General features: G+C 44.7%; 1 protein-coding gene across 1 annotated transcript; it reads left to right on the top strand.

Moving 5' to 3' along the window:
* Positions 1-8213: 8213 nt before the first annotated feature.
* LOC147464522 (uncharacterized protein At2g34460, chloroplastic-like) lies at positions 8214-60484 on the top strand. Its single transcript, XM_086515366.1, has 5 exons — positions 8214-8384; positions 8462-8620; positions 59032-59148; positions 59834-60106; positions 60191-60484. Exons 1-5 carry the CDS (start codon positions 8301-8303, stop codon positions 60347-60349), a joined length of 792 nt encoding a protein of 263 aa, XP_086371492.1. The 5' UTR covers positions 8214-8300; the 3' UTR covers positions 60350-60484.
* The last annotated feature ends 464 nt before the right edge of the window (positions 60485-60948 follow it).

The following is a 60948-nucleotide window of genomic DNA, read 5'->3' on the forward strand; positions in this document are numbered from 1 at the left end:
ACATGCTGCACTAAAAGCCCACTATGTATCTATATCAGCTCACAATCTCCTTTCACAGAAGACTGTATAATAGCTGCACTTGTAGTGGAACAAGATTATTTCTTCCTAGCCTCTTTTGCCTTCAATTTCGGACAGTGCTTGATCAAGTGATCATTAGCTTTACAATAATGGCAACACATCTTCTTTTTGCCTTTTGTCACCAAACTTCCTAGAGGAAGTGTTGCCAACAGAAGCATTAGGAACATGTGCCTTTCCACTCACATAAGAACCATGATGAGTGGCTACATTGCTCTTACCACTTTTTCTTTGAGCAAGCATGTTCAACTGCACGCTCCTAAGCCTTGGTTTTTCTTGAAAGTGACTCTTGCAACAACAATGTGCATAATACATCAAATTCGACAATTTCAAGATTTCCTTGGGTCATAAGTCTCCAAGTACTAGAAAAGTATGGTAAGAATGTAGCAAAGCATCAAGAATAGTCTACACAAGGGAACTGCCAGAAATGACTTCACCTGCAGAAATAAGTTTCTCATTGATATCCTTGATACCAACAAGGAAAATGTCCGTTTCATCTTCCTCATGTATAACATTCGACTCCAGCTCTTCACAGAGTAATGCAATGTTAGCCTCATTTGCGACTTGCGTAAAGACCAGCCATAATATCCCAAGTCTGCTTTGCAAATTTAGCTAAACAAATGTGAGGAGTAATAGTGCGCTTTATAGATAATGCAATTAATGCATGAGCCATCACATCTTTTACATCCCAATGAGCTTGCTCAACCGTAGGCAAAACAGCTTTGGTAGCAATAATCCTGCCACCAAAATCTGCAACATCCTCAATATCGCATGTATCCACAAAACCAGGACGTACATCAATGCCTTGCACAATATTCCAAGCACCCTTTGACACAAGAACGTGTTGCATCATGTAAGCCCGCATTGGGTAATTGTCTCCATCCAATCTTTCCTCAATAGTAAACATCTTGAACACATCTATGTTGTTGTCAGCCATGGTGAGTGCTTGCACTTGAAGTGAAAACTGCCCCAAAAAGAGGAGAAATGAAGGGATACCAACACGTGATATATAGCACAACCTGAATAAGACTGTAAGGGACCTGCTATGCAGGAAACGACACTGATAAAAATTTTGCACAAAAAGACAAAATTGCCTGCACAACACTGCTTGTAGTGGAAATGGAGGCCGAAATTAGCCCAAATGGAAATTTTGAGCAAACCAAGCTATTGGAGCTTGCCCAAAGTATTTTTCAACCTAGTCACACTCACCAAAGCTCAGCCATCAGAGAAACTGAGTAGGCATGTGCTGGCGATGCTGTCGATTATGCCCGTGAGGATGCAACGTGCTCTGATACCAATTGTTGGAAATAGGGTTGAAGGGAAACACACACAGCTTGGAGAAGATGAAGAAGCTCAAGGCACACAATCGAGGGTAGTATTACTTAGTGTGCAATCAAAAGATAAGTTAGCCCTAGAGTGATGGGCGTATATATAATGCACGGGGGAAAAAACCTCCTAGTGAGCGAAAAAATGTAATGGAATTGATATTTTGGTATTTACTGCAGCTAACAGGTGGAAAAGGCTTGATCGAGCTAGGCCTATGTGAACATATTTATATTTTATGTACATTTTATTAACAGGTGCTCTTTATGAGCTTTGGCCATTTATGACATGCCGACCAGTTTGTACTCATTTTTTAGCATTCAAGAAATCTATAAGTAAATACGTACAAGAGGGAAATGCACTCTTGCACGGGGGGAGATTGCACCCAGCTTGTGTTATTTTCCTCTCCTCTTCTCTCTTCTCTCTCGACAACATGACAAGAGAGAAGAGAGAAGTGGCAGCTATTTGGATTTGGATTTGGAATTGGTATACAATGATTTCTTGTCGTGGGACAATATTTATGGAATTGGACCTAAGATTGATGAGAATTGATTACTGAATGATGAGTGTGACCAATGATATCCTGAATCATCAAGGTATGACATATACTGCTTATTCTAGTGGTATGGGACACTAGAATAGGTAGTATGTGGATGACCTCAGGCATAAGCAATGTTGTTTAGTTTAATAAACTTTTCTTTTACTATGTGATGTGATATTTTGACACAGAATACTGATTATTGTTTTTGACAAGTATCATTTGCAGATTCATACTTTGCAATTGAGGACAACTGCTTTCCAATGGAGAGGTATGTATGGAATTGATATTTTGGTATTTACTGCAGCTGACTTGTGGAAAAGGTTTGACCGAGCTAGGCCAATGTGAACGGACATATATTTTATGTACATTTTATTAATCAAGTGCTCTTTATGAGCTTTGGCCATTTTGTACTCATTTTTGAGCATTCAAGAAATCTATAAGTAAATACGTGCAAGAGGGAAATGCACTCTTGCACAGGGGGAGATTGCACCCAACGCTTCTATTATTTTTCTCTCCTCTTCTCTCTTCTCTCTCGTCGTGCCGGCGTAGAACTCCGCTCTAAGAGGTGCGACTGCACGTGCTCTCTCGTTCTCTATCTATCTTGTGCCGGATTTGCTATGGGTTTCCTGCGTACACGATTGTGTAGGTATGTGGATTTACTGGATTTATCATCGATTATGTGCTATTGGTATGTTTTGCAGGGCCACTACAATCCCGTTTGTAGCAAAAAATGCCCCGACAGTCCTAAGTGTGTTCACACACATCACTACCACATATGTAGGATAACAAGATATTTTTTCTACTCTTTGTCTTCTATATCTATGATTATCTCTCTTCCTCTTATGTTAGTCTATCTAGTTGTATGCACCTCTAATAGAAATTTAATAAAATCTCCACAAGCCTGTAACAACTCATAAAATCAAGCTACACATCACTATCTTGATCCACCTTCCTTCTCTCTGCTCTCTCTCTCTCTCTCTCTCTCTCTAGAACTCCAAATAACAATCTTGCAAAAATATATTTCCATTACATCACAATAAATAATGTGGCCGTCCACATTCGCTTACAAAAATCTCACAAATTACATCTTGCTGGGTTCAGGTAGACATTCCTACTCTATGGCATGGGTTGGCGATTCTAACTCTACGATACTTAGCTTTGGGCCAACCATCCCCTGTCACATGATCCGAGTCAATCACTGTCTCTTTCCAGACTCCTACATCTCTCTGAGACGTATGGCTTGCAGATCCAAGATGAGATGAAGTTTGTTCACGTGTTCCTCGCTGTCTTCAAAACTTGTAACCATTCGACCCATTTAAATCCCTAGCAGTGCCACTGCCCAAGAGTCTCCCTCGTACTGCACCACAACGTTTAACCTTATTTAGGAAGTAAATCATGCTTCACACTCCACTTCCAAATGACCAGGAAAAAGGGTATTTAAGGAGGAATTATAAAACATGGAGGGTGATTGAGGTAAAGAAAATCACACAAAAACAATGGATTCTATTCCCTAATTATTAGTGCATGCATCCGTAATACACCCACATACATGCATGCTTAGCTAATCCTAGATGTCCCTTTATATGCTTATTTTTCATATAGATAGACATAAAACTAACGCTTAACCCTGTATTCTTTTGATGATATAAACAACAGAGGTTTACCTAATGGTTAATTACCTTGCGGTTAAGAAATCTCCGACCAAAATAGTACTAGGATGGGTGACCTCTCGAGAAGTTTTGACTTTTGGTAAATGGTTGTCCCTTGCATGTAGCAAACAATGCCAACGACGCCTTTGTAGTCTCATTGACAAGTATTCCAAGGACTATGCCTTGGTTGCCGACTTCGTCGCCTTGGAGGGAGTCGAGGAGAGGGAAGGTGGAATGAATTGGTCATTTCTGAAAGCTATTCCATGTCGGATTATTAGAGTTATTCATATAAGATTAGGCAAGAAGACTATAGATAGAAGGTCAGACAAAGACTAAACTAAAATGGAGACAATAGACTAATAATGGAACTGGAATATATATTCAGAGAAGAGTACAGCTGGTATCAAGTACAATAGTGAGAGCCAAGTAACGCTCTAAGCTAATGCCAAAAGAGTACAAAGCATAAACTAAACTCAAGAATGACTAGTGACAACAATAGATCCCCATGGCACAATAGATCTCGCAAAATGAGTAATGGGCCCTATTCATAGGTGTCAAACTGAGCCTCTGATTGACTACTCTACTGTAATTGAGCTTAGTAATTACCAGTTGCTACTACTCATCTGATTCTTGGCTGGGGTCTATTTCCAATGTCTACATTTCCTTCCTCCCCTTCTTTGAATTTGGGATTATTTCCAAAATTTCAAGTGTGAAAATGATGATATCTACCTCGTTCCTTTGCAATCGATTGCAAGGCATTTTGAGTGCACCGTACTTCCTGCCATTTGAGGTTGGTCTTCTCAGATCTCTACGCTTGCGCATTGGCTTGCATATGTGGACACTTTATGGGGTGTCATCATTTCCTTTTATTTGGAGCCTTCTTTCTTGCGGGTTTTGGAATATACTAAGGTGGAGCGTGAATTGCTAGAGGTTGACCCATAGCTTGAGCACTGGTGGTATCAACATTCTCCTTCTCAACCACTAAAAAAAGAGCTTCCTCTTTGATTTTCTCCTTGTAATCAGTCATCATCTCCATTTTTGTATGGCATCAAAGAATTCCACATCTTTGTATCAACATTATACAAGGTACACCTTCCCCTAGTTAGTTTGGCTCTTACCAATTTGTGACAAATTGATACAATGTGAATCCATCCCTTTAGTAATGGCTAATTTGACTTCATCCTTGCCTCAAACAAAACCTTAGCCATCTCTTTGAAATGTGGCTTTAATGCCTCTTTACTCACTAGCTCCTTTTTTGGGATTTTGGAAGCTTCAAGTGATAGCTGAAGGACCAGCTCATTTGTCAAATAAGAAATCTTGACTTTTGTGGATACATGCATCACAACAAACAAGGACATTTTGGATGAAAATTTGCAAACAGTGCAAATTCTCTCCCATTGTAAAATATGCAAGAAACACAAAACATCATGTCTCTTTAATTTTCCTCGTCCACCCACAAGAAAAACTGCAATCTTGTCTCCAATGGTAGGCAACAACTCAAAGAAGAAGATGTTGATGGCAAGTAAAAATTGCATTGACGAGCAACTGCTTCTCTTGGGATGCAACTCTAACCCTTCTTTTGATGCTTGGTTAAATGTTTTGTCAATGGATGATGAGCTCTACATAGAATCACTCTCAATTGCAATGACAAAGCTAATCCTCTTGCTAAAGAGAGGGCCAAAAGGCATTTACAACAACAACAAATCCTTATGTTCTTTGTGGGATGGAAACATCGACATTCAATTTACATTCAATGGTCATGGTGCAACTTCCTATTGCACATCTTACATGACAAAGCATGACTCCTCCTCAAGCAAGGCAATCAAACAAATACTTGATACTTGAAAAAAAAAAGAATCTATGCATATTAGAGCGGTCAAAGAAAATTGGGAATGCTTTGATCAATGCACGAGTAATCACGTCGCAACAAGCTGCCTACATTGCATTTTCTTTGCCTCTTCATAGTGAAAGCCGATAATTTATCTTCATCAATGTTGATTTTGCAAATCAAAGAACTTCTTTGCTAAAAAGAAGAGCTATGCTAGACTACTTGCATCTCGAGGATACAAATATTTTCTTAATGACCTTGTGAAAAATTATAGTGGAAAATTATACACATCATCCAACTAACTACTTGGCTGAGTTTGCAAGGAACTTCTCGCAAGTGTCACAAAGCCTCGGGTGACAAAAATTTAGTCTTACCAAGGATGTTGAAAGACATTACCATGACATGTGCCTATTATCATCTTGGAAAATGCTTATATTGCCCAACGAGGAGTACCACACACATGTTGCGAGCTTGAATACAGAGCAATGTTCACTCTACAATGACGTCATGATAAGAAGACTTTGCAACCGAGTGAGTCAATCCACTTATTCTTACTAGGGGGTGCACTCACTGGGAAGACATTCACACTGTAGGCTATTGTCCAAGCTCTCGCATGCCACTATAGCCTCTTGCTTGATAGCGATGTTGAGTTTCCCACAACATTGCTAATGTCCTACACATGCAAGGTGGCCTTCAATCTAGGAGGAGCTACAATTTACTCAGCATTGCGTTTGCCCTTGTTTTGCAACCAAACACAAACCTCACCTCAAAAACTTTCTGCGAGCTCAAGCAACACTATAAGAGCATGAAGCTAGTTGTTTTTTATGAAAATTACTTGATAGGGAATACATTGTTGTGTGTCATAGGTACAAGATTGAGAGCTATAAAGCATAACCACATGAAACCGTTTGGTGTCTTAGATGTTATCTTTTGTGGAGATTTATGTCAAGCAAGTCCAATTCGAGATAGATGAGTATTTAGTGAGCTGCAAGACACTTTGGCGCTACTTGCACAATCGTTCTGCCACATTCACATTAAATACCATGAGCTGAAAACAACAGTACCCCAAATAGACAAACATGGAGATTCTGAATCGAATACGAAAATGGAGAGCACAAAATCGCAAGATTTGGCCCGCATTGAAAACAATTTTACTAACAAGCCTCTCGATGTGATCGCAACACCTCATCTATTCTTCACGAACAACCATAATTGTTCTATTTTTGAGGCACTCCTTGGTCAACCGTACATCGTGCACGCTCAAGATACCGTCCACAAAACATGCTCGAAGAACGTTAAAATCCCAAATGACCCTCAAATGACTGGAGGTTTGGCCACTCTTCTTGAGGTAAAGACGGGCATGATAATTGAGATTTGTGCAAGCAACATTGACATCATTAGATGGCCTCGTGAATGGTGCAAATGGAATTCTAAAACATTTGACACAACATCCCATCCATATGTTGTAGGGGTTAATTTTTTCCATGGTATAGTAAGTCAAAAGCAACGAGTTGCAAATGCAAGACCATATCGAGGTGATGTTGGCCAATCATGGACACCAATTTTCCAAACAACAAAAGACTTCCAAGTTGGTGAAAATCTGTTGAACAGATCTTCAAGGACACAACTACCAATTCAAGCCACAAATGCATGCACGATTCATAGGTAACAAGGCTTGACTATGGAAACAATGGCTTTTGATCCTACGAGAATTGCTGTCCATGGTTAGTCCACACCCCATTGCGTGTCGGAGACATTGGAAGTCTCCATATTCTTAAGCCATTGTCGACAAACAAATTAAGGTTGACAATGTTGTATTGGAGGAGCTTGAGAGACTCCACTCAACTGCAAAATGGAAATATTTGTGCACCCCTCCCTCATCGTTCAAGGATACTCATCTCATCATTCAAAAATTGAACATTGTTTCTATCCAAAAATACATTCAACACATCAAATGAGGCCCAAAATTTGTATCATCAAATATCATGTGCTTCCAAGAAACAAGACAATCAACCAATGCAAACTTGCTTGCACGAGATTTTTGCCACATCCACCACAACAATGGCTTTGGGTTGTTCATATATTACAAAGCTTCTCTCAAATTGCACTCGCACAAACATTCTGATCTCTTGGTCTCGAGATGGTGGAATGCTTCTTGGCCATCCATGAGTGCACACATCTGCATCTCATCATTGTGTACAAGTCGCCCAAAACACTTGCACTCTCCTTGCTAGCACACTTGGATGCATTGACAAGAACAAATCACCAACATCGTGAGCATCATCCTTGGCGACTTTAACATTGACATTGATGAAGCAAATATCCATTATAGAGCATTACAAGCTATGCTCCATCCAAGACAGTACAACCAAATGATCTACGAAACGACAACAATCTGTAATTCAAAGCTAGATCACATTTGTCTCAAGAATTGCCCGCCTAACTTGAAATTTGAAACAAGTTATTGTTTTTGGTCTGATCACTACTCTTCAACACATGTCTTCCTCCCAAAATGTCTTGAAGTGTATATTCCATCGTGCTGTGGCCTCCCCCCTCCCCCCACTCTTCCGCCTTGGAGGGACTTTGCATCGCCTACCTACCCCACATCAATAATGTAGTGCCATCCGTTGAAGCACACTCCTTATGTTACCCTCTCATTGTACTCCAAATCAATTATGTAGCGCCATCCTTTGAAGCACACTCCTTGTGCTACCCTTTCATTGTACACTCTTTCAATATATTTCAAAGCATTCTAATTTCTACACTCCTCCAATATTTCAAACTATTCACTGCGTTCCACCAACTTGTATTTATCTCTAGCAGTTCTGCGCTCACGAGAGAGAGAGAGAGAGAGAGAGAGAGAGAGCGCGCGCGAGGGGGTGCAATGCTGTCCTCACCATCACCTCTCTGTTTTTCTGTTCCTGCACCACCTCCTGCACGTCTTTGGTCTCTCAGGGCCTCTCTTGAAGTATGCTTTCTCCACCGTCCATAGAGAGAGAGAGAGAGAGAGAGAGAGAGAGAGAGAGGTTTGTGTTCTTGGTGTAGGCGGATCGCATAGGAAGGGTGTTTGTTGCCGGTGCGAGCGGAAATACCGGCAAACGGATAGTCAAGGAACTGTTGGCTGGTGGCTACAAGGTGCGAGCTGGTGTTAGAGACATCGCGGCCGCCTCGAAGGTTTTACCAGCTGATGGTAATGTAGAACTAGTAAGTCCGGCTTCCTCACATTAATAGAAGTCATTAGCTGTGTGTCCGCCCAGGAATATTCTGATTGACTGGAAGATAGCATTCTTGATCTGTGCTTTGCTCGCTAGTAAGCCCTCCAAGCAGTGTTTGCACATTGTTGTTGCTATCAGCTTGTTGTAATCCTACCAAGAGGCACACAAAATGACAACGTCAGGAGAACAAGGTGGGCAAAACAATGGCCGAAATAGGCCGGAATGAGAACACAAAATAGCACCCACTCCCAATGATTAGCCCCTCGGAGATACTGAAGCATTAGCAATTCGCTAACTTTAACACCCTGTCTTGGCTCTTGGTCGGCGGACTGCACAATCATGGAGCTGCTAATTGACATCTGCACTAGAAGCTCATTTGGCCCGGGCCAACAGAAGACAACAAGACAAGGCATGCCCTTATCTGTCTTCCTTAGAAAGTCTACTGTGTAATTGTAAATTGCACCTGCAAGTTCAACTTTGGCTGACACATCTGGTAGCAAATCCAATATTCATGTATCCCTAGAGAGTAACCCATATCAACTCGGATATCTCAATCATCTGTGCCGAATCAATTGGAGCATAAAGTTGTTTCCTACGAACGTAACCACTGTTGTCTGACACACAAAGTACATCTGGTCTCAAGTGACTTGCATGAGAGTAATCTCTACTTGGTGTGATACCCATGACAAGGGATATATAAAACATGGGAGATAAACATTGAGCCTCTCCCATCTGGAGAAGCTCCGTAGCCCCCTCATTTGTGTACAGGAGCCACTGATCTGGCTTTGAATATATTTGCACCTTTGTACGGCCTCAGATCGTACATCAAATCATGAGAAGAAGTCACATGCGTAACAACACCAATGCCAATGATCCAATCACACGAGTAAAGAAAGTAAACTCCTCCTCCAGATCCCAAGGGATCTCCATTTGCGTAACAAAGGCAGGTGCTCGAGTCATTGATGAAGACTTTGCTTTCTGCAAAGGACATTTCCTTCGGTAATGACATTTATTACCACAATTATTGCAATGTGTTTGGGCTTTCAAAGCTTCTCACTTTGCAATTGTCTATGAAGGACGTTGCTTACTCTGTCCAACCTTTTGGTTTCCTTTCGGTTGAGTCAAAAGATCCCCTTCAAGCTTGGGACTTGGACTGCTTCTCTTGGTCCAAAACCATCAGCATTGCCTTCACATGCCCCGAGAGTATAGTTTAAGATAATAAAAGACCGCACTCAAGCATTGACATGCTTCCAAGGTGCACCCTTCACCGGTGTGGATGGCTTCTCTACCTTCTTTGTCACAAAGAATTAGAGATCGTACGAGTCAAACTTCGCTATTATTGTCATCTTCTAGGTACTATATTTGGTACCATCTGTTGGGGGACAACAAAAACCCTAATTTTTGTCAGAAACCCTAAAATTCTTGCAAACCCTAATTTTTGCCAAAAACCCTAATTTCCGGAAATCGCGGAGGCGGAATATTTATTTATTTATTATTATTTTTTTATTTGGGAAATTTTGAGCGACGCAAATCTCAGCTTTTCGCTTTGATTTGGGAGAAAGAAAGAGAAAAAGAGAACTTGCTTTTTACTGACTCTCATTGAGAGAGAGAGAGAGAGAATCTGCTTTTGCTTTCAAGCTTTTGGGGCTTTGCTTTTGGGCATCCCTTGTAACCTTTAAATTAGTGGTGAGGGCCTCACTTCTCAGAGCATCTGGACGCAGAGTCTGAGAGTGAAACCCTAACCGCTCTCTTGTACTTTGATGATTGATTAATACAAAAAGAAATACCGGAAGGGGCGCCAGTCTTTGGGGCCAATATCTCTAGGCACGGAACTCCGCCGGGCCAGTGCAAATCTATTGTGATCTGTGAATTGTTTTGAAGTGGGTATTTGGTGCTGATATGGTTGATTCTTGACTTGGAGTGTCCAAGTCTGTTACAGTGGTATCAGAGCACGGCCGATTTCTCTTCTACGGGAAATCCGATCCCCGAATTTTTTTCCGCGGCACCTATGGCTTCAGGCAATGATCAGTCGACTCCCTCTGCATCTGGAGATGCGGGCTGGGATCACAACGAAGATTCAAACAGAGAGTATGGCCCGCCTTGGCCTACTCAGACGGAGCAAAGAGAGATGGAGCGTCGTCAATTGATTGGCGATGCAACAAAGATGATGCTCAAGTTTGCCAAGGACCCGAAGATGGAAAAATATATGAACCAGACCTCTTTGGAAGAGGTACAAATGGAGTGGCAGAGAACCACAACACCACTCCCGAAACCCGCTCTCAAGAAACCTTCTGGCTCCAAGAAAATATACGGAGAAGGAACTGGAGAACGTGGTTGATGCACGGATTGCTCAGCTTTTTGACGCGCAAAAGAAAGCCAAAAAGTACGGCAAAAAGCAGAAGAAAAGCACTGACTTTCCAGGGTTATTTGGGTCGTCAGTCGACTTTTGACAAGGCAAAGAAACAGAAGAAGCGTGTTCGATTTGAAGGAGTACCCAGTTCTTCTTCTTCTTCTTCTTCTTCTTCTTCTTCTTCTTCTGACAGTTCTTCTAGCTCTTTAGATTCGAGCGAAGAAGACAGAAAAGGTAAAAAAGCGAAGCAAGAAACAAAGCTTCGGAAAGGAAAGAAAAAGGCAAAGAAGGCTACATCTCGCCCGGAGACTGACAGTTGAAAGTTCTATTGAGGACTCGTCTACAGACAGCTCAGATTCCGATGACGGAAAGTTTTATGCGAACAAGAAGAATTTTTTTTACAAAGCTAACCAGTATGACTTTCTCGAAGATAAAAGCAAGAAAGTCCGAGAGTTTAAGGAAGGTGGCCACTCGATCAAGTTTCAGGATACTCAGATGCTTTGAAGGCTTTGTCTTTTATACAGTAGTTTGACATTGCTTTCGCGGGAGGACGCTATTCAGAGCACTCCAAGATTCGGAGAGCTGCCTCTTACTTTAAGGGGAATGCTCGTACTTGGTGGTCCACGCTTCTTTTAAACAAGACTGCGCCAGTTACATGGCTGAAATTTAAGAGGCTTTTTATTTCTTCTTGGATGACGCAAGAGTTTGAACGAGATATACGAGCTGCTTGGAACCATCTTCGGATGACCAAGAGCGATACAGTAAATACTTACTGTGAAAGATTCTGGAGCTCTTTCTACCCGCCTCTTCATTCAAGAAGATCTTGTTCAGAGAACAGATTGAACGGTTTACCTTGGGTCTACCTACAGAGATCCGAGATCACTGCTTGGAATAGAAGTCCGCTTCTATTTAGGAGTTGATGAGTCATGCGAAGCGGGGCTTTGCCATTCACTCTGGCAGTCTGACCTGCCCCACAGATGAGGCCATGACACAACGAGCCGAACAGACTTCTTGGAATGAAAGTAGAAAGAAAAAGAGCAACCCAGAGAAAAAGGATGCACGACCCAAGCTTACTCCTGAGGAGAGAGCTCTCTTCATTAGAGAGGAGAAGTGCTTTGGATGCGGGGAGCATGGACATATCTCCGCGAAGTGCCCTAAAAAGGCACAGGAAGAACAGAATGATAAAGACGACGACAGGTCTGAGAGTTCGAGAGCAGCTGAGGAATGTGGCAGAAAAGTCAGATAGAAAAGCAGAACTGGTGCCACATGGCGTGGGACCTGAACCGAATTAAATGAATGAAAGTACAAACTTTGCCGCTTTTGGGGCAAAGTGAAGGATCAGGAAGCTCTTTTGAAGGAGCCAAGGCCAACTTCTTTTAACTTGGAATTGGCGGCTCGATTTGGAATTACGCACGACAGACTGACGCCAGAGGCAGAGGTAGTTCGACTGGCACCCGGATGGGATGTTGCCATTACACCGAGCATTGGCAAACTTCGTTTGCAATGACAGGGGTGTTCAGGGCACGCGAGTGACGTTCTACTCAGGATCCCTTGGTACCACAAGAACTACGCCGTGGTTGACTATCGGGCCGAGAAAGCGACTTTGATAAATGAAGGGCTTAGAGATTGTACTTGATGAACTTCAGTTTCTTACTCATTCTTTTGGGAGAGAACTGAACGCTGGATAAAGGTTGAATATGTTTTGACCTGATCAAAATAACGCCAAGATTTTTCTCCACACTCATGCCGATTGCTTTTCAGAGGGCCTGAAGATCAAACCATTGATCTGATACTTGGAAGCACGCCACCGAATTGGCCACCTTACCGTGTGAGCCGAGTACAGAATGAAAAGATTATGAACCCAGTGAAAGACCTCTTGGAAAAGGGTCTTGTCCAGCCTAGTACTTCACCGTATTGCTCTCCAGTGTTGTTGGTTTTGAAGAAAGACGGATCTTGGAGAATGTGCATCGATTATAGCACTCTCAACGAAATCACCATCAAGAACAGATTTCCGATTACTAGGATCGATGATATACTCGACAGGTTACAGGGATCCTCGTGCTTTAGCAGGATTGACTTGAAGAGTGTATATCATCAGATCAGGATAGTGCCGGGAGACGCCTACAAGACAGATTTTCGGACGACTTTTGGGTTATTTGAGTTTTTGGTAAGCCTTTTGGCTTAACCAATGCTCTTGCGACATTTAACCGGATGATGGACAGGATTTTTCGAGAGTATAGGCTATTTGTTGGCACTTTCTTTGACGACATCATTGTTTTCTCCAAGAATGAGGCAGAACACAGAGATCATTTGCATCAAATCTTTCAGGCATTGCGAGATCACACGTTAGTGATTAATGCAAAGAAAAGTGAATTTTTCCTACCAGAGATACATTTTTTGGGACACATTGTGTCAGCAGCAGGAGTGCAAATGGACCTGGCCAAGATAGAGACTATTCGTGATTGGCCCGATTTGAGGAATGTCCATGAAGTTAGAAGCTTCTTGGGACTGTGTTCGTACTACAGGCGGTTCATACGAAAGTTTGCAGAGGTTGCTTCCCCTTTGCATACCTTGACACAGAAAGGAGTACCTTTTTCGTGGGGACCCACAAAGGTGACTGCCTTTCGGACATTGAAAGAGAAATTGACTATGGGACCTATTTTGACTTTGCCGGACTTGCAGAAGTCATTTGAAGTATATTGTGATGCTTGTGGTCGTAGTCTGGGTGCGGTCTTGATGCAAGAAGGCCATGTCATAGCTTACGAGAGCCGTTTGTTCTCTAGGCCGGAGATGATAGCACAGATCTATGAGAAAGAGCTTTTGGCGGTTATCCATGCTCTTGCTCAGTGGCGGCATTACCTACTCGGAGCGGATTTTACTGTCTTTACAGACCATCAGAGTTTGCGCTACTTCTTGTCACAGAAGCAGCTTTCGGAAAAGCAGATGCGGTGGGCGAACATCTTGTCACAGTTCCACTTCCAGATTGTCCATGTGCAGGGACAGAAGAATGTGGTGGCAGATGCTTTGTCTCGGAAACCGTTGGTTCTGGCTATTTTAGCGATACATCATAGGAGCTTCGAGGATATGGTCGATGGTTCTGGCTATTTTAGCGATACATCATAGGAGCTTCGAGGATATGGTAGATTTTGCAGATATTTTCACACAGATACGGGATGGGGAGACAGTAGCTGGATACTCCCTTCGGGAAGGCTACTTGATGAAAAAGACTATGTTGTGCGTTACACAGCCGTTGAGGGAAAAGGTTATGAATGAATGCCACTGTCCACCTTTTACGGGTCACCGCGGCATTGCTACCACCATGAAAGGGGTAGAGAGATATTTCTCTTGGCGGAGACTCAAGAAGGATGTGGAAGAGTTTGTGCGCAGTTGCTTGGTATGCCAGAAGGTCAAGTTTGACAGGCATAAGGCAAAGGGATTGTTACAGCCTTTACCCATACCCACCCACCCCTGGGAAAGTATTGCAATGGATTTCATTTTTGATCTCCCAAGAACACAAAATGATCACGATGATTTTCCGGTTACATGGCACGTATGAGACGATTGTCTCCGACAGAGACCCCAGATTTATGAGTTTGTTTTGGAAGGCAATTTGAGAGAACGTTGGCACGCAGTTGCAGTTCTCGTCATCGTTCCACTTGCAGACTGACGGGCAATCTGAGATTGCCAATTCAGTGATTTTAGATTTATTGAAGTCTTGTATCTCGGATCAGAAGACTCAATGGAAAAAGAACTTACCTTTGGTGGAATTTGCCTACAATAACACGATACACCCTTCGACGGGGAAGACGCCATGTGAGATTGTTGAAAGTGCTGCGAAGGTTCCATCCTCCCTGAGCATGAAGATTAGATATTTGAAGCGGATGAATATTCGCGAGATTTGGATACGGCTTTTGCCAAGGTTCGCGAGACTTTGCAGGAGTCTCAAGAACGACAGAAAAAGGCAGCGGATCGTCATCGTCGCGACTTGAAACTGAAGGAGGATGATTGGGTGCTCTTACTTTTGAGAAGGCACGCCTAAGAAAGAAAAAGGGAAAGGAGAGGCTTTTTCCAAAGCTTAGTATGCGATACTACGGACCTTTCCAGATCACTGACAAGATAAATGATGTCTCCTTCCGATTGGAACTGCCAGATACGTGGAGGATTCATAATGCATTGCATGTGAGTCTCTTGAACCCTGTTAAGGGTGATGTGCTTGATGAGCAACCCGAAGTGGAAGAAAACGAGGAGATCCTCGTTCCTGAACAGATTTTGGCACATAACGATACGAAGAAAGGTAAAGTCCGAAGGCGGTTCTTGGTTTAGTTCAAGAACTTTCCTGCATTTGATGCGAAGTGGATGGAGGAGGAGGACCTAGCAGATACTGCTCGGATTGTGAAACTTTACCTCGATGTTTTGGTTTAGCATAGTCTACTCCAAATAGAACCCAGAAATTCAGCTTGGCCGGAGATCTGGTGCAGTGGGATGCACAAGAGGGGAGTCACTCCGCTCCCTTGTCAACAGATGCCTCGATTTTGATACTAAAGTCACTGATGTCTCTTTGAGCTTCAGGGATACTGAGAGCTAACAGTATTCTGCTGGATGACTTTATGAAATGGAATTCCTGATTATGATACTGATTTGTTCTTGACTTCTTGTGAGTGCAGGAACTGATAGACGAAATGACTGTAGCATTTTGGTCTGATTGATCTCGAATAGACATGGTTGCAATAGGGGTCGGTCAATCGGACATCGATGAGGTCCCGATTGGACCTAGATGTGATTGCTAGCTACATTGCCGATAAATCATGGTCTAAGATCCGAATGAATGTTGAATGTCATGTGATGTCCTGTGATGTCGTGTGATGTGACTGTCGATTTTGTACATGTGCTAGACGTGTGTTCCTAGTACGTAGGTACTAACAGTCAGTGTCTGCTAAGACGGTTTATGGCTTTTGTCGGTTTTGCAGGCGTAATCGCGGTTGATTACAATGCTTTCAAGAGGGGGGTATGTCACAAAGTGATGACGTGGCGGAAAGCAGAAACCCTAATTTCTGCCAAAAACCCTAAAATTCATGCAAACCCTAATTTTTGCCAAAAACCCTAATTTCCGAAAATCGCGGAGGCAGAATATTTTTTTTTTAAAATTTATTTATTTATTTGGAAAATTTTGAGCGACGCAAATCTAAGCTTTTCGCTTTGATTTGGGAGAAAGAAAGAGAAAAAGAGAACTTGCTTTTTACTGACTCTCATTGAGAGAGAAAGAGACTCTGCTTTTGCTTTCAAGCTTCTGGGGCTTTGCTTTTGGGCATCCCTTGTAACCTTTAAATTAGTGGTGAGGGCCTCACTTCTCAGAGCATCTGGACGCAGAGTCTGAGAGTGAAACCCTAACCGCTCTCTTGTACTTTGATGATTGATTAATACAAAAAGAAATACCGAAAGGGGCGCCAGTCTTTGGGGCCAATATCTCTAGGCACGGAACTTCGCCGGGCTAGTGCAAATCTATTGTGATCTGTGAATTGTTTTGAAGTGGTTATTTGGTGCTGTAGCGGTTGATTCTTGACTTGGAGTGTCTAAGTTTGTTACACAGGTGGCTGTGGGAAACCACCCTTTGCTCACTTTTTCTACCTAATGAATATAGGGAGAGAGAGTGAGAGAGTTGACTTCACTCTCTCACTTTCCTCTCCACTAACCCAACTCCCTCTGTGTAGCTTCTCCATCCCCTTCCCCCTTCTCCTTCCCTCTCTTGCACTCATTGCACGGGATCCCCGATCCCTTGGTGAAGTTCACCACCTATGGATGTAAAGTGGATGGAAGAGTGTGAAATGCTAGAGTCATCGAATGTATTGCAGCTTTAACCTGAGGCCTTTGGGTTACAATCTACATATGCCCCAACTCAACATGTTCAAAGGAGGGGTAATGATGGAGCTAGCACATCAAATGTACATATTGATTCAATGCAATAGAAGTGGACAGTGTTCATCAAATGTTAAAAGGGATTATGCTCACTTCTAACTAGATGAAATGACAAAAGTATGAAGGCCTCATTAAGTCATTTGTATCTATGTTTCATGATCTTTCTTGCGAATACATGGGATGATAAGATAATCACACTAAATCATCTATGGCATGTATATTTGGCATGCAATCAAGGAGGTTTGCGATTTCAAGAGGGGGGTATGTCACGAGGTTGTGGAAACCACTAACCTTAGTTGTTGGTTTCTTTCCCTTGATTTTTATTTAATTTTGGGACTCTCTTTTTGAAGTCACAAATGACCGGACATTGTGTGGCCAGTGTGAAACAGCCAATTGCTGAAAGTTTCACCCGAAGTCGGGAAGGGCAGGTCGCCATGAGATGGTTGGGCCAGTCGGCACTAATATCAAAGCAATAAAAGGGTGTCTATTCTCAGTTCAAAGTCATTTAGGCCCCCTTGCTACACTTATAAGTCGGTGGGTACTAGGAAATTAACTCAAAAGAGGCAAAGTGGACACATGGCAGCTCCTGAGCAGTTTTCCCAGCTTGCATGAAGAGGGGGCGCCCATTTCAAGAGGGGAGGCGGATTTTGAGTAATGAAGAGACTACAGTGGGTGGGTGATTAGTGGGTGTAGGTTTTACAACTTAAATGGAACGTTTGCCTTCTCCCTTGTCTTATGTAGCGTGATGATTCCCCTCTAGTGCATCTCTCTCCCCCTTTGAATACAGAAACGTGATGCCCTGCTCAAGGGCTTTTCATTTTTATGTACAGTTTTGTGGGTTCATGCGTCCGATTCAAAGGGAAAGTAGCCCTACAGGTGCGGGAGGTCAAGGGCTTGCTACGGATGCGACCGGCATGCGAAACGGAGCCCAAAACAGAAAAATACAGCCTGCTGTGTATTTTTGCAGGTTTAGGGTTTTAACCCTAATTGATCCCTATACCCCCGGAGCTTCGGGGAAGCGAGGGGATCGTTATATAGGTGTTCTGCTGCATTTTTTGGGGCAGAAAACAGAGATTTCAGCGTGCTGCAGATTCTTGCCAGGTTTGGGAAAGTGTCCATATGCGCCAGGAAAGTCACCTTTGGCATGGGGATTTTGTCTGTGAAGCCTCCTACTGCAGATATGTTGCTGAAATCGGGCTAGAGTAGGCCATTTTCAGCCCGGTAAAAGCGGGACAGCTCATAGGAACTCGCAGGTTTTCTCTCAAGGTTTATAAGAATAAAGAAATACCGAAAGGGGTGCCAGTCTTTGGGGCCTACAGGGTGTCACTGTCTGCTTGGTAGCGCTCTAGTTGCCAAGCCGTGCTTTGTGTGAAGTGTTCATAGTCACATATTATTTTGCGAAGTTTCTTTGTGTCGTAAAGTTCAAGTAAAGTTATCAAGTAAAGAATCGGGTGAAAGCTAAAATCTACCGCCCTACAAGCGTGTTTCAAGAACCAAGAAGACTGTCTCCCGATTTTGAAGAATGCCGGCTAACTGTAATCGGTTCTAGTCCGAGAAGGACCACTATCCACCTGTACGAGATAACATGCCAGTCTAAGGATAAGGGAAGTAGGTGTGTTTTGAATGGTAGTCTCCAGGAATCAATATGGAAGATGAGGCATAGGAACTACTGCTTGGATGCAGAGCAATCGTTGTACCACAAATCCGAAAGACAATTGTCCTTTGTACTAGTGTTGAAGAGAAAATACCCACAAGTGAACTGTGCAATCAATATCAAGTACACAAAACGATACCAATACTCAAGGGAGAGTAAAGGAACCGGCTCGGGGAACAAGCCCGTGAAGAATGCTGGGGCTGATCTGTAGTATGTGAGAAAGCTGGGCAAAAAACTGCAAGGAAAAAAGAACCTGCTATACTTGCTAGCAGTGGCTAGATCTGCACCCGAAAAGTGCTACCCCAAAGGTTGGAGCTGTCCAAAGGGAGGTATGGAAGAAGCATCCAAGTGTTGCTTATTGTGGGAGTAGGAACTAGATGTCCCCACCAACTATCGACACTACTTGCAAACTTGTCATCCAAAGGATCTCGACAAATCTGCTCTTGATTATCAAGAAAACTGCCCATAGAAGGTTGCAAACGTGTCCCAAAACTGGTGCTGACAAGCTCACAAGGATCGTAAAATGTCCCACAACTGACATTGACAAGTTCGCAAAGGGGCAATGAAGTGACCAAATGTGTAGGGCCACATTACTATCAGGGGAAGGAGAGAACATGGAGAAAGGAGAAGTCCACACTCCATCAAGGCCTCCTCAGACTGTTGTCATTGTTGGCTTAGGGTTTGGCACCACATGCTCCACCTCTAAACCTCATCCATAGAAGTCGGATGATCAAACAAGAAGTTAATCTGAAGATAGAAGTATCCCCCTCTGCCTGTCAAAACCAACTCCAACACATGCACTAAAACATGCTCGTGAACTGCTGCATACTTGAAGAACAAGAGTCAATGGAAGCCGGAATTGGAACTTCCATCCTTAGATGGACAACGGAAAATCATGGAACATCCTCTGCTTCAAGAAGGGAAGAGATCCCCCTTTGTCATCCATAATCCACAATTTGGTACAAAAGTGCAACCGAATCATCAACCTGCTACCCATCAGATAGGTAGCTACGTCGACAATTCCAAGAAAGATGTGCATTTGCAAAAGGCACAAAAAATCTGCCAATCCATCTCCTCAAAGAAAACACAACCATAGAAACCTCCTCGCGAAGTGAGGAAGAAGATCCTACTGCTGTCCAAACACGAAGAAGCTGGAAATGAATAGCTCCCCTATTGGATCCAACAACCGCATGCTTGCTCCCCTTGTGGGAAGACACGGCAACATGACTCCATTTGGAAAATCCAAAGCAATCCAGCACTGCTACACATCCTGAGACCTCCATAGGGTTTCCCTCGGTGAAGAGAGGTCGGGGTAAGCAAGGGCGGGGAAGTCGTAGACGAGGATCCAAGGACTCCACATACCCAAATCTGCCCCATACTTGGAGAAAATAAGGAAAAAAACAGCAAGCTTCTTCTCTCTCAATCATGTCCAAAACCGCATTGGATTAGCCACATCCGAGCATCGAGGGTGGTCGTAATACCTAGGGCTCTGATATCATGTCAAAGGTGACAGCGGAAGATGCAATGAAGACAAGAATTGGCTCGCAGCGGGCATCTCGACTCTGATCTAGAACACCTGCAATGCCAAACATATGAACAAGGCACACCTATGGAGTAGAGAGATCATTGAGGTAGAGAGAGACAAGACATGAGAGAGAGAGAAAGAGAGAGAGAGAGAGAGAGAGAGAGAGAGAGAGAGAGAGAGAGAGAGATTCGGGAGAGGCTCTCCATGCTGATAGCAATCTGCTCATACAAGTGACCAAGGGTGGTCTAGCATGGATTTGACATGCCCAATGGATAGACCCGAGGTACACACAACTGCGACTGCTATTCCAACTGCTCTTGTACACAAGACCACTAGATCTACCACAACACTAGCTAGCACCTGTCACGAGACGGCACCACGTGCCAATAGAAAAGAACAGATTGAACAAACTTGTAGCACTTCAATAACAACTGAACTGAAAGAGAGAGAGAGAGCACATGCGACATGGAGTGGCGGAATTCCACCCCGGAGAGGACTGGCCCCAAATGTTGGTGCCCTTTTTGGTATTTCTTTATATTGCTTGAAATGAGTACAATGCCGGTACTCCAATCCATGCACCTTCACACTGGAGCATGCCAAAGAATGAGCCCTCTGCACAAATTTAAAGGCCCTTGGCCTTGAAAAGCAGTTACATGAAAAGCAGTTAAACTCTAAAGCAACTGGTCCCAAAAGCACTAGCGCCAAAAGCTGCCAGCGCGAATTGCGGAAATCCATACAACTGCCACGTCAGCATGTCAGCACGAAATCTGGGATTTTGTACAGGTTGCCACATCATTAGTTTTACAGTGTGTGTGTGTGTGTGTGTTGGCCACGCTTTAATTTTTAATGCCTTTAGGTCACTTAAGCCCCATCCAACAGGGTCCCATAAGTTGGTGGGAACTCTTCTTAAAAAAAACAAGCCACTCGGCAAGACTTTGTAAGTCGGTAAACTATTTTTGCTGCTTCTGCTTCTTTACTTAGGGTTTAGGCTTCTCGGCCGGGATCTGCAGGTTGGCTCCGTTCTTCAGTGGCTTGACATGTCAGCAGGTTGTGAGATCCCCTCTTCTTGAAAGAAAGTAGTCGTGCACGATTACCGTATATCTGCAAAACAACTCAAGTTAGCTCAAAAATTTCCGAGGGTCATTCCAAGGGACAATCAGTTTTCTCATTCCAAAACGGAGCTCTTGATTTCCTGGGTTGTTGGCTTCCTAGAAGAAGCTCATCCAATGAAGAGTCTTATTCCAGATCAGAATTCTTGATATCTTGGGTCGTTGACTTCCGAGAAGTATCTCATCCAATAACAAATAATCAGTGATTGGCACATCACGATGCAACACAAATGCTCACATATGCATGTTACACGACATAGAAACATTAAGTCGTCGATGAGCACTCCTCCCGCATAACCTAAGGTCTGGGCCGGGAGATATTCAACGACTCCCTCATCACTCCTCCCACATAACCTAAAAAGGTCCGGGCCGGGAGATATAGAGGCCTTTTACAACCAAACGCCCCCTAGATTGTAGCCTGCGTCGTTTGGAGGTGTTGAGAGTAATCATTGCTCAGACTTCTTAATACTTCCCCCGTAAATAACCATCCAGGTTTGGGCCATGAGTAAAAAAAAAAAACAGCACTTTTCAATCATTTCAATATCCTGCCCCCCGCCCTCGCAAATAACCACAAGGGTCCAGGCCATGAGTATGAACAAGCATTCTCAAACATCATTTCTCAGTACTCCACCCGGGAGTAAAATCACCAATTATTGAAACCAATATTTAAAACCAGAGTCAAACAATTCAAATCGGCACCAAGACAGGTTCAAAACAGATACCATCCATTTCAAACAAATTTCAAGCAATATTTCCTCAAACAGAGTTCAAAAGTATCTAACAACTAGAAACGTCATTCAGATTTTTGTTCGGACAACCGAACTTTGAGGACGACTGGCTTGTTCTTTTGCATGAGGGTAATAGTTCGGTTCCGTATGTGGAGAGTCACATCATTCTTGTGTGCCAAGGCATGCCCAAGAGAATGTCGCAATTGCCCAACTTCATAATGTGGAAATCGGCTTTTCCATGATAATCTTGGATAGTCACTGGAAGAGCACAAATGAGCGATACCACTTTCTGAGTTTGCCCCATGGCTAGCTCGGCTTCACTTTCTCCACCTTTGCATCATAATCAAAGTGCATCTGTTTCAAGAATTCTGGATGGATGAAGTTCTTTGCAGCTCCCAGGTCAAAGAAAATGTCACGTGACACATCCAACCCTATGTGTCCATGGACAAGCTACAGCATGACAAGGGTTCAGTCAATCCAGTCAGTCTAGCTTAGGAAGTGATATGACACTTTTATGAGTCTGTTTGCGGACCGTGCATGACCAGTCACTTATATTAGATGCATATCCTCCGGTTGCACACAACATGATCATCAGCATTACCATCAGAATCCATTTAGAGCATTTTCCAGTGCATTAAACCTTTTTTCCCTATTTTTGACATTTTTCCCTTATTTATTAAGTGACTTCTGTTGGGAACTAGGTAGGGCAATTTTGCTAAGATAATATATAAGCAAACCTAACGCTAGCACTTTCTGGCAAAAGAGGCAGCAGGAGCACACGCTCAACAGACAACTTCTCAGCAGAACCCCCAAGGGGCCTAGCATTTTTGCATCACAGTAGAAGGCTTGCGTTTTTGGATCAGATCAGCAAGCGTTTTTGCACTTGCAGATTGTCACAAAGTGATGACGTGGCTGCCCACTATACACACACCCTCTGGTGGGAAAAACCCTAACCCTAACTGGGAAAACCCTAACCCTAATGATGACGTGGCTGCAGTCTGCGGCAGAAAAGCTGATGTGGGAGGCGAGCCGATTGCTGACGTGGTAGCCCGTGATTTGTGCCGGAAATTGCAGGGTGGGAACCAGTGGCAGCTTTTGTTTTTTTTTATGCTACGCAAAAGCTGGCTGTTTTTCCCTACGCCATTGGAGAGAGAGAAGACCCTTTTGCTTTATGTTTACAAGCAAGAGAGAGAAAAGCCTTCTGCTTTATCAAGCAAGAAAGAGCCTTTGCTTTATTTAGGCTTTTGATTTTCAGCTTTTGGGCTCTGCTTTTGGCAACCCTTGTATCTTTAAAGACGTGGGTAGGCCACTCACAACTCAGAGCATCTGGACGTAGAGTCTAAGTGTGAGCGTCTATCCGCACTATTGTACTTTGAACTTAGATTAATACAAAAAGAAATACCGAAAGGGGCGCTAGTCTTTGGGGCCAATACCTCTAGGCACGGAACAATGCCGGGCCAATGTCGAATAAATTGTGAACTTTGAACTGTTTTGAAGTGGTTATTTGGTGCTGTCGCGGTAGATTCTTGACTTGGAGTGTCCAAGTCTGTTACAGTGGTATCAGAGCACGGCCGATTTGTCTTCTACGGGAAATCCGATCCCAATTTTTTTTTTCCGCGGCACCTATGGCTTCATGCAAGGATCAGTCGACTCCCTTTGCATCCTAAGATGCGGCAAGGGATCACAACGAAGATTCCGGCAAGGAGTATGGCCCGCCTCGACCTACTCAGGCAGAGCGTCGAGAGATGGAGCGTCGTCAATTGATCGGCGATGCAACAAAGATGATGCTCAATTTTGCGAAGGACTCAAAATTTGCAAAATATATGAGCGAGACTTCTTTTCAAGAAGTGCATGCTCAGTGGCAGAAAACCACACCACCACCCCGAGAACCCGCTCTCAAGAAACCTTTTGCTCACAAGAAATATTCAGAGAAGGAACTAGAAGAGGTGGTTGATGCACGGATTGCTCAGCTTTTTGACGCGCAAAACAAAGCTAAAAAGCACGGCAAAAAGCAGAAGAAGGGCACTGACTTCCCGGGTTATTTTGGTCGTCAGTCGACATTTTGAAAGGCAAAGCAACAGAAGAAGCGTGTTCGATTTGAAGAAGTACCTAGTTCTTCTTCTTCTTCTTCTTTTGACAGTTCTTCTAGCTCATCTGACTCGAGCGAAGAAGACCACAAGGGCAAAAAGCGAAGCAAGAAACAATGCTTCGGAAAGGGCAAGAAAAAGGCAAACAAGTCTAAATCTCGCCTAGTGAGTGACAGCTCTACAGAGGACTTGTCTTATAGACAGTTCAGACTCTGACGACAACAACTTTTATGCAAGGAAGAAGAATTTTTATAAAGCCAACCAATATGACTTTCTGGAAGATAAAAGCAAGAAGGTTCGAGAGTTTAAGGAAGGTGGACAGTCAATTAAATTTGACACGTTTTCGGGATATAGAGATGCTTCGAAGGCTTTGTCTTTGTACAACAGTTTGACATCGCTTTTGCGGGAGGACGCTACTTAGAGCACTCTAAGATTCGGAGAGCTGTCTCTTACTTTAAGGGGAATGCTCGAACTTGGTGGTCATGCTTCTTTTAAACAAGACTGCGCTAGTTAAATGACTGAAATTTAAGAAGCTTTTTATTTCTTCTTGGCTGACTCAAGAGTATGAACGCGATATACGAGCTGCTTGGAACCATCTTCGGATGACCAAGAAAGATACAGTGGACGCTTATTGCGAGAGATTCTGGAGCTCTTTTCTACCCGCCTCTTCATTCAAGAAGATCTCGTTCAAAGAACAGATTGAGTGGTTTACCTTGGGTCTACCTACAAAGATCCGAGATCACTGCTTGGAACAGAAGGCAGCTTCTATTCAGGAGTTGATGAGTCATGCGAAACGGGGTTTTGCCATTCACTCTGGCAGTCTGACCTACCCCACCGATGAGGTCATCACACAACGAGCCGAATAGACTTCAGCAAATGAAAGTAGAAAGAGAAAGAGCAACCGAGAAAAGAAGGATGCACGACCCAAGCTTACTCCTCAAGAGAGAGCTCGCTTCATCAGGGAGGGGAAGTGCTTTGGATGCGGGGAACATGGACATATCTCCGCGAAGTGCCCTAAAAAGGCACAGAAAGAACATAGTGACAAGGACGACGAAAGGCCTGAGAGTTCGAGAGCAGTTGAGGAACGTGGAAGAAAAGGCAAGATGAAAACAGGACTGGTTCCAGATTGTGTGGGTACCGATCCCAATACAATGGACGAGAGTACAGAACTTTGCCGAGCTTGGGGCAAAGTGAAAGACCAAGAGGCCCTGATCTTCTTTGATGGAGGAGCCAAGGCCAACTTCATTTCACTGGAATTGGCGGCGCGGCTCGAGATCACTCCTGATCAGATGGGACCACTTGCGGAGGTTGTTCTAGCGGCACTCGGCAGGGACGTAGCCATTACACATGCATTGGCAAACTTCGGTTGCATTGTCAGGGGTATTTGGGGCATGAGGACTTTTACATAATGCCTTTGGAAGGTTGTGATGTTCTCTTGGGAATTCCATGGTACCACAAGAACAATGCCGTGGTCGACTATCGAGCGAGGAAAGCGACATTGACTACAGAGAAGGGCAGAACCATTGTACTTGACATTAAACTAAAGGGCGAGTCTGTCCCTATTGTATTGGCTTCGGCCATTTCTAAATTAATGAAATCTAGTCTGTTTGTTTACTCGATCTTTATGAAAGAGTTGAGTGATGAGGATAGGACAAATATGTCTAAACTTGATAAAGAACGCCAAGATTTTCTCCACTCCCACGCCGATTACTTCTCAAAGGGCCTACCAGGCGAGTTACCACTTGCTCGTCCTGAAGATCATACCATTGATCTGATACCTGGACGCACACCACTGAACCGGCCACCTTACCATGTGAGCCGAGCACAGAATGAAGAGACTATGAGCCAAGTGAAAGACCTTTTGGAAAAGGGTCTTGTCCAGCCTAGTACTTCATCGTATTGCTCTCCAGTGTTGTTGGTTTTGAAGAAAGACGGATCCTCGAGAATGTGCATCGGTTATAGAGCTCCCAACAAAATCACCATCAAGAACAGATTTCCGATTCCTAGGATCGATGATATACTCGACAGATTACAGGGATCCTCGTGCTTTAGGAGGATTGATTTGAAGAGTGGATATCATTAGATCAGAATTGCGCCGGGAGACGTCTACAAGACATCATTTCGGACGACTTTTGGGTTATTTAAGTTTTTGGTGATGCCTTTTGGCTTAACCAATGCTTCTGCGACATTTAACCGGATGATGGACAGGATTTTTCGAGAGTACAGGCTATTTGTTGGCACTTTCTTTGATGATATCATTGTTTAGTGCAAGAATGAGGCAGAACATAGAGATCATCTGCTTTAGGTCTTTCAGGCATTAGGAGATCCCAAGTTAGTGATTAATGCAAAGAAAAGTGAATTTTTCCTACGAGAGATACACTTTTTGGGACACATTGCAGGAGTGCAAATGGATCTAGCCAAGATAGAAACTATCCGTGATTGGCCCGATTTGAAGAATATCCATGAAGTTAGAAGCTTCTTGGGACTGTGTTCGTACTACAGGCGGTTCATTCGAAAGTTTGCAGATGTTGCTTCCCCTTTACATACCTTGACACAAAAAGGAGTCCCTTTCTCTTGGGGACCCATATAGGTGATTGCCTTTCAGACTTTGAAAGAGAAATTGACTACGGGACCAGTTTGACTCTGCCAGACTTGCAGAAGTCTTTTGAAGTATATTGTGATGCTTGTGGTAGTAGTCTGGGTGCGGTCTTAATGCAAGAAGGCCATGTCATTGCTTACAAGAGCCGATTGTTCTCAAGGCTGGAAATAACAACACAGATTTATGAGAGAGCTTTTGGCGATTATCCATGCTGTTACTCAGTGGCGGCATTACCTACTTGGAGCGGATTTTATTGTCTTTACAGACCATCAGAGTTTGTGCTACTTCTTGTCACAGAAGCAGCTATCGAAAAAGCAGATGCGGTGGGCGAACATCTTGTCACAGTTTCACTTCCAGATTATCCATGTTCAAGGACAAAAGAATGTGGTGGCAGATGCTTTGTCTCGGAAGCCGCTGGTTCTGGCTATTTCTGTGATACATTATAGAAGCTTGGAGGATATGGTCGACCAGTATGCCACATATACAGATTTTAGAGATGTTTTCGCACGGATACGGGATGGGGAGACAGTAGCGGGATATTCCATTCGAGATGGCTACTTGATGAGAAAAACCATGTTGTGTGTTACACAGCCGTTGAGGGAAAAGGTGTTGGAATTAGGGTTGCAGAGAAACACACACAGCTTGGAGAAGACGAAGGAAGCTCAAGGCACACAATAGAGAGTATATTACTTAGTGTGCAATGGAAAGATAGATAGCCCTAGAGTGATGGGCGTGTATACAATGCACGGGGGAAAAAACCTCCTAAAGAGGGAAAAAATGCCCCGGCGGTCCTAGTGTGTTCACACACATCACTACCACATGTATATGGTAACAAATCCCCCCTGGAGTGATGCGGTGAACGAGAGCTGGCACATGAGTAAAGGGAAGTGCCATGCCCTGAGGACAGGATCAGTCCACAAAGGGGAGTAAGCCCAAAGCTTTGCGGAAAGCTTCAAGCTTCTCACGAGACAATGCCTTTGTGAAAAGATCTGCAAGGTTGTCCTGTGTTGGCACATAAGCCAAGCTGATCTCTCCTGCTGAGAGCCTCTCCCTGACATAGTGGTAATGCACCTCAATGTGCTTTGTGCGAGCATGAAAAACTGGGTTCCTCGCAACTGCCAATGCGCTCTGACTGTCAGTGTAGATAGTGTTGGCAGTGTCCTGTCCAACACCCAAGTCAGCCATAAGGCGTCTGAGCCATACACACTCAACCGTAGCTGTGAAGATTGCCCTGTACTCAGCCTCACAACTCGAAGTGGCCACAGTAGGTTGCTTCTTGCTCAACCATGATATACATGAACTGCCAAGCATGAAACAAAAACCACTTGTGGACACTCGCGTGTCAAAACAACCAGCCCAATCTGAGTCCGAAAAAGCATGTAAGTCTGGCGGCAATGATCCCCCCTTGGGATAAAACAAGCCAAGATGTAAAGTGCCACTAAGGTAGCGGAAAATCCTCTTGACAGCCTGCCAATGCTTAGACCCTGGGCTATGCATAAATCTGCTGACCTGCGAGACTGCAAACTGAATATCTGGCCTCGTGTTGCATACATAAATGAGGCAGCCAACAGCAGTTTGGTAAAGAGTGACATCAGCAGGATCGCCAGCATCATGTAGACTCAACTTCAAACCTGTTTCCATGGGAGTGGCAATAGGTTTGCAATCCTCAAGTCCAAACTTACATAGCAATGTCTCTATGTAACTTTTCTGACACAAGGCAATACCACCATCACACTGCTTAAACTGTATACCCAAGTAATGATGCAACAGCCCCAAATCTTTCATCTTGAAAGTAGCATTCAAATCAGCCTTAAATTCAGCAATATGTCTCTCATTTGGTCCAGTGATCAGCAAATCATCAACATAAAGAACCACAATGAGAAATACATCATCCTCACACTTTACATACAATGTGCTTTCTGTTGGACTGTTACGAAAGCCTCGTTTAACCAAATGAGTGTCAGCTTTCTCATACCAAGCACGAGGAGATTGCTTCAACCCATACAAAGCCTTCTTACATTTGCACACTTTGTCCTCTTGTCCTTTTATGACAAAACCGCGAGGCTGCGTTACATAAACTTCCTCAAATATGTCACCATTCAAGAAAGCAGTAACAATGTCTGATTGATGTACATCCCAACCAAATGAGCTGCCAATGCACATAGAAAACGCACAGTAGTCATACGACAAGTGGGAGCAAAAGTCTCTTCATAATCTATGCCTTTTTGTTGTGCATAACCCTTTGCAACAAGTCGAGCCTTATGGCGATCGATCTCACCATCCGGCTTGCGTTTCAACTTGTAAACCCACTTCGTACCAATGGCCTTTTTGCCAGGAGGCAAATCACATAAAGTCCATGTGTCATTCTCTATAAGTGCATCATATTCTGATTTCATGGCAGCAATCCAATTTTCTGAATTCTGTGCTTCATCAAAGGACAGAGGCTCCTCAACATCATGTAAACTAGACACAGCCAAAGCATAACAATCTGATGCATAAGATGCATGGCGAGAGCCTGAACGAGTACGACTAGATAAAGGTGCATCCAATTTACTGTCACGCAAAGTGTGCACCAGCCATTTTGGCATACCTCTAGCCTGCTCATTTTCAGCCCTTTCCTCATCAAGTACATCATGTACATCTGCATCAGTAATAAGCTGTTCTAAAACATTTTCAGAAACCCCCATAGGCTGTACATTTGCCTCATTGGAACTTACATTCGTATTTCCACCACTGAAAAGAGGCAACAAAGTGTCATAAATGTCCTGTGAGCTTACATTACTGTCTCTAGTACATGACAGCAAGGGTTGAACAGAATCTTCCACAAACACTACATCCCGTGAAACCAGAATACGTTTTGTTTGCGGATGATACAACCTGTAACCTTTGCTTTCAGCACTATAACCAACAAAAATACATTTGACAGCCTTATCATCCAATTTTTTGCGCTGCACTTGTGGCACCAAAGCATATGCCAAACAGCCAAAAACACGCATGTGCTCAATAGAAGGTTTTCTATCATGCCATGCTTCATATGGAGTAATAGACTGCAAAGCTTTCGTAGGACACCTGTTAAGTACATAAGTGGCACACATGATGGCCTCAAGCCAAAAAGAATGCGGCAAAGCTTGACTTTTGACCATACATCGTGCCATTTCCGTTAGTGACCTGTTTTTCCTCTCAGCAACACCATTTTGCTGAGGTGTATAAAGCACTGTACATTGGTGTTTTATCCCACGACTAGCCAGAAATACATTAAATTCATGAGACATATACTCCCCCCCTCGATCGGAACGGAGGGTGTCCATAGTACATTTTGAGACATTTTCAGCCATAGCCAAAAATTGTTTGAAGCACATAAAAACTTCGGACTTTGCTTTAAGCGGAAATACCCACGCGTGCCTGGAGTAATCTTCAATGAAAGTCACGAAGTACAGGTAATTGCCCAAGGACGGAGTTTGCATGGGCCCACAAACGTCACTATGCACAAGCTGCAACCTGCATGTGGCCCTAACTGAACCATCCTTTGGAAACTTAGAACGCTGCATTTTACCCAGAATACAGCCTTCACAAACATGTTTGATAGGTGCTTCAAGAGGCGGCAAAGAAGCAACCATATCAGATTTCTGCAAACGCAGCAAACTGGCAAAATTCAGATGACCAAAACGTGCATGCCAAAGTTTTGCATTTGAAATAGCCCTTGAATCTGCAACAGCATTTGCAAAATTTTGTCCACACTTGTCATACAAAGTGAGCTTATACAGCCCACGGCACAAAAGCCCAGATGCAACAATTTCATCACCAAAACTGAGATCATGAACTGTACATCTGTCATCCACAAATTTGACTACAAGTCCAAGTCTAGCAAGTGCGGATACAGACAAGAGATTCTTCTTGATCCCAGGTACATAAAGTGCATCAACAAGTGTGAAGGAACTGCCATTAGCAGCAGTGAGCACAATCTTTCCAACTCCCTGAACTGGATAAGAGGCGTTGTTGGCACAAGTGACTGAATTCCCATGAGGGACAGACTCGAGAGAGGTAAACAATTCACGATGTGAGGTAATGTGCTTTGTAGCACCACTGTCGAAATACCACACATGTGAATCTGCAGCAACTGACAAGCATGCATCATGGACAGCAGGATTGTAAGTGCACTCTGCGCTAAAAGCCCATTCTGCATCAACATCAGCATCACAATCTCCTTTCACAGAAGACTCAACAATGGCTGCATTTGTAGTGGAACCAGCATTTGCAGTGGAACCACCCTCTTTCTTCTTAGCCTCTTTGGCCTTCAACTTAGGACACGACTTGATCAAGTGATCATTGGCTTTACAATAATGGCAACGCATCTTCTTTTTGCCCTTATCACCAGAATTGCCAGACGAAGTGCTGGCAGCAGAAGCATTAGGAACAGAAATTTTGCCACTCGCAGCAGAACCATAAGAAGTGGCTGCATTACTGTTACCACCCTTTCTTTGAGAAGCAATAAAAGCCTGTTCAACTGCACGCTGCCTAGTCCTGTTTTTTCTAGAAAGTGACTCTTGCAACAGCAATGTGCATAATGCATCAAACTTGACAACTTCAGGATTTCCTTGGGTCATCAGTCTCCAAGTACTAGCAAAAGTCTGGTAGGAATCTGGTAAGGCATCAAGAACAGTCTGCACAAGGGAACTGTCAGAAATGACTTCACCTGCAGAAATGAGTTGCTCATTGATATCCTTGACACTAGCAAGGAAAGTGTCCATATCATCTTCCTCATGCATAATCTTCGACTCTAGCTCTTTACGCAGCAAAGCAATTTTAGCCTCATTGCGGCTTGCATAAAGACCTGCTAGAATATCCCAAGCCTGTTTTGCAGATTTTGCTGAACGGATGTGAGGAATAATGGTGCGCTTCACAGACAACGCAATCAATGCATGAGCCTGCGCATCCTTAACATCCCAACGAGCTTGTTCTGCTGTAGGCAAAACAACTCTAACAGCTGCAATCCTTGCAGCAAGACCTGCAACATCCTCAATATCGCCTACATCTTCAGAACCAGGACGTACATCAATGCCCTGCACAATGTTCCAGACACCTTTTGACACAAGAACGTGTTGCATCATATAAGCCCACATAGGGTAGTTGTTCCCATCCAACCTGTCCTCAGCAGCAAACATCTTGAACACATCTGTGTTGTTGTTGTCAGCCATGGTAAATGCTGCACCTGATGTGAAAACTGCCCGAAAATAGGAGAAATGGAGCGGGAACAACTTGTGCTATATAGCACAAACCGTAGAAGACTATAAGGCACCTGTTATGCAGAAAACGGCACTGACAGAAAATCTGCACAAAATGACGAAATAACCTGTGCAGTACTGCCCGAAGTGGAAACGGAGGCCGAAATGAGCCCAAATCTAAATTCTGAGCGAACGGTTGCCAAAGCTCACTGAAATCGGAGAAAGTGAGCAGGCGTGTGCTGGAGCAGCTGGCGACTAAGCCCGGGAGGACGTGACCTGCTCTGATACCAATTGTTGGAATTAGGGTTGCAGAGAAACACACACAGCTTGGAGAAGACGAAGGAAGCTCAAGGCACACAATAGAGAGTATATTACTTAGTGTGCAATGGAAAGATAGATAGCCCTAGAGTGATGGGCGTATATACAATGCACGGGGGAAAAAACCTCCTAAAGAGGGAAAAAATGCCCCGGCGGTCCTAGTGTGTTCACACACATCACTACCACATGTATATGGTAACAAAAGGTTATGACTGAATGCCACTGTCCACCTTTTACGGGTCACCGCGGCATTGCTACCACCATGAAAGGGGTAGAGAGATATTTCTTTTGGCCAAGACTCAAGAAAGATGTGGAAGAGTTTGTGCGCAGTTGCTTGGTATGCCAGAAGGGCAAGTTTGACAGGCATAAAGCACAGGGATTGTTACAGCCTTTGCCCATACCACCCGCCCCCTGGGAAAGTATTGCGATGGATTCATTTTTGATCTCCCGAGAACACAGAGTGGTCACGATGGTATCTGGACTGTTATTGACAAATTTAGCAAATAGGCTCATTTCATTCTAGCGAAGAAAACAGTCAAGCCGGATCACTTAGCCAGACTGTTTGTGGCCCATATTTTCAGATTACATGGCATGCCTGAGACGATTGTCTCCGACAAGGACCCCAGATTTACGAGTTTGTTTTGGAAGGCAATTTGGAAGAACATTGGCACGCGGTTGCAGTTCTCGTCATTGTTCCACCCGCAGACTGACGGGCAATCTGAGATTGCCAATTCAATGGTTTTAGATTTATTGAAGTCTTATATCTCGGATCAAAAGACTCAATGGGAAAAGTATCTACCTTTCGTGGAATTTGCCTACAATAACACGATACACTCTTCGACGGGGAAGGCGCCATTTGAGATTGTTGAAGGTGCTGCGAAGGTTCCACCCTTCCTAAGCACGAAAGATAAGATTTTTGAAGTGGATGAGTATACGCGCAACTTAGACACGGCTTTTGCCAAGGTTCGCGAGGCTTTGCAGAAATCTCAAGAACGACAGAAAAAGGCAGCGGATCGCCATCGTCGCGATTTGAAATTGAAGGAGGATGATTGGGTGCTCTTATGTTTTGAGAAGGCACGCCTGAGAAAGAAGAAGGGAAAGGAGAGACTTTTTCCAAAGCTTAGTATGCGATACTACGGACCTTTCCAGAAGATCAATGATGTCTCCTTCCGACTGAAACTGCCTGACACTTGAAGGATTCACAATACATTCCATGTGAGTCTCTTGAAACCTTTTAAAGGTGATGTGCCTGATGATGGGGAGCCTTATGAGCAACCCGAAGTGGAAGAAAACGAGGAGATCCTTGTTCCTGAACAGATTTTGGCACATAAGGACACGAAGAATAAAGGTAAAGTCCGAAGGCGGTTCTTAGTTAAGTTCAAGAACTATCCTGCATTGGATGCGAAGTGGATGGAGGAGGAGGACCTAGTCCTTAGATTGTGAAACTTTACTTCGAAGCTTTTGGTTTAGCATAGTCTACTCCAAATGGAACCCAGAATTCAGCTTGGCCGGAGATATGGTGCAGTGGCGATTACAATGCTTTCAAGAGGGGGGCATGTCACAAAGTGATGACGTGGCTGTCCACTATACACACACCCTCTGGTGGGAAAAACCCTAACCCTAACTGGGAAAACCCTAACCCTAACGATGACGTGCATGCGGAAATGCTTACGTGACAGGCGAGCCGATTGTTGACGTGGCAGCCCGTGATTCGCGCCGGAAATTGCGGTGTGGGAACCAGTGACAGCTTTTGTTTTTTTTTATGCCACGCAAAAGCTGGCTGTTTTTCCCTACGCCATTGGAGAGAGAGAAGACCCTTTTGCTTTATGTTTACAAGCAAGAGAGAGAAAAGCCTTCTGCTTTATCAAGCAAGAGAGAGAGAAAGAGCCTTTGCTTTATTTAGGCTTTTGATTTTCAGCTTTTGGGCTCTGCTTTTGGCAACCCTTGTATCTTTAAATACGTGGGTAGGCCACTCACAACTCAGAGCATCTGGACGCAGAGTCTGAGTGTGAGCGCCTGCCCGCACTCTTGTACTTTGAACTCAGATTAATACAAAAAGAAATACGGAAAGGGGCGCCAATCTTTGGGGCCAATACCTCTAGGCACGGAACTCCGCCGGGCCATTGTCGAATAAATTGTGAACTGTGAACTGTTTTGAAGTGGTTATTTGGTGCTGTCGCGGTAGATTCTTGACTTGGAGCGTCCAAGTCTATTACACAGATTCACGGCGACAGTAGACAGCAAAAGACTCCTATCGTTAGCAGATTTGCACGGCGACAGCAGATCAGCCCTAGCGTTAGCAGATTTCCACTGCAAGTCAGATTTTCAGCCCTAGCGTTTTTGCATCTGCCAGGCATTTCAGCGTTTTGCAGATCTACCACGATGGAACCAACACAAGCACCAGCGTTTTCAGTTTTCAGCACTTGGACATCGCAGAACAAGTCCCGAACCTCGCAGATCTCACCTTCCTCGCAGATCTCACCTTCCCGCAGCAGATCTTCGCCGTACGGTCAGATTCCGCAAGGTTTACAGTTTCAGCCCGGAAAACACAGATTTCAGCATCTGCGTTTTCAGCGCGTCGTCGTCGCATCGTCGTCATCGACATAGAGTCAGAATTCAGCAGATAAAGATTTGCAGATTTCAGCCATTAGCATTTTCAGATTTCAGCCCGTCTCGTCGTCGTCCTTGTCGTCGTCGGCAAGTCCAAGCATTGTAGAGATTTGTGCAATCAATAGTAGACCGCTCTCGCCATAGAGAGTGGGGTGTCGTGTTCTTCTCTCTCTATCTCTCAGTCTCATGTACCTTCATTCACAATGTTCTTTGTTTGAATCCAGTGCACTCTCTCATTAAAGAACGGAAGGCTCTCCCTTCCCTAAGTAAAAGGAACCTTGAGCACAGTTCGGAGCACTCATCTTGATCAAAGTTCAACATTCACTTCCGCTGCACCTAACATTGGTATCAGAGCTTTGACAGTGTTCTGTATCACTCAAGGAAAGAACCACAAGAACCACATAATTTTTTTTTGCTCGTTTAGGTCGCACGAACCCAAGTTCACTTGGGCGTGTCGATTCCTAATCATGTTTTTGAAGAGTGACAGGAATCCCAAGAAAGGAGGGCTTGTCCAGCCTCCCCTTGTACCTCTTTCCACTCATTGAGAGCGGACGTACACTTAGCGGCCGGCCAATCTACGTGAGGTGGGAAAAAGCAAACTTGGTGTGAGCGCAAGGCCGCCAAGGGGTGCACCTGCGGAAAAGAGCAGAACTCGGGTGAAGAGAAGATCCTTCTCTAACACATATTGCAAGCGAAAGAAGAACCTCAAGAACCTCAAGACCCTCAAGAACCCCAAGAACTCAAGACCCTCAAGACCCCCAAGAACCCAAGACCCACAAGAACCCAAGTTTCTCGTGAACTTAAGAACCAAAGAACATAGTGTATGGTCATCACCCGAAGCGGAATGGATACTTCGCATGGAGGTGATGGGCATGAAAGTAGTGAAGAAGAATTTCCTCACCATGGAGGTTTTCCTGACCCTCCTCCCCCTTCGCCATCTACGCCCGGGATTGCACCAAATCCTATGGAGGCCTTGGTGAAATCAAGATGGATATGATGGCACGACAAGAAGCGACTCGCATTGCCTTGGAACGCGAGCGCGATGAACGAAAAGAAAGAAAAGCAGATAGAAAAGCGGCTATTGAGCGTGAGCGTTAGCAAACTCGCTTGGAAGCCGAAGCAAGACGAGTGGCCTTGGAGGCCGATCGTGAGGTTCAGAGGGACCTCCGCACTCAAGGATTGGTTCGACAGGTTCTTGCCTCGAAGTCCGAGCCAGCCAAAGATGTTGGTAGTTCATCAAGTGGTACAAGCCGAGAATCGGACTCCAACAACCCAGTCACAGAGAAGATCCAGTTCAGTAAGTATGATGGTAAGATGGATGCCACAGTTATTCATTCTTGTTTGCATCAATTTAATGCTTATTTTGCGACAACTAAGAAGACAGGAAATAGCAAGGTTTTGACGGCAGCTATGTACCTTGCCGGTGATGCCATCAATTGGTACCACGCATGGCAAGAGGCACAGTTAGCCGCGCACCTAGAGGAAGCCGACGAATTCACGCCCCTTTCCTTCAATTGGGCCGATTTCCAAGACAAGCTCAAGGTGCGGTTTATGCCACCTCAATACCTTGCACGATTGAAGGACGCGTGATCTCAAGCAAAATGGTATGCCAGTTATGTCTTTTTCTAATCGTGTTTTGCAGCTAGGCACCGAATTACGCAAGTCGGATGATGAGCGCAAAGAGGCGTTCCTTTATGGATTGGACGAGTATATCAAGTATGATGTCGAGGTGCTCGATCCAACCGATCTCAACAAGGTGGTAGCAATTGCTCTCGCACAGGAGATGAAGCACAACAAGGGAAAGCCCAAGGAAAACAAGACTTCCACAAGTACCTCTCAGACTTCACAGAACCCGCAGAAGGGTAAGAACGGTAACTCTTCTTACCAATCTTTCAATAGTCCCTCAGAAAAGAACTCTCAAAGTGAACCTAAGGGTAAAGCTAACATGATTGTTAAACCTAAGCTCACTCGAGATGAAAGGTAGCACAAGGAATTTTAGGAGGATACATCACTTCGGAAGAGCAAAGCACTTATTGTAAGGAAGGTCGTTGTTTTCACATTAAGGGTCACATAAAAAGAACATGTCCTAAGCTTGAATCGAATGAATCTAAAGAATCCACAGAACTCACTTCCTCTTTCAATGCAATAAATGGCAATACGAGTGTGCCCCAAGTTTCTCATGACCCTCCCATTGATGAGTCTCTCATTAAATGTTATGGTCATATGACGGGGTAGCGTTTTGTCATATTGTTTGACCCAGGTAGTATGCATGATGTGATTAGTCCCTCTCTTGTTGAGAGAGTCCGCCTAGAGGTTAGTTAGAAATCTCCTCTTGAGGTCTTTGGCTTCGCTCCCGGTATGGATTCTCTCATCACGAAGGAGTGCTTTGATGTGTTGTTTACAGTTCAACAAGCTGCTTTTCGTAGAAAATTTTTAGTCTTCCCTCTCTCAGGATGTGATATGATTTTGGGCATTTGATGGTTTCATGAGCATAACCCTCTCATTGATTGGGCGGAGAATACGTTCACTTTCCATGCCAAAAGTGACTCTCCCATTGTCATTTGTGGAGAGCAAGTTGTTCATTCTCCATTTCTCATTTCTAATGTGCAGGCGAAGATTGAACAGATTCAGGAGAAGGAGACTCTCTCGGTCTCGTCTTCTCCAAAGCATGATACATATGATTTGCATGATGATTTGAATGTTGATGATTTGAATGACAATGACATGCATGATGATTTGCATGATCACGATGTGATTTCTCACCAGTATGATGGTTTGTATGATCAAGACGTGATTGTTCACAAGGATGATGGTTTAGTTGATGCTTTTTCTAGCGAAGCTAACCTCGTTGCAGATTTGATCAATCACGAAGAATCAATCTTGACTTTCGAGTCGAGGTCCACAGCACCCCCTCGGGGCAAATTCGATCAAACACGACGAACCGATCTTGGCTCTCGAGCCTAGGTCCAAAAAACCCCTAGAGGAAGTACTATGTGTTCGAATGATTAGTCGGCACGCATTGTTCGAATGTTCCATTCGTGGTCGTTTCTTGTATTTTAGTGAGCGTCTTTATGTGATCCCTTTTCCTAGGCATGATATGTTGTACACTGAATCACGATTCACTCATGAATGAGCACGGATGTATGCGCATTTCTCATGAAAAGATGAAATATTTGCACCTAAGGAATTCACATTCCATGTCTCTTCCTTGGCATGACACAATATCCAAAAGAGCACAAGAAAGATTGAGCATGAAGCATAGGCATTTCCATTGTGATTTGCCACAGTTGATTGATTTAGACCAGAAACACAAAATTCAATCTCATTGTTTGCATGTGTTTGATGAACGGTTTGGCACTCCGTTTCTATGTTCATCTACATTGCATGCACAGTCTTTAGAGAAGACGAGCTTTTTCAGTCACTTTCCATGGAATGGGTAGGTTCATGTTTTTGTGTTGAAAGTGGTTTCAGGAATTTTCAGCCTTGGAGATTCTTGAAGAAGATGGACCTACGTTCATAGACAAAGTTGAAGCATTGACAGAGCTACAGAAGTCTTTGTTTTGCTTTCAGTGCGGCCCAAAGAAGCAGCATTGCAGACCTTTATGAAGTTCAAGTAGTGCACGACCCACATATCAGAGTGGGCCGGCGAAGAGTCCCTTCCAGGATTCCAGATGCTATAGGCGATCTCCCTCGACACCATACAGTTCGGTACCAGTACCTCACTTTGAAAAGGAGAGGATGTCACGTGACACATCCAACCCTATGTGTCCGTGGACAAGCTACAACATGACCAGGGTTCAGTTCAGTCAAGTCAATCTAGAATAGGAAGTGATCTGGCACTTTTATGAGTCTGTTCGCAGACCGTGCATGACCAGTTACGTAGAGTAGATGCATATCCTCCGGTTGCACACAGCATGATCTCATTGTTTGCGTATGTGTGGTGAACGGATTGGCACATCTATTTGTTCATCTACATTGCATGCACAGTCTTTTGAGAAGACGAGATTTTTTCCAATCACTTCACATGGAATAGGTATGTTTATGGTTTTGTGTTGGAAGTGGTTTCAGGATTTTTCCGCCATGGAGATTCTTGACAAAGATAGACATATGACTCGACGAGATGAAGCATTGAAGGAGCCACATATGACTTTGTGTCGCTTTCGACGCGGCCCAAAGAAGCAAGCGTTGCAGACCTTTATGAAGTTCAAGTATCGCATGACCCACGCATCAGAGTGGGCCGGTGAAGAGTCCTTCCCAGGATTCCAGACTTTGTTGGCGATCTCCCTCCACGCCATACAATTCGGTACCAGTACCTCACTTTGAAAAGGAGGGGATGTCACGTGACACATCCAACCTTGTGTCCGTGGATAAGCTACAGCATGACAAGGGTTCAGTCAGTCCAGTCAGTCTAGCTTAGGAAGTGATCTGGCACTTTTGTGAGTCTGTTCGCAGACCGTGCATGACTAGTCACATAGATTAGATGCATATCCTCCGGTTGCACACAACATGATCATCAGCATTACCATCAGAATCCAACAGAATCCATCAGGAGCATTTTCCAGTGCATCAAACCTATTTTCCCTATTTTTGACATTTTTTACTTATTTATTAAGTGACTTTTGTTGGGAACTAGGTAGGGCAATTTTGCTAAGATAATATATAAGCAAACCTAGTGCTAGCACTTTCTGGCAGAAGAGGCAGCAGGAGCACACGCTCAACATGCAACTTCTCAGCAGAATCCCTAAGAGGCCTAGCGTTTTTGCATCACAGAGCAGAAGGCTGGCGTTTTTGGATCAGATTAGCCAGCGTTTTTGCACTTGCAGATTCACGGCGACAGTAGACAGTAGAAGACTCCCAGCTTTAGCAGATTTGTACGGCGACAGCAAATCAGCCCTAGCGTTAGCAGATTTCCATTGCAAGTCAGATTTCAGCCCTACCGTTTTTGCATCTGCCAGGCATTTAAGCGTTTTGCAGATCTACTGCGACGGAACCAACACAAGCACCAGCGTTTTCAGTTTTCAGCACTTGGACATCACAGAACAAGTCCCAAACCTCGCAGATCTGACCTTCCCGCAGCAGATCCTCGCCGCATGGTTAGATTCCGCAAGGTTTACAGTTTCAGCCCGGAAAACCAAATTTCAGCATCTGCGTTTTCATCGTCATCGACATCATCATCGACATAGAGTCAGAACTCAGCTGAAAAAGATTTGTAGATTTCAGCCATTAGCATTTTCAGATTTCAGCCCGTCCCGTCGTCGTCCTCGTCGTCGTCGACATGTCGGCAAGTCCAAGCATTGTAGAGATTTGTGCAATCAATAGTAGACCGCTCTCGCCATAGAGAGTGGGGCCTTCGGAGGAGGGTTTGGCAACATTCTGGTGTCGTATTCTTCTTTCTCTATCTCTCAGTCTCATGTACCTTCATTCACAGTGTTCATCCACTTTGTTTGTGTCCATTGCACTCTCTCATTAAAGAACGGAAGGCTCTCCCTTCCCTAAGTAAAAGGAACCTTGAGCACAGTTCGGAGCACTCATCTTGAGCAAAGTTCAACATTCACTTCCGCTGCACCTAACAGAAAATTAGGGCTTTGAAGCCGGCGAGCCGCTAACTTTGCCATATGCTCGACACAATTCATTTGTACTTTCAAGGCATATGCCATAGATATCAGGTACTAGTCAAGTAGCGGGTTTAGCTCTCTTAGCTTGAGGTGGCGCTGGGGTTCTCTCGACCGTTGGTGCGGGCGTCGATTCCGCCGGTCTATCAATGCGATGGGGATAACTAGAATGGTTATGCCCTATTTGAAAGCATCCAAAACGTCGGTCTTCTTGTAGTAAGGTGTCTCATTGTTGAGGCGTCAAATGAGGGCTTTGCGGTTGATTTTCAAGAGACTCTTGAGAATTTGTTCGTTGTTGCCGAGAGTTGTGGTTAGTGGCCGGAGGTTCTTCTGTGGTAAATTCTAGCTTTCCCCTCACCAGTTTGTAGCTGACTGCGGCATGGTCCATAAGCTCTTGCATGGTGGAGACTTGCTTGGAGAGACAATATTCCTGTAGTGGTGATGGTAGTCTAATGGTGTATCACTCGCTTTGGGCCACCAAGAGAACGAACCTAAAGAAGGACACCGGAAGGTACACGTCGAGAAACCTTTGGTTATAGTCGTCCATGGTTTTGGTGACAAGCATTTTCAAGTTGCCCCACTCTGCCAAAATCTGGACTTCAAATAGAGAAGTCATGTAATTGCGTGCAAAGACTGTCTTGAAAGCTTGCCAGGTCCTTAGAGCATACGGTTGTGTCGCGACTGAACTCCACCACTGCATCGCATTATCTTTAAGAAATCCTGCTGCTTGAGAAATTTTGAATTCTTTTGTATAGTTTTTCAAAGCATAGATGTTGTCGAATTGCTGTAGGAACTGCAATGCTTTCTTCCAATCTTTCACCTTGGAAAAAGTGAAAAATTTGACTCTCGTGCCGCCATCCTTGAAATCTTTCGGTTGGTTAGGCGCGTATCTCAAGTACCGATAATAAGGGTATCCATATGGGTTCCAACCATTGTAGCCTGGTGACAGTGGTGGTGGTGGGGAAGGTGGGGGCAACGACAGTGGCAAAGGCGGTTGCACAGGGTCAGGGTTACCATATTCTTGAAGACTCCCCCGATCAGAACAGACAATTGGGAAGGTTGTCGGTTGGAAGGTCTCGTACTTTCTGGTGTCGGAGGAGGAAATACCACCTGGGGCATCAGAGTGGGTAACATGTAATTAAAAAACTGTTGAAAACTTTGCAGTATCGGAAGATTCTAATGAAGATGCCGCGAATGAATGTCGCGAAGCTCGTCGAGAAGAAATTGCAAGTATTCTGCTAAATCCATGAACGCCATATCGTGGGTTCTTTATGGTTTATGCCTTGGAAGACAGAGTGGTGAAGACGGGAGCACGCTCGTGCGCCTTGAAGTAAGGGTGGGAGTGGTTAATAAGTTCGAGGTCGAGGCTCGAAGATTCTTCAAATAAAGCTCTAGTAGACTTTGGAAGCGTCGGTTTGCTCTGTCTGCTCTTTGGTGGGACTCGTATGCTTTCAGAAAAGCACACGCTTGAAGCTCTGATACCACTGTCACGAGACGGGCACCACGTGCCAATAGAAAAGAACAGACTTTTAGCACTTCAATAACAATTGAACTGAAAGAGAGAGAAAGCACACGCGACAGGGAGTGGCGGAATTCCACCCTAGAGAGGATTGGCCCCAAACGTTTGCTTCCCTTTCGGTATTTCTTTATATTGCTTCAAATGAGTACAATGCCGGTACTCCAATCCCTGCACCTTCACACTAAAGCATGCCAGAGAATGAGCCCTCTGCACAAATTTAAAGGCCAAAAGCAGTTACATGAAAAGCAGTCAAACTCAAAAGCAATGGTCCCAAAAGCACTAGCACCAAAATCTACCAGCGCGTTTTGCGAAAATCCGTACAACTGCCATGTAAGCATGTCAGCGCGAAATCCGGGATTCCGTACAGGCTGCCACGTCATCAGTTTTTACACTTTTTGTGTGTGTGTGTGTGTGTTGGCCCCGCTTTAATTTTTTATGTCTTTAGGTCACTTAAGCTCCATCGAACGGGGTCCCATAAGTTGGTGGGAACTCTTCTTTAAAAAATAGGCCACTCGGCAAGACTTTGTAAGTCGATAAACTTCTTCTACTGCTTCTGCTTCTTTACTTAGGGTTTAGGCTTCTCGGCTGGGATCTACAGGTTGGCTTCTTCTTCAGTGGCTTGACACGTCAGCAGTTTGTGACAACACCCCAATAGACTCTGGGAACAAAGCGATCTACAGCTCCTCCTGGCTGGAAAGGCAAATCCGAATGGAGGAAGAGAGATGGGCCTCAAGGCAACCATAAGGATGGGGCTGCCCTCTAGAGGATCTGGGATCTCTCCACTCCATGCCCTCCAATGCTATGCCCTGAGGAAAGCGTTGGGGATGAAGCCTCTTGCACACCACCACATGATGTGGGAAGGGTTGCCGATGGTGAAGATTTGCAAGACCTCTATGGCTGCCCAAAAACGCTCCAAGAGCTGCACCAGAAAATGGCATTTGCTCGCTCTGTCTAGGGCTGCCATAAGGCGCCCCAAAGGGCTTCCCGTAGATGCATGCCCTAAGGATCCCCCTGTGCTCACCTATATACCTCATACCAGAGGCTGCCCGACCCACTCTTCCAGCCTTCACGAATTGGTAAATGAGGAAAATGATGGGACAAAAAGGAAAATGGGCAAGTCAGCCACCTGGATCACACGGGGAAAAACCAACTAGGGCAGCAAGAGATCTGCTGGCTACTGAGAACCTAAATTCCAAGGCTAAACATGGCTAGACATAACCTGACATCAGAAAACCACCTCACAATGGCCGGGCATAGCCACAAAACAACCCTCACTCCCTAACACCTGTCTGTGGGACAAACTAGGACCGACTGGACGAACCAAGAGAGATGCGTGAACTCTTTAACAAATGAACCATGTTGTTGTTAGAGTTCAAGCATCTCTCTAGATTCGTCCAGTCGGTCCCAGTTTCTCCGAGGGACAGGTGTTAAGGAGTGAGGGCTGTTTTGTGGCTATGCTCGGCAAGTGAGATTGTTTTCTCATGTCAGGTTGTGTTTAGCCATGTTTAGCCTTGGGTTTTGGCTTGGTTCCATGGTCATTAGGCTCCTACAGGTTGGGGGTATTTTTGACAGTCTTGCCGATATTTTTCCCCTGAGCCCTATGGGCATCCAGTGCCATTTTTCCCATTCTCTCCTATATTTATCCTTACTTTCTAGGGTCATGGTGTTGGAGAAGTCGGTTGGGAAGCTAGCCTTTGGGCCTATATATGAGCAAGGGGGTACATCTTCAGAACATTGCAGTAGAGCCTAGAGGGGGGCACCCTCCCTTGGGTGCGTTAGTGGGACTTGCAGTAGATGCAAGGCAACCAGCGTTTTGCTGCAGATCAGCCAGTGTTTTGGCTTGAGATCAGCCCAGCGTTTTCGCTCAGCAGATCAGCCCCAACATTTTTCATGTGCAATAGGTGCAGTGCTTGGAGACCATCTCTTTGGTGCAGCGTTTCCTCAGGGCGGCCTTTCACAGGCCTTGTGATCATGCAGTGGCAGGATTTCTCATCCGAGATCCAGATCTAGATCTAGATCTAGCGAGGAGGTGCACCAGATTTATGCTCTCAGAGCATGTTGGAGATAGGACCCATGATGTGTAGACCATGTCAGTGGTCTCATGTGTAGGAGCAGTTGGCAGTGTCAATAGCAGTCGCAGTTGTGTGTACCTTGGGTCTATCTAGTTGGCATGTCAGTTCTATGCCGAACCACCCTTGGTCACTTGCATGTGCACCTTGTTATCAACATGAAGAGCCTCTCTCTCTCTCTCTCTCTCTCTCTCTCTCTCTCTCTCTCAAATGTCTGGTCTCTTTCTACCTGGTGATCTCTCTTCTCCGCAAGTGCCTTGTTCATGTGTTTGGCATTGCAGGTGTTCTAGATTGGAGTCAAGGTGTTCACCAGATCACGAGCCAATTCTTGTCTTCATTGCCTCTTCTGCTGCCACCTTTGACAGTTATAGGCAAACTCCATCAAGGGAAAATGCTTCTCCTATCGAGTGTCACGTGCACATGGCTCTGTGTGCCACTTGGACATGCTTCATCGACTTCCATAGGCAGTTTTTCCCTTCTTCCTAGCTAGGGGTGCTGAGAATCCTAGGAGGATTAGTACCGGCTATTTTGTGAGCCTACTCGCAGGACCTGCATGACACGCATTTTGATAGTTGTTATTACACTATGGTGGGCATCTGGCATGACGAACATGTAGTTCTAGGTTAGAGGAATCCAACGAGCCATTCCCAACGGCATCAATCAGATTCCCATGTGAGCAGATGTGCGACAGTGTCACATGCACATCTAACCCTATGTGCATGTGGACAAGCTACTTCATGTCTAGGGTTCAGTTCAGCTTAGGAAGTGTTCTGGTACCTTTGTGAATCTGTTCGCAGACCGTGCATGTCCAGACACTTAGAGTAGTTGCATTTCCTCTGGTTGCACACAGCATGATTATCAGATTACAGTTAGTACCCATCAGGAGCATTTTACAGTGCATAGAACCCATTTTCCCTATTTTAGCCATTTTTTCACTTATTATTATTAAGTGACTTTGTTGGGAAACTGGGTAGGGCATTTTTGACAAGCTAATATATAAGGAAACCTAGTGCTAGCACTTTCAGGCAGAAGAGGCAGCAGATAGCATTTGGCAGTGCACCTTCTCAGCAAGACCGGCAAGGAAACCTAGCGTTTTCAGCCACAAGGACCAGCCATCATTTTTCAACAGCAACAGATCAGCACTAGCGTTTTTGCAGATTGCAGCTCAGTCTAGCGTTTTGCAGATTCCCGGCGACAGATCAGCCCATAGCATCAACGTTTTCGGTTTTCAGCACTTAGACTCCATACCGCAGCCCCCAAACCTCGTAGATCTCACCTTCTTGCAGGAGATCCTTGCCGCACGGTCAGATCGGCCAGCATTTGCAGATTCAGCCCGCTATTCGCAGATTTCAGCATCTGCATTTTCAGCGCATCGTCGTCGCTTCGCCGTCGTCACCAACATAGAGTCAGAATTCAGCAGATAACAAGATTTGCAGATTTCAACCTTAGCGTTTCAGGTTTCAGCCCGTCTCATCGTCGTCCTCATCGTCGGCAAGTCGATTGCATTTAGACCATTCTACCAGATTGTGCAATCAATAGTAGACCTCTCTCGCCATAGAGAGTGGGGCCCTTGGGAGGAGGGCTTGACAACATTCTGGTGTCGTATTCTTCTCTCTCTATCTCTCAGTCTCAGCACCTTCATTCACTGTGTTTACCACTTTGTTTGTGATCATTTGCACTCTCTCACTAAAGGAACTGAAGGCTCTCCCTTCCGTAAGTAAAAGGAACCCATGAGCACAGTTCGGAGCACTCATCTTGAGCAAAGTTCAACATTCACTTCCGCTGCACCTTACAAACAGTCACACCGAGAAACTGACCCTCTGGCCAAACTTATCAATGAATCATTTTTATGATTTATTTTGTTGGGTCTGGTGGACAGCTTGCCCTACCTAAGCCTTAGCTAATTTATAAACTGCAACTTGGCCTATAAAGGGAACCCTTGAGCCATTGATTGGGCATCAGTGAGGAGAGCGCTAGGAGGAGGAGCAGACTACGCCTAGCGTTTTCCTAAAGCCCAGCCTAGTGCTTTTAGAGCAAGCAACCCAGCATTTTGCAATTCTAGCTCTAGCGCTAGCTCTCAGCGTGTAGATCAGCCAGCGTTTTTAGTTTTCAACCCATTCTCTTGCGAGAGATGTGCGAGATCTGCCTACGCCAGCCATCCAGATGCAAACTGGTACTTCGACAGCCGGTTGAACCTCCCCTCAGACATTTCCTTGCTGGCATCGAGTGCTCCACTATTGTCCATCATCGGCATCTGCATTTTTAGCCTTGCTTTACGCGAGAGATTTGCTACGGTGTGGATGTGCGTATCTGACCAATGGCACACCGCAAACCATGAGACATATGTGTGTCCATGTAGCTGGGTCGAAACACAAACCTATCTCCTGTGAGGTGGAGAAGATGCTCTCTATAGGAAGTCATCCTCGTGCCAAACTCCTGTGGCGGCTCTATCCATGCCCTCCTGGTATCCAACTAGATCAGGTCCTGACAAATGAGTCTAGTAATCTCCACCCGTGTAAGAGACATCGAGGGTGCCTGGAGAGAGTATTGGAAAGGGGGCAGCCTGTCCATGGTGAAGCCATGCTTCTGAAACCATGATGTCATCTGTGCATACCAGCATGAAGTGTCCCCCTGAAGAGCTAATTGTCTGGAAGACTCAAGGGCCAGTCTAGCATACCTGTCTCTAGTAGTATCCCACAAGCTGTGTACAAAGTAGACTGATTTGGTAAGCGCCTCAATCTCCATAGGAGGGGCAGCTAGCCCTGCTTGAATGATAGCTTGGGGTACGGAGGCCTTGGCTCTGATCTGTCGAGAGATCATAGATACCAAGGGCCTCTCCATACGTCTCCAACCATCCTGGCCTATAGAAGGTTCCCATATCTGCACCTGCACCTGTCACGTGCACATCTAACACTATGTGTACGTGGACAATCTACTTCATGGCATGGGTTCAATTCAGCTAGATAAGGAAGTGTTCTGGCACTTTTGTGAGTCTGTTCGCAGACCGTGCATGCCCAAACACTTAGATTATATGCATATCCTCTGGTTGCACATAGCATAATCATCAGATTTCCATAAGAACCCATCAGGAGCATTTTTACAATGCATAGACCTATTTTCCCTATTTTTTGACATTTTTCACTTATTTTTTTTAAGTGACTTTTGTTGGGAACTAGGTAGGGCAAATTTACTAAGTTTGTATATATAGAAACCTAGCGCTAGCACTTTTTGGCAGAAGAGGCAGCAGGAGCACTCGCTCAATAGGCAACTTCTCAGCAGAACCTCCAACAAGCCCTAGCGTTTTTGCACCATAGCAAAAGGCTAACGCTTTTGGACCAGATCAGCCAGCGTTTTTTCTCTTGCAGATCCCTGGCGACAGCAGACCAAGCAGAAGCCCCAACATTAGCAGATTCTCCATAGCAAGACCATTTTCAGCCCTAGCGTTTTTGCATCTTCAAGACACTTCAGCGTTTTTGCAGATCTTTGCGACGAAATCCCCACAAGCAGCAACGTTTTCAGTTTTCAGCCTTTAGACACAGCAGAACAAGTCCCAAACCTCGCAGATCTCACCTTCCCGCAGGAGATCCTCTCCGCACGGTCAAATCCCGCGAAGTTTGCAGATTCAGCCCGGAAAACGCGGATTTCAGCATTTGCGGTTTCAGCGCGTCGTCATCGTACCGTCGTCATCGACATAGAGTCAGAGTTCAGCAGATAATGATATGCAGATTTCAGCCCTTAGCATTTTCAGATTTCAGCCCGTCTCATCGTCGTCGACATCGTCGGCAAGTCCAAGCATTGTAGAGATTTGTGCAATCATAAGTAGACTGCTCTCGCCATAGAGAGTGGGCCTTCGGAGGAGGGTTTGACAACATTCCCGGTGTCGTAATCTCTTCTCTCTCTCTCTCTCTCCCAGTCTCAGTACCTTCATTCACAGTGTTCATCCACTTTGTTTGTGTCCATTGCACTCTCTCTCTAAAGGAACGGAAGGCTCTCCCTTCCGTAAGTAAAAGGAACCTTGAGCACAGTTCGGAGCACTCATCTTGAGCAAAGTTCAACATTCACTTCAACTGCGCCTTACAGCACCCCATACAACGTAACTGAGGCTACTAAAGTATCAAAGAGCCATAATTTTGTCCGAGGTTCCTAGAACTGAACTTGCGAACACATCCTCTCCAAGCCTCCCAAGCATAGTAACAGGGAATGGCCGTTTTCAGGTCTCCGTTCCCTGTTCCCATTCCAAGTTCCCGTTCCGAATCGCCGTTCCGTGTTTCAAACGTGAGTACCCGTAACAGGGAATGGCATTTTGTTCCGCGTTCTCGTTCCGGTTTCCCGTTCCTGGTAACTATGCTCCCAAGGCCGCAAAAGCTCTAGTCAATCTAGTCTTTGCTGCTCTCCCCAAAGAAAACCTCAGCCCAGTGAAGACAACCCCAAGGTACGTGTATGCATCTGTATACTCTACAATCTCCTGACCATATGTGAAAGTCGGTGCTGATCTCCTGATCCACTGCGGTGTGGTGTTAAACACCATAACCTTGGTTTTACCAAGGTTTACAGACAATCCACTATCTTCTGCAAAACTGTGTAATGCATCCAACTGTCGCTGCATACCCTCTGGTGAGTGAGAGATCAACACAATATTATCAGCATATAACAACAATGGGATCCATGTCCCTGCCAGCTGGGCAACTCTATCACCCTCTCTGTCAAAGTAATCAAACACCTCACCAACATATACCAAATAGATAGATAGATAGATAGAGAGAGAGAGAGAGAGAGAGAGAGAGAGAGAGAGAGAGAGAGAGAGAGAGAGAGAGAGAGAGAGAGAGAGAGAGAGAGAGAGAGAGAGAGAGAGAGAGAGAGAGAGAGAGAGAGACGAAGTTACGCGTTTTGTGTTGTGCCACCTGGCAAGATGTACAAATTTCTGCGATTCACACTCAGGGAACTGCTATTTTGGGCCGTGAAATGTGTTCGCGTCATTACCTCCGGTATGACTAGGGGAACATTTTACAACTCTACCGTGAAGTCAACTGAGCAACCAATCAGGAGATTTTTAAGCGGCAAACCCGAAACGGGAAAATGTTTGTAAAAGCGCCAAGTGGCACATTTTTGTGCACTTGCTTAATGCAAAGAAGAAGTGGCGCTGAATTTATAGCTGGGAGGCTCATTTGCAAGTTCTCTGTCACAGGTTAAGAGCTATGGAGTGCTTCCTTTCCCTCTTATGTATGTGCGGTGCCAGGAGTGATGCCTTGCACGCTACGCACTGCTCTCTCTCTCCCCTATGAGCAGTATGTTATGCCCCTCTAGTGCGCTTTTCATTTGACCAATGTACAGTTATGTGGGTTCATGGGCAATTGCCGAGGCAAGAGCCTCTTGCACAGGTACTGGATTAGCTAGCGGCTAATCCCCTGCAGGTACAGGTGAATTCGGAGAGGTTTCATGTGAGAAATCTTGTCCGATTCAAAGGGCAAGTAGCCCTACAGGTGCGGGAGCTCGAGGACTTGCTACAAATGCGACCGGCACGCGAAACGGAGCCCAAAACAGGGAATTACAGCCTGCTGTGTATTTTTGCAGGTTTAGGGTTTCGGCCCTAAACGGACCCTAATACCCCCAGGAGGTTCGGGGACGTGAGGGGACCGCTGTACAGGTGATCTGGCGCATTTTCGGGGCAGAAATCAGAGAATTCAGCGTGCTGCAGATTCTCGCCAGGTTTTGCAAAGTGTCCATATGCGTCGGGAAAGTCATCTATTGCGTGGGGATATTGATTGTGAAGCGTCCTGGTACAGTTATGCTGCCGAAATCGGGCCAGAATAGGTGTTTCTTAGCCTAGATTGTGCGGGGTAGCTCGTAGGAGATCACAGGTTTTATTCCCTCTGTTAAAGAATAAAGAAATACCGAAAGGGGCGCCAATTTTGGGGCCTACAGGTTGTCGGCGTTTGCTCGGAGCATTCTAGCTTCCGAGCCGTGTCTGTACTTAGGTGTTAATCCTCGTTACAGGTTACCTTTGCAAAGTACTTTGTGTGTGTCTAAAGTAAAGAATTTCGGGTGAAAGCCAAAGCATACCACCCCACGGGCCAGTTTCATGGTTTCGTTTTTGCCGGGACATCAATCACTGTTTGCTTAAAGAGTGAGCCTCTGTTGTTTTGGGTAAAGATACAGAGTGCAGGAACGCGGGATTACACTATGGCCAACAAAGGGAAGGGCATTATGGAAGAGGGTTCCTCTTCAAAGGACAGGGAGGAGATCCCTATGGTTTTCGAGATTGGCCAGAGCTCACGGCCACGTTAGTCTATACCTCCTGTCAATGTGAATGTCCCTCCAGTAGTACAGGGCTTTATGACTGGGCAACTTGAGGACGATGCGTTCAAGACTCAGTTAGTTGCCGCGGTGAATGTCTTTTCGGAGCTGGTGTAGAATCCAAGGTTTATGGAGTTCTTGCAAGCGCCACGAGTGCAACAGCAAAATAGGCAACCTACGCCGCGTACGGAGCTTGTTGAGGCTCAAGCCCAGGTACTTCATGCGGCTCAGGAGGATAGGGAATTCTTGCATGTTGCGGAGTCGGGGCCTCCAAAACAGGTTCCTCCCGTCCTTGAATAGGTGGCTAGAACGCCTATTCCACAGGTTATGCCAGTCTAGCCCACCACCTTTCAGAGCCAGCATGCTGTCTTGAATGGACAGGGAACTGGATATCAGGCTATGCACCCAGTTTTTCCACCACCCACGATACATCCTAGGTATTTGGGGGGTGGATCAGTGTTCCAAAGTATGGCTGGTTATGCGCCTAGAAGTCAGCCGTACATGCCAGGAACAGTGTTCGGGGGTATGCAAGGCATCATGCCAAACCCCATGTATGGTAGTATCGGCATGCAGCAAAGTTTTCACTGCAACCAGGGCCAGTTTGGGGTGCCATAGGGTCATTTTGGCATGGCTGGTTTTTCTGGACAGCAGCCAGATATCGCACCTCTGACGCAAAATGTGATTGGCTAAGATGTGCCGATCATGCCTACTACAGTGCCCATGTTGCAGACCATTCCATATGACAACCTGGGGGCATTGGAGAAGCCGAAAGCTTACAAAGAAGGTGGTGCAGTTGTAAAGTTCAGTACCTTCAGTGGTTTCGAGGATAAGACAAAGGCTCTCACTTTCCTCCAGCAGTTTGATACAACTTATGCAGGAGGGAATTTTACAAAAGCCTCGAAGGTCAGGAAAGCTGCCACTTTCTTAAAGGACAATGCGCTTACTTGGTGGATGACATTGTTAATGCAAGGACAGGCACCCGCCACTTGGATTCACTTCAAGCAAATGTTTGCATCTGCTTGGCTGTCAAATGAATTTGAAGCCGACGTCATGACAGATTGGCACCAACTTACTTCAGCTTCGTGCAAGAGCTTGCTAGAGTACAATAGGAGGTTTTGTAAAGCGCTACTCTCAGTGACCTCCTACAGATTTGTGCCATTGACAGAGCAGATAGAGAAGTATTGTTGTGGGCTGCCTAAAGGGCTTCGTGATTACTGTACCAAGAACAGAGTGGCTACCCTCACTCAGCTTATGGAAGTTGCAAACACTGGTCTTGCCTTGTTGAAAGGAGAGGGCAGTGGATTTCCGAGCAACAACAAAGGAGGGCAGCAAAAGAAAAATTCAGCGAAGAAGCCCTTTGTGAAAACGGCTCCTAATGCGTCACAGGGGTCAGAAAAGGCCACCAAAGACAAGGATTCAGCCGGGACTTCTGGAGCGTAGGCAAAGAAACAGAAAAGGAAGCCTTTTGTGCGCAAGTTGCTCGAGGAAAAGAAGGTCCTAATGGCTGAGAACAAATGCTTTATATGCGAGCAGCCTGGTCACTTTGCTATCAATTGTCCACAAAGGAAAGGACCAGCTGACTCAGAGGATAAAGAAGACCAGAAAGGCAAGAAGCCTAAACCCATGGCAGGTTTAGTGTCAGACATGGTGGGTGACAGGCCCAGCACAGATGCCAGTGAGTTATGCAGGGCATGGGGTAAAGTTAGGGATGAGACGGCACTCATCTTCTTTGATCCAGGTGCCAAAGCCAACTTTATCTCACCAGAGTTAGCTATGAAGTTGGACATTAGAGCTGAAGAGATGGGGTACACACCAGAGGCAGGGTTGGCATGTCCTGGCCACTCAGAGTGTGTTACTCCCATTATTGGAAAGCTGCGTCTACATATCCAGTCATATGTGGACACAGAAGAGTTCTATATCATGCCGCTAGAAGGATGTGATGCCTTGTTGGGGATCCCGTGGATGTTCCAAGTGCATGGAGTCTTGGATGCCTACAACAAAAAGATCACTGTACAGCATAGGAGCAAAACTCACATCTTGGATGTAAAGCTAAAAGGAGAGTCAGTCCCTATTGTATCTACTTCTGCTATCACTTCTGTAATAAAGAATCATCTTTCTGTGTACTTGATTTTTGCACGTGATGTCTCAGATAGTGATCAATCAAATTTATCTGTGTTAGATAAAGAAAGGTCAGCATTTTTGCAAAAGTTTAGTGACTGTTTTTCCGATTCATTACCGCCGCAATTGCTGCCAGAGAGACGTGAGGACCATCGGATAGATTTGGTGCCAGGGTGTAGCCCACCAAATAAACCTCCCTACAGGGTTAGTACGGCGCAGCAGAAAGAGATTATGGGCCAGGTTGAGGAGTTATTAGAGAAGGGGCTGATTCAACCTAGTCCTTCACCCTTTTGCTCCCCAGTGCTCCTAGTGCAGAAGAAGGATGGCTCATGGCGCATGTGTATTGATTATCGTGCGTTGAATAAGAATACCATCAAGAATAGGTTTCTCTATTCCTAGAATTGATGATATTCTCGATCGTTTAGAGGGTGTTGCAATTTTCAGCAGGATAGACCTTAAGAGTGGGTACCATCAGATTCGTATAAGGCCAGAGGATGTGCACAAGACTGCGTTTAGAACGACATTTGGTCTTTATGAGTTTTTAGTGATGCCGTTTGGGCTAACAAATGCTCCTGCCACGTTCAACAGAATGATGGACCGGATTTTCCGCTCGCATCAACAGTTTGTTGGGACGTTCTTCGATGACATGATAGTCTATTCGAAGAATGAAGAGGAGCATAGGCGTCACTTGACCATTGTGTTCGAAGAGCTACGCAGTCAGAGGTTGCTTGTCAATCCTAAGAAAAGTGAATTCTTCCTCGAAGAGATCCACTTTCTTGGCCACATAGTCTCAAAGGATGGTGTTAGAATGGATCCCGCAAAGGTCGAAGCTATTAAGACATGGCCAAACTTGAAGACTGTGCACGATGTCAGAAGCTTCTTGGGATTGTGTTCCTACTATAGAAGGTATCAGAAATTTTGCAGAGATAGCATCACCTCTTCACGCATTGCAAAAGAAAGAGGTCACTTTCAAATGGACCCAAAAAGAGATTTCAGCTTTTAGTCTATCAAGGAAAAGTTGACTTCAGATCCAGTAATTGTTTTGACAGATCTCAAGAAGTCATTTGTGGTCCAGTATGACGCGTGTGGCAGTAGCCTCGGAGCAGTGCTAATGCAAGACGGACGACTAGTAGCTTATGAAAGCCGAATTTTGCAAGGGCCAGAGAGGACTATGCAAGTCTATGAGAAAGAGCTCTTGGCCGTGATTCATGCGCTTTCTAGCTAGAAGCACTACCTCTTAGGTGTTGATTTTGTTGTCCAAACAGATCATTAGACCTTGCGATACTTCTTGACACAGTCAAAGGTATCTGAAAAGCATATGCGATGAGCAAACATTCTTTCCATGTTCCACTTCCAGATTATGCATGGGGAAGGCAAGAAGAATGTTGTGGCCGATGCGTTATCAAGAAAGCCACAAATTTCAGCTGTGTCAATTCCTTATCATCATGAGCTAGATGACATGAAGGAACAGTATACTGCTGTTGCGATGCGTTATCAAGAATGTTGTGGCCGATGCGTTATCAAGAAAGCCACAAATTTCAGCTGTGTCAAGTCCTTATCATCATGAGCTAGATGACATGAAGGAACAGTATACTGCTGATGAAGATTTTGAAAGGATCTTTGAACAGTTACAAGAGGGGCAACATCACGAGCACTACCTCCTCAGAGATGGTTTTATGATGATGCATGGCAGACTTTGTGTCACTAGGCCACTGCGACATAAGGTCATGGAAGAGAGTCATGTCCCACCGTATGTAGGGCATCGTGGCATTGATGCAACAGTTAAAGCGGTAGAGACATTCTTCTATTGGCCTACCTTGAGGAGAGATGTGGATGCCTTTGTGGGAGCATGCATAGTTTGCCAAAAGGTCAAGTTTGACAGGCAAAAGGCACCAGGGTTGTTACAACCACTGCCGATTCCGGATAAGCCATGGGAAAGCATTGCTATGGACTTTATCTTTGATCTTCTAAGAACGCCAACAGGGAATGATGGTATATGGACCATTATCTGCAGGTTCAGCAAGCAGGCTCATTTTATCCCTGTCAGGAAGAAGATAAAATCTGATCAGATGGCACGCTTGTTCATGTACAATGTGTTTAAGTACCATGGTATGCCACAATCGATTATCAATGATCGTGATCCTCGCATGACCAGTTTGTTCTGGAGAGGATTGTTTGAGAATATGGGCACGACGCTCAAGTTCTCGTCTTCATTTCATCCACAAACTGATGGACAGTTAGAAAAGGCTAATTCTACTGTCTTAGATCTGCTGAAACGTTATGTGTCAGATAATAAGGGCAAGTGGGAACAGATTTGCCTATGCTTGAGTATGTGTACAACAATACGGTGCATTCGTCCACAGGCAAGGCACCTTTTGAGATTGTTGAAGGCAGCAAAAAGGTTCCTCCCATTTTGCTACAAAGGACAAGATCTTTGAGGCAGATCGATATGTGGAGAACATGGATGAGATGTATAAGAAAATTAAAGTTGCCTTGGAGAAGACTCGGGCAAAGCAGAAAAGGGTTGTTGATCGTCACCGTCATGAATTGCTACTATCACCTGGTGATTGGGTTCTGTTAAGGTTCGAAAAGGCAAGGTTAAAGAAGATGAAGGACAAGGAACGGCTATTTCCTAAGCTCAGCATGTGTTACTATGGGCCTTTTCATGTGCTGACAAGTTCAGCGATGTGGCTTACAGGTTGAAATTGCCTGATGCATGGAAGATTCATAATGCGTTTCACTTGAGTCTTCTAAGACCCTTCGTGGGTGATGTGCCAGAAGATATGCCAGATGAGGATCAGCCAAAAGTTGAGGAACTTGATGAGATCTTGGTACCTGAGCAAGTTTTGACACATAAGGACAGAATAGTTAAAGGACAAGTTGCAAGACGCTATTTGGTGAAGTTCAAAAACTATCCGCCTATGGATGCAAAGTGGATGGAAGAGCATGAATTGGTAGAGTCACCAAATGTATTGCAACTTTACCTTGAAGCCTTTGGGTTACAACCTACCTATGTCCCAACCCAACATGTGCAAAGGAGGGGTAATGATAGAGCTAGTACATCAAATGTACATATGAATTCAGTGTAATAGATGGAAATGACAAAAGTATGAAGGTCTCATTAAGTCATTTGTATCTGTGTTATGATCTTTCTTGCGGATACATGCGACGATAAAAGAGTGTTCATAGCACAAGATCATCAGTGGCGTGTATTTATGGTATGCAATCGAGGACGTTTGCGATTTCAAGAGGGGGGTATGTCACGGGGATGTGGCAGCTGTTAACTATGTCACGAGGACGTGGCAACTGCTAACTTTAGTTGTTGGTTTCTTTCCAATGGGTTTTATTTTGTTTTTGAGACCCTCTTTTTGAAGTAACAAACGCTCGGACATTGTATGGCCAATGTGAACGGTAGTTTCACCTGCAGACGGGAAGTGGTCGGCACTGGAATTCGTATAGTAAGAGGATGTCTAGGCTCAGAGCAAGATCATATAGGTCCCCCCGTCGCACTTAGCAAGTTGGTGGATACTAGGGAGTGAACTCAATGAAGGCCTAAAGTCAAGGTGTGACTACCAACGGAAAGTATCCGATAGTTGGGCCACATTGCACTTTTGGATGCGGTCCCAATGAGGATAGATGGTGAGATGACCAGTGGGAGCCCAACGGAATCATTTCCTAAAATTTAGGGAACTGCTATTTTGGGCCGTGAAATGTGTTCGCGTCATTACCTCCGGTATGACTAGGGGAACATTTTACAACTCTGCCGCGAAGTCAACCGAGCAACCAATCGGGAGATTTTTAAGCGGCAAACCCGAAACGGGAAAATGCTTGTAAATGCGCCAAGTGGCACATTTCTGTGCACTTGCTTAATGCAAAGAAGTGGCGCTGAATTTATAGCTGGGAGGCTCATTTGCAAGTTCTCTGTCATAGGTTAAGAGCTATGGAGTGCTTCCTTTCCCTCTTATGTACAGTGCGGTGCTAGGAGTGATGCCCTGCACGCTACGCACTGCTCTCTCTCTGCGTGAGGATACTGACTGTGAAGCGTCCTAGTACAGTTATGTTGCCGAAATTGGGCCAGAACAGGTGTTTCTTAGCCTAGATTATGCGGGGCAGCTCGTAGGAGATCACAGGTTTTATTCCCTCTGTTAAAGAATAAAGAAATACCGAAAGGGGCGCCAATTTTGGGGCCTATAGGTTGTCGGCGTCTGCTCGGAGCATTCTAGCTTCCGAGCCGTGTATGTACTAAGGTGTTAATCCCCGGTACAGGTTACCTTTGCAAAGTACTCTGTGTGTGTCTAAAGTAAAGATCACAGGTTTTATTCCCTCTGTTAAAGAATAAAGAAATACCGAAAGGGGCGCCAATTTTGGGGCCTATAGGTTGTCGGCGTCTGCTCGGAGCATTCTAGCTTCCGAGCTGTGTATGTACTTAGGTGTTAATCCCTGTTACAGGTTAGCTTTGCAAAGTACTCTGTGTGTGTCTGAAGTAAAGAATTTCGGGTGAAAGCCAACGCCTACCGCCCCACAGGCCGGTTTCATGGTTCCGTTGCCGGGACATCAATCACTTTTTCCTTAAAGAGTGAGCCTCGGTTAGGACTGGCCAAAGAGGGGAGAAACTCTTAACATTGGTATCTTGCGAATCCTATGAATCAGCAATGCATTGTTTGCACATGGTTATCATCAGAACTTCATAGTCTAGCTTGTATTTAGACAAGTAGCCTCTCATAAGATCTGAGATGCTAATTACAAAATATGGTTTTAATGACTAAATGTGTATAGAGCTATTGACTAAATATGTATAGAGCTAATGTACGTGGTGGACACACCATTTATGCTTGGATGTAGATAGAGCCAATTAGTCATTATCTATGACAGTTGCATGTTCCCCAGCTTGGTAGTAAATCTAGCACAAGAACCCATGAAGATTTGGATGCCTTGGTGTAAACGACTCTTGTCTTTGCACCATTGGAAACATGCTAATTATCTCTATGTTGCGATACAACTACTACCTTTCTTTGGCAGGAACTACTGCTCTTCGGTCTCATCTACAAGGGCAAAGTGTTGATTCTTCTGTTTAGTTCTCGCATGTTCTATGCTTGAATGTAGATAGAGCCAATTAGTCATTATCTATGACAGTTGCATGTTCCCTAGCTTGGTAGTAAATTTAGCACAAGAACCCATGAAGATTTGGATGCCTTGGGTGTATATGACTCTTGTCTTTGCACCATTGGAAGCATGCTAATTATCTCTTTGTTGCGATACAACTACTACCTTTCTTTGGCAGGAACTACTGCTTTTTGGTCTCATCTACAAGGGCAAAATGTTGGTTTTTAAGTGCAAGATTGAATCATCCGACTGGCAGGCGGTTACATGTACAGTATGTAGTCTCACAAGTGAGCAGATTTATGCATAGCCAAGGGTCTACGCATTGGAAGGCAGTTAAAGGGAATCTTTCACTAATTGAGTGGCAATATACGTCTTGGGTTGTTATATCCCATTGCTTTTTCAGACTTGGGCTGGGTTGGTTGCTATGACACACGAGTGTCCACTGCCGGTGTTTGTTTCATGCTCGGCAGCATATGCCTAGCGAGAAGCAGCATACAATGGCCACTTCTAGTTGTATGGCTGAGTACATGCAGCTTTTCACAGCTACTGTTGAGTGGGTTTGGCTGAGATGCCTTTGGAATGAATTGGGTGTTCACTGTTGGATAGCATCATAGCAGCCTGCCACCACTATCTTCACCGACAGTCAAAGTGCTTTGGCAATTGTGAGGAACTGAGTGCTCCATAGTTGCACAAAGCAAGAGAGACTCTCTGCAAATCAGCTTGGCTTATGTGCCTATGTAGGACAACCCTATAGATTCAAGGCAAGAAATTCTGGGTTACTATTTGATCATAAGTTTTGGTTAGATTAGTCGACTATTCATGCATTATTGGTGTCTATTATACAATTTCTAATGGCTTCAAAAAACTAAACTCACTACCTACATAGTGCAAGGAAACTTTAAAAAGGGAAAAAGGCATAAGGAAGGCTAAAAAAAAAACACGAAGGTATCAATGCACACTCGACCACCTCTTCATGGGGCTTCTAAACTCACCCTTCACTTATACTCTTGGATTATTGGTGTCTATGCAAACTGTATGGAATTATTTGCCTAAGTCCCATACTTCGAGACGAATAAAGATACGTTTGGTGATGATTTCCTATCATGGTAAAAGAGACCTTGCACAGATATGTGGCACTGCTTGTGAACAGCTTTCTCTTGTTTACTAGCACGGCTTCATTGCATGGGTTCTCAGGCAGTACACCTTGAAATCTCCAAGTGAAGCGTTGAGTTTTGTGAGGATTCTCTTCTTTTTGTTGCCCTCTGTTGTATCTTAGATATTTATGCATGTGCTGAGATGGTAGCATCGAATCAAAGCTTGAATTCTGTATCCACAACTTATTATCATGATGGCTGTATTATTATTTTGTATTAGAAAGCTCCTTTTTGGTAGAGAGAGAGATCAGTTCAGCGAATTCTGAGATGTTTAATTTACTTGCAAGTGTTTGCTGAGGAAGCATGGCAAATAAACTGTTGCCTTGTGTAAAATGTGGCTAAGGTTTTATAACGTGTAGGATAGACAGACAGGGACACTTTCCAGGTAATTTACCATGTGAAATTTGTGCTTGCAGGTGCAAGCAGATGTTACTGAAGGTGCAGAGAAGCTTGCCGAGGCTATTGGGAACGTGGAGACTGTTGTGTGTGCTACTGGCTTTCGACAGTCATTAGATCTTTTTGCACCATGGAAGGTGAACTATTTTCAGTACAGGTTTTCTTGAGCACAGTACCTCATCTATAAGTAAAAGGTCTCTTCTGTATCTTCTTGACATGCAAGATTCAACATTTTTGCATTCTAAATTTCTGTTGCAATAGGAATCATGATGATCTGTTCAATTTGTTTTGTGATCGGCTTTTTCTTAGTTGATTGTCAGGTCTAGTGGTGTGTGTGTGGGCGCAGGTGCATGTGTGCATGCATCAACCAGTTACGCATGATATGCTTTATCCTTTTGTGCCAATTCCTCTTGAATCCAAAGAAAGAAAAGCTGATCTGCATCTTTGCAGCCTTTTCTATGCCTTGAATCATACCTCGAGAGTTATGCTAAGCTACAACCGTGATTTTGGGTATCAAAAGCATGTTATACAGTTACATATTCCCTGCTTGTTGGTGGAAGTGTCTGGCTAGATATGATATATTCATTTCGCTTGAAGGAAAGAGTGTTATTTTGGAATGGCCTCGTTGGAACATTTCCTATGGGCAGTGTGCTTGCTAATATGCAGAATTTGGAACTAGGGATATCAGTGTTACAGACGTTAGATAAAGACCTATGCTCAGTTGCTTGCATTTTGCGGATCTCTTTTGTTATGTCACTAGACGTCTCCTTTTAAGATCCCCCTTTGCCAGCTTTGTCAATTGATTCTCATGAACCGTTGCAGGTTGACAACTTTGGAACTGTACATTTGGTGGATGCTTGCAAGAAGAACAGCATTAAGAGATTTGTTTTGATTAGCTCTATTTTAGTGAATGGTGCTGCCATGGGTCAACTTCTGAACCCTGCGTACATCGTGCTCAATGTACTTGGGTTAACCTTGATTGCCAAATTGCAAGCTGAGAACTATGTGCGCAAGTCAGGCATTAATTACACTATCATAAGGCCTGGAGGTTTAACAAATAATGCTCCTAGTGGTAACATTGTCATGGCTCCCGAGGTAGTGTTTTAACTTGGCAGCAAGCTACTCAATAAGCTGCAGGTCACGACAATCTTACTTTGTGAGTTTGGTTTCCCTCTCCAGGATACTCTTTATGAAGGTTCCATCTCAAGAGACTCTGTAGCCACCATTGCTGTTGAAGCGTTGCGGTGTTCAGAAGCCTCTTACAAGGTAGTGGAGATTGTGTCACGGCCGGATGCAACCAGAAAGTCTGCGCAAGAGCTTTTTGCAGCAATCAACTAAGAAGAAACCATACACTTGTCTGCTACGGCCGTTTGCTTCCCTGCAAAGGTTGTGTTCTTTGTGAATTCTTTTCCAGTTGTGGAGGTGTTTGCTAATCTTTGAAGCCAGCTTTTGGTGAAGACGCCCTCACCCACGGGTAGGTCTGCCTGTTCTCATGCAAGTAATATAAGACTTCGATCCTTGAGCTCAGTAGCATGTTTGTCAATGGCTAAGGTGATTTTTGTGCTCATTGGTGTGCAGGTTTGGAGTACTCTAGCCCCATGATGTCCCATGTAATATTTGATGTTTCTCTCTAGATAGGAATTGAGTCGAGGGAAACTCTGCAAAGCCGTGCTTTTGCATCATCAAAGACATCATGGAGATCAGATAGAGATAATAAACGCTTTTCTTTAGTGCAAGACAAGCAGCTCGTGGCAGATGTACTGCCTCTTAGATGTTGTTTGGGCTAAGATTTCCAAGTGTAATGAAACCGAAGTTTATCTTATATTTTTCCATACCTTTTGGAAAGCCTTACTCTATGAAGTTATTTGCGTTGTCAACTTTCCAAAGGTGAGGTTAAGTTGTCCAGAACTGGCCATGTCTCAATTGGTCATAGGCCA

This window comes from Adiantum capillus-veneris, chromosome 1, assembly GCF_014529385.1.
Source record: "Adiantum capillus-veneris isolate H3 chromosome 1, ASM1452938v2, whole genome shotgun sequence".
Taxonomy (NCBI): Eukaryota; Viridiplantae; Streptophyta; class Polypodiopsida; order Polypodiales; family Pteridaceae; genus Adiantum; species Adiantum capillus-veneris.

Excerpts from the sequence above, each read along its gene's own strand:
- LOC147464522 (XM_086515366.1), top strand. The coding sequence starts at position 8,301 with ATGCTGTCCTCACCATCACCTCTCTGTTTTTCTGTTCCTGCACCACCT. Across the intron at positions 59,149-59,833 it reads ATCTTTTTGCACCATGGAAG|GTTGACAACTTTGGAACTGT; the intron begins GTGAACTATTTT and ends GAACCGTTGCAG. Across the intron at positions 60,107-60,190 it reads ACATTGTCATGGCTCCCGAG|GATACTCTTTATGAAGGTTC; the intron begins GTAGTGTTTTAA and ends TTCCCTCTCCAG.